Raw genomic sequence first — 72,089 nt, 5'->3', positions numbered from 1 at the left:
TCCATGAGAGATTCGTTCATGAGGCTATCCACATATACAAACACAGAGACAATTTCAACCGAGAAGATGGATTCTATCTTAGCAATCATTGGAAAGATTTGATAAATCATTTCAGTTCTTGATTGATTGTTCACGCTTACAGTGCCTTTCAGACAGCATACATAAAAACAAATTTCGTCTCCCCCCTCCTCTTTTCAAAAAATAGATGGACTAGTCCTGGCAAACTGCCATCGTTGCGCGTGACGCAAACGTTATTTTTATATATATAAATAAATATGCCGTTTTCAAAATAAATTTATGCAAACCGACAACCTGATGATGACCGTTTGAGTTATGGTCGAAACGTCGTGAGAATTTTTTATTGTTTTATATATATTTTGTTATTTTGTTGTTTCTCTTCAACGTGACTTTACCGAAAAAACTAAGAATATGAACTACAACAGTATTTATTGTATTTGATGTCTCATCCTAGAGCCACAAACATGTTTACCGATACTATGTTATTCTGTATATTTTCGGTTTGGTTATTTATCAGAATTCATTTTTAAAAAATGCATTGGAAGTGTTTTGTATTAAAATATATATGATTTAACTTTAATGTCTATTAACCTATGTATTCACTTTGGATGTTTAAGTATGTCTTACTGATCTAATACAAACGGGACACGTTTTGACACATCTCAGATAATAAAGTTCAATGTCAAAGTAGTTTCCCACTCAAAAATGGGGTGGAGTTTCTATGCTACAATACGATTTTGCGTCTGAATGCATCTCAAGATGTTGTTTTATTTCCTTGTATCTTCAAGCTCGTGCTAAACACTCTGCATTTATAGCGGGCCCATGCGATTCCAATGGAGGTTGACTTGTCTCTTCCCACAAGGTCGTAAAAAATTGTTCTCAAACCCCGAGGGATAAATTGCTGAGTCAGCTTTCAGTTTAATTCTGAACACATAGAATTATAACAGACAGCCATGCGCTCTAACCACTGGACCACCCTGCCAAATTAATATATTATTAGTTAAATTGATACACTCACTGAAATAATATTTTAACTTTATTGAATTTTCCACTATTTAAGGTTAAACAAAATTAAATAATAGTTGCATCACTAATTTCATCCTTGGCAAACCACACACTTGCTGCACACATATTTTTGTGCGGTTGATGTTTATTAATGGTCATTCTTACGACTTAGTTGTTTATTTTACTTTCACCTTAACAATGGGTAGGAGTAACTCGGATCCATGAACGTAAAATGCTGATACCTAAATTACCGACTCTTTTCTGTGTGCAACTATGGCTATTGAACTCCAAACCATGGACCGGGTAACTTCGCACTCCCCCAAATATGAATTCGCCATTTCTCAAACAAAGCAATTAAATGGCAAAATCACATAACTTCTGATTCTCTGCATTGTTGATGTTTGTAAACCATAGGAAATAATATGGATAAACTTGATTATACTACACTATTCTGGTCAATACAGGTTGGGGGAGCATACACTTTGGAGTATAAGTATTTAATTTAATTAATTGGATTAATTAATCAATTCCATCATTGTGGGTATTTTCTTTCGGGAGGAAATTAAAAAGTTGGAATTGCAAACTATTCTTAAAGTAATCATGATTGTTTTTTTTTACAGTCCATCTTATCACTGTGAACGGTTGAATCGGGTTTCTAATTCTCCTATAAACTGAGGTGAGTAAATCCTCCATAAATGATTGCAATTAAATGCTTATTTATGTAAATACATGTTTTTAAATGAATGTGTAATAAAAAGAAAACAAATCGGTGGCAGAATAGCTTCGTGGTTGGCAAGTTTACCACTCCACAAGCTTTAAGTGAATTGTTAAATGCTGCCAGCCTCCAGGAATGCGTGAGTTATTACCAAACCATGGATTGTGTAGTAACATAGACAAGAACCCTGATATCGCTTGCTAGCAAGAGCATACTTTCAACATGGTTTTATACAATCATAATGTATTGTATTTCGAAATAGCTATTATATAATGCTGTAAAATATACGTTTTTTGTGACTGAATACTAGTCAATAATTAAATTAACTGTCAGGATTTGTGGTCACAATATAATTCAATAACCATTATTTTTTACTTTTGTGCAGGAAGATTTGGCTACACCTGCTTCTTACATAGTGCGGGTCATCACCAAGATCATTTCTTTGTCAGTGGGCAAACGTACAAAATCAGCAGGGGATCAAATACTTTTTTCCCTCACTTTTTTCCCTTTCTCGTTCAGCACACCGGTTGTGTGTTGGAGAGTAAACCCACACCATTAAAAAGTCGAGTACGACGTTTCGACAGTAATTACAACCAGCCTCATCAGGTGACAGCCAGAATTGGCTGTGTTTTGTAAATAACATCGCATCAGTTCATCTTATATGATAAGTCATCTCGCCAGGTAGCAGAGCACCCATCCCACAACAGGCAGATAGATCATATGCTAGTCGGAAGTTGACTCAACCCATCGTCCATTCTGGGGTAAGACAAGTAAGGAGCACTTGGATAAGAATGAGTATCAGTGGCCCTTTGGAGAGACTGTATGGTCCCACAACAGCGAAGCCGCTCCGTCGGAGCCGTTCCTGCAACGCCACCACGGGAGAGCGTCCGGGCCGACGCTGCTTCTCCCTCACCACCCCCCAAATGAGCACACACAACACACACACCCCCACGTAGGACCTCGTGGGGAAGTCACCTGGCCTCCAGGTTTTCACCCAGGGGCCCTCTTCGTAGGGACATCCCCCACGGTTTCCTGGGGCCAGGGAATTGGACGACTTCCCCCAGGTTGAATTACACCGCGGAGCCATGAATTGACGTGCAATTGCATGGTCACGACGAGGCTACTCAGTCACCGCGGTTAGGTCCACACGAGCACAAGGGGAAGCATCCGTTTGGCCGGAAAAGTATGTTTGCACGCCGTGGCCAATGGCAACGGGGTATCGTGGGTTAGCCGGGCAGACCTTTAATGTAGAGAAGGATACGCCTCACCAAAGAGAAGCAGTTCCAGCCATCACATTAGGGGGCGAGTTAATTAAATGTTTGATGAAATATAACAGGCTAATTTGAAGTTGATAATTTTGTATGGCCTGCGAATGATGTTATAAATATACAAATGGCCCTTGGCAGATAAAAGGTAACCCACCCCTGCCTTAGGTGAACGCAAACAGTGAGTGTGCAGTGAGTTGGAACCTTGCCTCATATAAATTAGCTCGAGTAGGATTTGCAGTTCCATTTATAAGGTGCTTGCCTCAGAAACTCGCATCTTCCATCTCATCTCAATCATTCCAATACTTAACTTTATTTTTAGCCCAGGGGAGCCCCTGATGGCAGCTGTCCCCATATGGCACAAGGTGAACACAGCCCCAGGCTGCAAGTAGGTAGTAGTTTGCCAGTTTCCCGAAATGTTTCTATGGGTTTTATCAATTGGGTAATCTGCAAATATTTGTATTTATTTGAACCATGACCTTCATGCACGTGGCCTACTCTTTTTCCTAATCGCGTCACGGGATTTGTCACATCCACTGTGGAGCATACGGCATATATTTTCTGGTAATACACCCACGGCATTAACCAGGGTGGCCACGGGGATGAATCGTGAACCTTGCCAACGAGCGGCAATGCCACCGCCAACAACAACTTCTGTTGCTTCCACCGTTGCTGATCGGGGTGTGGATCATTCGTTGTATTTGCTGTGCAGGTGTCCCAGTGCAGGAGCTGCAACAGGAAGTACCAGCCAGTGCCACGGGACAGGGAGTGGGGGAGTGGAGCGCTCTTCAACTGCACAACCTGCGATAACACCTTCAGGTTGACGGCGATAAAAGGGACAGCTTGTATGTGTGTATTGATGCATTGATTCGCAAAGCTTACGCGAGTTGTGCGCGTGTGCGCATGAGATCCGGTGTTTTATAAATAAAAAATGTATATCGTAATACGAGAGGAGCAAACCATTTAAAAGGATGTCGCCACTCAAATACATTTGCATAGTGATGTAGAGTATAAAGTGGGGGCTGTGAAAGCAAACTGAGAGCAAATCCTCTGGAACCACAAAAGCCGTGTTGAGGACAGATAGTGGCAGCAGGCAAGGAATGAAACGCATCTCAGAGACCGTCCACTGCGGAGATGGAGCGACGACATCGGCTCGCGCACAGGTGCTCGTGTTCGGTGGATTATTAAATTGTTTGGGGGAGGCCTTCATCCGGCAGTGGATTGAACATTGCTGCTGATGATGAGAACGAAAATAATTGAAAATAATTAGCGCAATGTATTTTGTATACGATTACGAAAGTAGTAAATATAGAGCATTATCAAAATAAACAACAGATTAATAATGAAGACGTATCAAATAAACCTTCTGAAGTGATCACAAGCATGGAACAAATCGATGGGGTCGTCAAGACCTTCCCCAAGCATGGCACGTCTTATGATGCCCTGGGCGCTCATGGTTCAGAAGGCCTTACCAACTATATATTGTTTTAAACTGCTCCTAATTTGTCCTGCTGTCGTGTTTTTGTATTATTTGTAGTTGTAACGTTCTGATCCGCCCCTAACTGGACATCTGTGAAAAAGAGCTTCATAGCTCATGGGATTCCTCCAGTATAAATCAATATTCTGCTTGTTTGTGAGCAGCGGCTGGGGACAGATGGGCGTGCCCACATCGCCGTGCCACCGGTGCCAGGCGGCGTGTGGCCCACGCGCGTGCAGCGCCCCGACACGCACAGCGCTGCGCGCCCTTCCGGGCAGCAGCTCAGCTGCATGGCCGAGGACTGCTACAACCCCCAGGGTGAGCGCAGCTGGAGGGCCACAGCGCCACTCCGCCGACTCTCGCGATCGCCAGCCACGAGCATTAATAAGCGACGATCCAATTCTGTCTCGCAGACCCGCAGGAGTTTTGCGGTGGGGAGTGGGAGGGGGGTGATGTTGCTGTGCATTTCTCCCAATGAGTGGCTTTTGCAGACAATTTGCACAATTTGGACCGTGACGCCGACATTCCCTCCCATCGTCTCTTTCCCAAGATCTTGTAACCTCGCTCAATGCAAGAAATATATTGTGTTTTTTTCAACTTCAGGAGTGCTGTTTGTTGATGGCCGATGGGCATTTTGGGCCTGTGCTAAGCAACTGTGATATAAAAAAAGATTTGGGCAAGGCAGAATATTGTTCCGGGGGTAGTTACCGACAGCATCCCGATGAAGAAATTAACACTGCAGTAAAGCGCGTGAGTGAATCGACAATTCTCTGATCCGTTCTCTATACCGCTATCGTTTTATCAGCATAATATAAACACAAACCTCACTTTAAGACATCATGACATGCATAAATAACCAACCCAATAAGTTTTGTTGCTGTAATTGTTTGGGTGGAGCAGTACAGTAGCATTTAACACGTACCACTGATGAAAACCCCGTGACCCTAAGTTTGATTCTCAACCAAGACTAACGTGAGCGACACTTGAACCAATCCTATTTAGTTTGTTGTCCTACCCCCGCACCCCCGATTAGCACGTTCTCTACGTACGGCGTGAAAGAAGTTCAACATACATATTCATTGGGTAACAATGATTACGATGACAAGTCTCGGCAGATGGTTGACGTTGGATGACGATCACGAGAGACGGAGATTGGCTGCCTCATCATGGGGGTGGTGAGGACGGATAGGAATTGGCTGACGACGATGGTGGTGAGCATCTTTGTAACGATGGCAGTGGTGAGGATAGTAGTAGAGACGTACGTACGTTGAACTTCTTTAGCACCGTACGTGGCCAACCGTAGACGACTGCGATACGCTGGTGGTAGTGTGGTGAGAGTCTCAGGTCGGTGTGCTTTGTGCACCGTGAGCACGCGTGGCAGGGCCCCCGGGTCCCCGGGACGCACAGTGTGCACGTGCGCACCCTGCACGTGACGAGGCGCGTCACGTGCTATGTGCACGCGCGCACCCTGCACGTGACGAGGCGCGTCACGTGCTGTGTGCACGCGCGCACCCTGCACGTGACGAGGCGGCGCGTCATGTGTTGCACGCGAGCGAGCCGCACGTCAGCAGCGCCTCCACGGTGGCCACGTGCATCAGCTAGGGCAGCCTCGTGGAGCACGAGGACGTCCTCATCGAGCAGGACCTCTTGGAGGAGGACGAGAATCGGCGCCACTGAGCGTGCCGCGAGCGAGGTTCCAACGCGAGTAACGCGCGAGCCTCCTCCGCGCCTTTGCGTTGGGTCGTGTTTTTAAATCGAGCTGTGAAAGTGCCTTGTTTTCTTCAGCTTTTAAAAAATAGCACTTGCCTACAGTTGATTTGCGTTTAACCGAAGCACAATATTTACACTGCGTTTCTAAAGCCAACGATGACCCCTTGTTTATCGAAGATGTGGGTGGATGAACGGCGCGGTGGTTTTCGTGCATTGCACTGTGAACCCAGCGAAGCAAGTTCGATCCCCGGCCACCGCTAAAAAGCAGTGCGGAGTGGTATCTGAACTGGTCCTGGATGCCCCCTTTGTTAAACAGCACTGACAAGCTGAGTGAAGTATGGTCAAACATCCCTCGTGAACAGCACTGCTTGAGGATATTTGACCATTTCTTTTTTGGCCCAAATTTTTATTCATGAAAAATATTTTATTCCACATCCTCCCTCGCATCATACATTGCAATATTTTGACACTCCGGGCAGCAGTTCCAAGGGGCATCTAAGGTATCGGGCATACCGGACTTATCAGGGCAGGCGGGAGGTTTTTTCCTCCTTTTTAAAGTGCTCTTGTAATTCATATTCTTAGCTATTTCGGTAAAGTCACGTTGAAGGGAAACAATAAAATATATATAACAGTAAAAAATTCTCACGACGTTTCGACCATAACACAAACGGTCGTCATCAGGTGTGTCGGTTTGCATATTTTTTTTATTTTTAAACGGTGTATTTATTTATTTATAAAAACGTCAGCGCCACGCGCAGCGATTTGGCAGTTTATTTAGAAGGACTAGTCCATCTATGTTCTGAAAAGAGGAGCGGGGAGACGATAAACCATAAACAATTTCAGGTCTTAATTGATTGTTCACGCTTACAGTGGCTTTCAGACAGCATACATTAATTTTCGTCTCCCCCCTCCTCTTTTCAGAACATAGATGGACTCGTCCTTCTAAATAAACTGCCAAATCGCTGCGCGTGGCGCTAACGTTTTTTTAAATAAATAAATACACCGTTTAAAAATAAATAAATTCATGCAAACCGACACACCTGATGATGACCGTTTGTGTTATGGTCGAAACGTGAGAATTTTTTTTATTGTTTTATATATTTTATTATTTTATTGTTTCCCTTCAACGTGACTTTACCGAAAGAGCTAAGAATATGAATTACTGCAGTCACCAAAGCTTTAAATCAAAATTTGCTCTTGTAATTGTTTTGATTTTAACCGTGTTTTTGACTTTTTGTGTTTATTCACATAAACAGTGATGCGCACGAGGTGAAAAATGTAACGAAAAAAAGTATTTACAGTCGGCATGTGAGACGTGATAACAATGGCTCTTTCATGCATCATGCTATCGTGCTGTGTAGTCAGAGGGAAATTCAGTAGGTACCTTGAAACACGCCGTAATTGTTTCTGAGGTGGGGTGGTTTATTTGAAATGTATCGGTTAGTGGAGGTCCACTGGCCAACTGGAGGGCATCTACTCTATAAGTGGCTAATCTGTATGCTTGGCTGTACGTTTGTTTCTATAATCTCCACGAAATTCAATTAACAAGGAGTCATTTTAAAACTAAAGTAGCTTATATTATATTAAAACAATACAAATACTTTTTACCTGATCATCAATCTTCTAATTTGGCGTTTCGGGCCCCTCGGACTGCTTAGCTGCTCTATCATTTACAATAGCTTGGCATGTGATGTCAAGCTCCTGTAAATTCGTACAATAGATAGGGTTATAGAGGGCGGGGTGGCACAGAGAGCTTTTGAAACTCAATGGCTTCTCTTTAGTCTCCAATAAAACCACCTCCATAACAAGGATCAACAACTTATATACAGCACAGCATATCTCAATGTAAAATCAAATACACTTGTATGTACGTGTAGCGCAGGGACGTGCGGTCAGGGGAGGCACAGCCTCACCTGTCATACTCCAATGAGAATAGCTGTTACAAAAAAAAAGAATAATCAATTAAAAATTTACATTTTCCCACTGATCTGTGTTATAAATGTCATTTCTGTACTATTCCAAACATTTTTATAGTCAAAGTCGCCAAATTTGCGGAGCTCCGCTGCAAATACAGGAAGAGACGAGAGGTGAGGCAGCGACGCGCTCAGCCTCCCCTCTGATTGCGCAACCCCTGTTCTGTAATGCTGCGTGTTTTCATAAGGCGAATTGGATATAATTCTATGAATGTATTAGGGAACACATTTTTATAACGCGCATACGAATTGGTTATAAAGCAATCGAGTGAACAGAAGTACGTTGCGCGAGTAGGAACAAGCAGTTGTAAGGCGACCTCGGTGTAGCATCACACAAGGTGGGATGCTGCTGGATGCTCTTGATGCTACCCACACGCCTCAGTCTTTGTTCAGGCTGCGTACGCACATCACGTGTTATCGCAGACATTGCTTTACCCTATATTATGCAGGGTGCTTCAACATGTTTTTAACACTTATATGGGACTATCGTTTTTAATGGAAAAAGAACGGATAATACACTGTAACATGATAAAGAAATGTATGTTAATAGCTGCAAAAAGTCACAAAGAGTCTCCACTTGCTCGCCATCATTGTCAACACATGCCTGAAATCTTCTCTAGGTGGTCTCCAGAGCCCGGAGGCTGGTATTGTTGCACATTCTCACAAGTATTAAAACAATTTAAGCACCCCGTACATTATTTATTGTAACGCGATTTTCCATAACGCGGTGTTCTTCAGGAACGCAACTACCGCGTTATAGGAGAATAGAACTGTATAATCATGCAGGGTCTTGAACTCAGGACACTAGAGGTCGACTAAATTTAAGCTCGATTTCAATTTCGAAGGAATATTTAAAAAAGCGATTCAATATAAAACTGCTACATCTTCCGTGTCGCCTCACAATGAGTTTATGGATAGGAAAGGGGTAGGGGCAAAACCATTTCTGCTCGGGGTCACCAAATAGGCCAGCACCACCACTCAAGGGTGGGAAAAACCCGATTTTTTTTTGCCCGACAAATCGGGTTATTGCTTTTAATGGAATTAAACCCGATTTTGCCGATTAAAACCTGGTTTTATTATCGGCGTCTCGTGCACACTTCAATCCTCCTCCTCGTCGTCATCGTCCGCCGCCGCGTCGTCTTCGTCGTCGCTCTCGCCGCTGGACTCGGTGTTGTCGTGGCCGTCGCCGGGCGTGGGGTAGTCGTAGAACGCGTTGAGGTTCGACTTAATGAAGACGAGCTTCTCGACTGTGCTGGGCGCCAGGCTGTTCCTCAACTTGGAATGTATCAATCCCATCGTCGAGAAGTTTCGCTCAGACGCAGCAGCAGCAGCGGCGGTCGACGTGGCCATGCCGCCGTGCGCACGGCGGCTGAGCCCGGGCCCCGGCCCGAACGCCGCTAATGGGTGCGTGCGACTGAAATCCCGACTTCACTTTAATAAAACCGAATAAAACCGGATTTGGGCAGGATCCAGGTGCTCCGGTTTTATATAAAAACCGATTAAAGCCGGAATGAATAAAACCGGGTCGTGCCAGCCTTGCAAACCACTGCCTGCATGTACCACGAGGAGACGTTTCAATGTCTTGCGCTCGCAGTCTCAGTCTCGCATACTAGACATGCCCCTCACCCATCGCCCACAAACACCGCCTTGTTGTGAAATAGCCAACGCAAGAAGATCCCAGGGTTTGATCTTCCACGAAGCTCATGGTCCACCCTAAACTGTATCCACTGCACAAACCACGGCAGTAGATGCGGATACCTGATGCATAAGTGGAAAATTAAAAACTCCCCAGTAGTGTGTGACTGTGGTCATCCAGAACAGTCCGTACAGCATATAACGACGCAACGCCCGATCCACAAATACGAAAGAGACATCTCAGTGATGATACACTCCACTGCTCTTGGCGCGGTTGTCTGGCTTGACCACCTGAATGTGAGATTGCAGTTGTTGCTCTGCGTCTACATTAGCCATGCGAAAGAAGATGAAGACCCATCGCCCAGCTTGAGGGCGGGGTAGGGTCTAAATCAGGAATTCACCATGAAAACACATTATTTCAGTAAAACAAATCCATATGATCTCGCAAGTGCGTGTCACATAACGGCATATCAAACACAATGTGACAACGAACTCACCTGCGATATAGCAAACTCAAGGTATCCGTGTGCTACCGATTTTGTCTTTATAGTACTGTATTCGCTATTCATGGTTTCCTGCTGCAACAAAAAAATGTTACAGCAATTGTTTTTACCTTTAGCTGGATCCAAGATAATGGATGGAGTGATGATGCAGTGGTTCATGCACTGCGCCATCTGAGTTTGATTCCTGGCCATGGCTGACATCGGTGACATCTGAACAGATCCTGTACCCCCCCCCAACCCATACCGAGCAGCATGGTAAAGTATGGTCGAACAACAAAAATGTCCGACACGGTGTGTGGAGGCCCTTGTACAGCAGTGGACTCGCAAATGAGCTGTAAGGTTTGCTTTTGTAAATGAAAGTGTGTTTTGGCATAAACTGAACAATCTGAGTCTTGCTGCTCCAAACGAGCATGGGGTGCAATTCCATTCTGTATGCATCTCAGCAAGGTGGTCAATATTCCACATTCCTTTGGGAGGGGGAAACTCGATGTAACCACCACTTCTGCCCCGCCCACTCTCGTCCTAGGCTCTGTGTTCGATGTGTTCAATACTCACGTGGGTCTCATTCCTTTGACATTTGATGGTGCTGTTTGTTGCTGGACGCTTGGCGTCTTTGGGACTCTGCACAGATCAACTTTGAATATTTTGATTGTGTGGAATAACCTCCAATATTTGCAATTAATCAATTACACTAATATTCGATTCTGAAGATTGCAATTTAACCGCACTGTATAGCAGCACTATCAAAACAATTTTGCAATATGACCCTATTTGAATACAAAATTCCTATTAAACTGACAATAACCATAAATTAAAAACATTTCAAGTGACAGGATATTCTGTACGTTAATTTTGTGTCGGTATTATAGAACAACAAATATTATTATTTTTATATATATAAAGAAATGAAGCAATAATTTGGACTCACCAGGTCGAGTGTCGAGACGCGTGTTGCTTGAGGCATGCGACACAGCTTCTCAAAATCTTGCGGTGTGGCTGACATTGCACATCCCACCTTCAGCGGTCACATCCAAAGTCAGTGCGCTCACTCACGTGTACACTACATGCTTGCAAAGGGCACCATCGGTTTCGAGGCACGCGTTAAGATGTCGGGGTTTGCGGATTCTCTCTTTTCCGTGAGAAAAAAACAACTAATCACGTGACATTTCAGCGAGTTGTTTCGTTTCAGCCGCGGTCACATCCATTGTTTTAGGCTGGGCATTGAAATGGGTTTCGTGCCTAGTGACACCTTTTCACGTCGAAATCAGGTAAATTGCTTGCGAAGTGTGCGTCCAGGCAGCTGAGGTGGTGAGTCTTCGCCCAAGTGGAAAGACACTTTGGAAATTGAGTGGAGCCGGCAGTTCAACTTCAACAAACTCATCTTGCACACACCATCTCTCACGGATGCTGTGATTTGATCGCTCATTTGTATATTTGTGGTTTCATTGCAACATTTGCATTCACGTCGTTTCGTTTCCCAACCACAGGCGCGTCTCGCTTAACGAGCGTTCTCCTTCACGAGAGTCTGCTATAACGCTCAATTTGTTCGCAACACGAGAACATGTTCCCGAAACAAGTGGAGGCCGATCAACCAAACGCGTCCCATGTTGGCAAGGGCCGCTACGCTACAACAATGGGATCGTATTACCACGTGCCCTGCGCCCAGCCGTCAGATTCTCACTCTCCTGTGCTGCGCGTGCTGCCTGAGCACGTGACCCAGGTGGGGGCCACGTGGTGTTGGTGGCGGCACTGTCATGGCGGCGCGTGGGGAGCTACTCGCGACTCCCGCTCACGGCCAACACGGGTGACGATTGTACGAGGTGGTCCTGGGACACTCCGAGGTCGACTCGGCATCAAAGGAGTACGGTGTGTAAACATCGCCACCGGGGAGACAAAGGCGGCCGGGCGTGGTGTGAGCCACCCCACCCACACCCGAGGATCGGCGAGCGGGGCCGCCATCGCAAATTGCCAGCCCTCGCAAACAACAGCGGTCGGTAAGTAAGCTCTTGACTATGCATATATTATTGTTGTGTTACATATAGATTGTATATATCAGGTATGTAGCCTTCTCTTTGTGCCCGGCGCTTAAGGGCTGCAGTTTTTGATAGCGGCAAGTTTGAGTAACTCACGTGTACAGTATTTTGGCGGGACAAATGCTACTGTACTAACATGCGTGGAAATATCACAGAATCGTTTTGCGCGTTACCCCCTCCCCCCACCTATAGGTTCACTCAATGTTTATTTTACTTTCTATCGAAAACAAGTGTTAAGATAAGCGTTTAAAAGTCAAACTTAACCAAGTCGTCAATTTAAGTGTCTTTTGTACATTTATGTTCGTAGGTTTGAATATATTCTGTCTAGATTCGTTGATAAAGAATGCAACCTTCTCTGGCTACTATTAGCCCTCTTGTAGAATTGTGTTTCAAACGATTACCCTCGCTTGCCTGACCCGTCACGGCTCTGAGAAATAAATGTATGACTAATGGACATCAATGTTAACCAGTTGTCCATTTTGTGAGGTATCCCTAACTAGCCAGTAACTTGTAAGCGGATAAAAAAATCAACGGCGTAATTTGTTCGCGCTCGCTGGTTACTTTTGGAAACAACATTGTTGATAATTAATTTAGAAAGGTCTTTTATACCGATCTAGGTCACGATATGGACTTCGATGTTAGCGTGGCAGATTCATACGTGATTATTCACCAGTGACTCATGTTTGCTATAATTTCACACATTTATAAATCACCTCACGTACCCCCCCCCGGTTGCGAGCCACTGGCCTAGAGAAGCCATTAGTGACAGACATTACCATCACATCGACAGTGAGGATGGCTTTATGAGACCCAAGGCGACATGGAATGCACAAAAGACGTTTGAACTGCCAATGTGTTCTTTGCGCGGCATTGACCTGCAAGGCTGTGAGCCTGAAATCGGTGAAATAATGCAAAACGATCCCACCCAGTTGTCGCGTCATTGAAAATGACCCTGAAGAAGAATGCAGTCGTGTATTTTGACGGTACACTATATGAAATGCACAATCGATGATTCATCTAGATGAAGGGTGAGCAGTCAGATTCATTCCCTCACCCATGTTAACAATTTTGGTCTACCGCACCGACTGTTTGCTCTCATGTACACAGCGCACAGCGAATGACTTGGTGTTTCTACTTTGGCAGTGGTACACAAGCACAACAACAAATACATGGACGCATTCGTCAATAACACTGGCTTCTTCCAGGATAAAATATGGACAGTAAACCCTCTCAAACCACAAGGGTTATGTTCTTGAAAACGCGCGCGAATGCAGAAACCTTATTGACCAGGAAAAATGGGGTTACGTTCCTGGCACGAGTGAACATAGGGGGGAATAGTAAATGTTTAATACCACTGACTACAATAAATAATAAAATATGAATGACAATTCGTTTTGATTATCTTTCATGATGATTTGATGACAATGGAGATGGTGAGGAATTCAGGTGGACGACTCATCGGGAGATGCAGGTGTTTGATAACAACAACGCACAGTTATCATTTTAGCACTCGAGAGCACGTCTGTGATAGGCCGACATTTTGGCGTGGACTGTGAGATCCATCAAGAATGAGGCGAATGCAATCGGGGAAAGTGTTGCGGCTATCGCCACCCAGTGCTGTGTTCTCTTATCAATAACTTATCACATTTTTACTGTGAACAAGATTTCTACATATTCTTGGTTCTTTCGGTAAAGTCACGTTGAAGGGAAACAATAAGATATAAATATAAAACAATAAAATTCTTGCGACGTTTCGACTGCAACACAAGGCTGTAACCCTCGTGAATAGAGAAGGTTTACTATATTGGCATAGTCACTCTGGTTTGTCAGTGCGTCGTCAACCGCGAGCCGGTGGGTGGTGTCAGGGAAAGCTGTCCCAGGTAGTCCAGGAAGCCGGTAACATGACTTCTATGATTTCATGGGTGCCACACATTTCTATTTACAGCGATGTTCAATGTACTGCTGGATCACGGCTTTCCTACTAGAGCTCCTTCTACTGGAGGCCCCTTCCACCAACAGTGACGTGAGCAAGCAATTCCAGGGCTGCACCTTTACATTTTTAAAATTAATGTATTTATTTGGTAAGAGCGTGTGTGTGTGTGCGCGAGTATCAGAGCATGTGGATTCTGTATGTTCGCCTGCTATTCCGCAGTGTGAGTATGCAAGAGGTTGAGTGAGTGAATATAAGAGTGAGTATAAGAGAGCGTGTGGAGTTTGTATGTTCTCCCCCATTAACATTGCATTTTACTGTATCAACATTGATAAATGGTAACATTTTACAATACAGTAGCCTCTTGATTATCCGTGCTAATGCCGAGGACAGCCGTGGCTAATTACAAATTGCGGACCATCCAAAAATATCCATTTTACGTGGATCTCTTTGCCAAAAACCACTAATATAGATATACATTATGTTTAAGTTAAGGAAATTGAGTTTGTTAATGAATAACATTTTTTTTTATATTCTTAGCTCTTTCGGTAAAGTCACGTTGAAGGGAAACAATAAAATAATAAAATATATATAAAACGATAAAAATTATCACGAGTGAACATAGGGGGGAATAGTAAGAATTTTTATTGTTTTATATATTTTATTATTTTATTGTTTACCTTCAACGTGACTTTACCGAAAGAGCTAAGAATATGAATTACTGCAGTCACGAAAGCTTTAAATAAAAAATTTGACATTTTTTTTGTAAAGAATGTATTGATCTTGTTTTTTGTTACAAAAGTATTTGATTTAGAACGAATGCTAACGATCGACCGAACGATGCACATGGCTCAGGGATAACTTTCCTGCTCCCGCGCAGAAGACTCGGCCCACTAAGTGGACAGAAGCAGAGCCACGCCAATCAACATCAAACTCCGCCCACTGTTGTAAAGATATGCAACTACTGTACCGTAGGGGCGATCACATGGATTTCAGATTAACCGGAGCACGTGACTTGTAATAAACATTTCCATGAATAAGTGTATCACTGTTTGTAGATTATTAATTTGGGATTAAGGGAAACATCCATGAGTTATTAATTTGTGTCAATATCAGGTGCGTGGTTAATCCTCAAATTGGATAAATCGCAAGTGGATAATTGAGTCAACTTTATTATGAACTAAATCGACATTAACAACATTGCATTCTTCTATATCAACATTGACAACCTTTATAACATTCTTAACATTGTTTAGAACAATAAACTATGATAAAATGAACAACATTGCATTCTACTTGATAAACAACGATAATATTTCGAAGATGGTAACATTATTCATGACTATAATAAACTGTTATAACAATTTCTGTGCTCCCCTCTGTCACGCGCGCTCCTTTATGGCGTGCCTTCCTCTACTACTGCTGCCACTAAACACTGAGGGGTTAGCATCTACATCATTAGACCTCCTTTGCCAGTACCAAAATATAATAATTGGGTTTTTCCCCTTTTTTCTGGCAACGAAACTGAAACCTTTTTACAAGGATTCATGTCTGCATTAACCACAATACTTGCAGTCAAAATGCAAACAGGAAAACATACTATGATAATATATGCATTGTCCTTGAAACTGATTGGTCCACACCAAGGGACGGCTTTCTTTCGAGCCTCGACCCAATTGGTGCTCGACCAGACATGAATCCTTGTAAAAAGGTTTCAGTTTCGTTGCCAGAAAAAAGGGGAAAAACCCTATTACACTGAGGGGTTGTTTTCATGGAGGTGGACACCACCTGCATCATGAACACGGCGAGTCCACCTCATCGGAAGCCAAGTTCGCATTTCTTCCTGAGAAGTGGAGCTGCTTTGGCTGCATCTGCTGCTGCTATAGCAGACGGACAGAGAGTACTACATCCGTGCAGGCCGCCCCGTCTGAAACCACACTCGGGCACTGCAAGCCTTTCCTCGGTGTGTTTGGCGAGAGGGCGATGTTGAACATTTTTTTGCTAGGACCTTTCCCGGCACGCTGAGTAGGAAGATGCTCCAGTAGTACGGTCCCCCTTATAGAGGGGGACCACTAAGGTATCCTTCCAATCCTGCAGCACGTGTCCTCTGTGGTCCAGAAAGTTGTGATTATATCATATCGGGCAATCTGCAGACAAACGCTACCTGGGAAAAGTGCTGTTCGAGAGCACCTGTGAAGGTCGACACATCACACGAGAGGGTGGGTGGCCAACACCACACCTGGCTTAGTCTCCCCAGTGCTGATGTTTTACACACAGCACCAGGTACATGTCATCCCCGGGTTACGAAAGGGTTAGGTACCTGAGAACGATCCGTAACCCGAATTTTCCATATGTCAGTAACTGAACAATTTTTCCCTGAAATAAAGCTAAAATCCAATAGCCAGAAATAGTTGTGCCTCCCCTACCTGAATACTAGTTCGTTTTCCCTCAGGACTGTATTGCGCTGTTTTCTATTGCTACCTATATTCTATTGCTGTACATACTCTGCACTTCATATTCGTTTTTCATTTAATCGAATAACACTACCCATAATTAAACTAATGGAACATATTCTGGATCCAATTGTTTCTGAATACCACGAAACATTTTAATAAAAATCGTTAACAGAAAGCAGTCACTTCCGAATGTTTGTTTACCGTGCATTAGGCTAGGCCTAGACTTTACATACACACGCACACACATGCACGCACATTAAATACAGTAAAAACCTAACAATAGAAACATGGGGGAAAAGATAATTCGAAGCATAGGAAACAAACAATAATGTAATAGTATACAAAAATTACATTGCCCATAATCGTGGTGGGGCTTGGTGAAGGAGGCGTTTTGGTGGAGTGAGGTGTAAGGCGGCGTGCCTTATGCGTCCCTCCGCGGTATTCATCCGCAACCTCACCGCGCTGCACTATTTGCGCTTGCTTAACTTATGCAAACATTTCTTCTGCATCTTAAATTTTTCATGCATTTATCAGAGCATTTTCATAAAACAATAGAATTCTCACTAAAAGAACCAAGAATATGAATCCCTGCAGTCACGAAAGCTTTAAATCAAAATTCATTTTCATAAAGTCGGGTCTTCCGTAACCCAGGAACTGCCTGTACTCATTTAAGGCTGATTTAGGGGAGGCTCGGAACAGGTTTGTATATTTGTCACTGATAATGGTCGTGAGCAGGAATAGAACTCGGTTCGCTGGGTTCACGCCACTACGCTACTGCTCCCCACTCGCAAACATTTGTACATTATCACACACTCAGACACGCTCCCAAACACATATATACTCGCTCACACTCTACACTCTGCAAAAAAGGGAGACACCATACAGACTCAGCAAGTGGTTTCAACTCGGCACTTGCCCCAACGTAGCATTGAGGCTATGGGGGAACCTGCAGTCACGAAAGCTTTAAATCGAAAGTGTAATGTTTAACATACTTCATAAGGCAATATATAGTACCGTAATTGTATAGTGAATATACAGCAGTGTGGTATACAGTAGGGTTAGTAGAATAATACATAGTGTAGATGGACTCGTCCGTCTGAACAAAGCTCATCGCTCTCTGTGGTGCTAATCCTTCACACCAACATCATGGTAATCCCCCAGTTACATGCTAATGTATATGTAAACTCCTCTCCCCCCTCCTCCGGTCCGAGCTCGTCGCTCTCCGTGGTGCTAATCCCTCACACCAACATCATGCTAATCCCCCAGTTACATGCTAATGTATAAGTAAAACTCCTTTGTCAAGGCGCTCTGTTCCTCCCACTCAGCTTAAAAGACGCTTCGAAGCTTGGCAGGGTTCACTCAAGCGCTGTCTTCCGGACAGTCCTGTTTCTTCACCTGAGGAAGGCTACTTGTGTTGTGGCCGAAACGTCGTGAGAATTGTATTCTGTTATTATTATTTTTATTATCATTTTATCTCCATTCTACGTGACTTTACCGAAAGAACCCAGAAGATGAATCCCTGCAGTCACGAAAGCTTTAAATATAAATTTGAGCTCTAGCACTGGCTAGCGGGATGAGGGAAGACTGGTGAAACTTGCTGATGACTGGTCCAAGTGAGGCAGACTTGCACAGCTCTTCACTGGCTGCTGACACAGTCAGAATCAGAATATTAATTTATCCTGGAGGAATCCAATGATCTATAAAGCTCTTCACAGATGTCCAAATGTCCAAAGTGATGTGCACGCACAGCATTCAACCTTTTACTCTTAAATCACTGTGCATTATTTCTGAAGATATTTTTTTCATTTTTTTGCAAAAATAGGGCAGAAGGGGCCCTGCACGGTTGACTTCATTATGAAGGAATTAGTTTCCCAGATTATTTGTTGACAGAGGTATCACTGTGTATCAATTGTGGTGTTGTATTTTAAAACTGTTTAAACCGATAACATTGTTGTATGTCTCAAGGTGGCTGCTTTTTTTGTTTCCACAGATATCCAGACTACTACTTCTACCCCTCGGTCTGCTGTTGTTCCTTGTCCTTGAAGTTTACAATATTTCCATTGCCATTATAAACAAGGTGAATATTTTTCTCCATGTTTCATTTTTGTAACTATTTGACCAGATGGTGTCAGTAAATACAAGTGATAGCAAGGAACTCGCATAAAAAGGCAGATTTAGCCACTTCACAGAGCTTCATATAGGGAAAAAATACACCGCATTCCCATATTTATTTAATAGTGGACTGACCTATGTTTGGGAACTGGAAAAGTGGGTCAAGTGGGGGTTCCCACAGCAGTGGGGCACGAGGTCAAGAAAGCTGTGATCGGGCCACTCGACCTGCTTTAGCATGGATGGAAACAGTGGTGACTTCATAGTAAACATTTTCAAAACATTGAGACAACCCAAACATAAGTTCTTTATATATTTTTTCATGGATTGTTGCCTTCCAGCCATGCAGGGGATGGCAGGGAAGGGGTTTAATCCAAGTCAATCAATCTTCTTGGGAGAAGAACCAAGCCAATCAATTCGAGGAACAGCGCAGCTTGCGTCTCGTTTGTCATCGCAGAGACGTAGCATCAGTTTGCTTTTAGGACAGCGGTGAGGAACTTACGGCCTGTGGGCAACATATTGACCACAAATTAATTTTATATGGCTACCAGCCACATGACGCTGACCACTTCAAAACTACCCACAAATCATACTTATCCATAACGGCAAGCATCTTAGCCTCACTTATCCGGTGCTGCAGGGGAATATTTTTGACCGGGAAACACTTTCTAATTGTAGCACACTCAATCAGTGCAGTCTTTGTAATGCTTGGTCAGCGTGCACTTTGTTTTCCCTGTTATTTTATATAGCTAAGGTGTGTGGTGATGTGTAGCCTGCCAAAGTTATTTGAGAGCTCTTAATTGGTGTTTCATAAAGAAAAGGTTCAATATGAAATCCAAATGTAGACCTTCAGGGTCGATATCAAGGCTTTTAATCTGTTGCTGGTCTATAACCAATTGCCTTGAATGCATCTGATCTCAGAAGCGAAGTAGTGTTGAGCCTGGTGGATGGTGCTTGAAAGAGCACCCACCACAGCAGGTTCTTTAGAAGAAGCTGGAGTGCTGCGTGATTTGCAGCAGAGGGCAGTGCAGCAACATCCATTTCCACGCTCCCACATCTATATACTGGAAGCCTTCACTAACCTGCACCGACTAGCCTGGTGAAGTATGGTCAATTAACTCACACGACCCCCACTTTGTGTGGAGGTCCTCATCCAGCAGAAAATGTTGGAAAGGGTTACAAATCTATATTCATATTTTGTTGTATCCATGTTTATTACATGATAGTGCGTGCCCCATTCATGTTCAAACTGCATACTTTGGTAAACATGCAAATAAATGTGTTTCATCGCACATTTAATTCCATTGAGCAATGGCCATTTCACATCGGTAATTAAAAACTGTCCCGAATGTACCTTATTTAATACATACAGTACCTCATGGCTTTCAATGTGAACCGTTACAGGAAGAACGCTTATGAAATGGATAAGAATTGTGATGAAATTCAGTCTTCAGCTACGTGCCAGAGCAACGATCTAAATTAGACCAATTTAATGAATGGCTGCAACTCTTTAAGGTAAGTTTATATCACTCCACGGGTCTCTTCTGACATAACTGTGGTGTTTATGAGCAGGGTGGTGTGTAAAGTTTTCGCATTTGGCTCATCCATTTCTCTGCATAAGCAACCACCCTGCTGTGGAGGGAGTCATATTTCATTCCCAATTGTGATGTTCACCTTTTAACCATACTTACATGTATTAAGCCAATCCACAGTTTCTGAATGAATGTATTTCTGTGCTTAATGACCAGCAAGGGTGCTTTCTTAATACTACGAGGGGAAGCTCCTATCTTTTACTGTTTTCGTATTCAAATTTGAACATCATAATGTGTCCGAAATATGTAAAAAAAACAATAAAAGATGAAACAATGGTTCTCGATTAAATGTTATTTGATGTTTAATGCTCTATCAAACGAAAAAAACGCAATCTTATATTTTGAACGGTTTCTGAATGACAAACATTTTTAGGGGGTACTTTTATGGGGCCTTCAAATGAAAAATCTCAGATTCTCATATTTCCTGTCATTTGTCCTCAAAGCTACCTTTGTGCCTAATTTCAGATGTTTACCATGTCGAGAAGTACCCTCGAGGTTTTTGAGACATGCAGATTAAGGTCTTTATATAGATATTTTAGTGCAATCATTGATCTCTAGGTTGCGACCATAAACTCACTACCTTGAGAACCTAGATTTAGTTAAAGGCATTAAAACCCAGGATCTGAGTGGTGTTAACTCAACACTAACATCTGCGTCATCTCGTTTTCTAATTTAATTTGTAAATTTCCTGAACATGATCCTTAATATCTACTCAGGAATGGTGCTCTGTAGCCATATATCTATCCATTTTCAATGAAGAGCATTACCAACATTGCTGTTGGATGCTCACGTTTTTCTTAAAGTAAAACATTGACAATTACTATGATTAGTTTTAGCACGTGCATTATTTTGCGTGTCTTTAACGGTGCACTTAATATTTTATACCACAATTCACATTTCAAAGACCGTTAATGAGTAAATAAAAAAAATGTTCTTTGCTTAGGTCCTTGGTTACCTTGAACACCTATGATCTGCTCGAAAGAATACTGCATGGTCTGGATACATCCTTAAGGGCAAAGCAACAATAACGTTGAGCAACGTTCAGAAGAATGAAAGTGGGGAATATATTTTCCAAAAAACACTTCCAAAACCTTGCAGTGGTGAAAGATAATATAATTCTTGATGTAAATCCCAGAGGTGAGCAAAAACTCCTGCTTCATGACATAGGGGCTATTGTTATGTGCAGACTGTTGGGGAGAAGTTTTAATCATATGCAGTGGATTTATGAAAAAAACTGAATAGATGCAGAAATAATGGCATATAAACGGTTCTTAATGTTTTAAATAACTACACTGATTGTTAGTTTATAATTGTGATGGATAGTTTGTTGATGATGTTTAAAAAATGTGTCACTTTGGTATAAACGTTTTATTTCACAGAAATGTATTTCGTCAACATTTGTCATCCAAACCTCCTCCAACTGCCCACGATGCCCCCCGGATACCCCTCAAACATACAGGCATGCCTTTTGGGAATGTCCAGACATTAACAAGTTTTTTCAAATCAATACTTGCTACTTTAACCACATTCACAAAACGAGCGTCTCACCCTCACCAGACACATCCCTATTGAGGTTGAAACCTCAAGGCCTTTCCAGGGGGGCAAATACATTACTGTATTCCAAATGTTCAATGTTATGGCAAAACGCACCATTACAGCCAACTGGAAAGAGCATGCTCCCCCAACAGTGCAGGAATGGGCCAATAAACTTTCAAAATTTGCCACTAGAGCATCTAAGTGCCAAACTCAGAAGCTTACCACCAACCATGGAACCCTTTCACGACCTCTCCTCCAGTGGACATTGATTCTTAAGAGTATTCATTAGGACATTTAGGCACTTCCCCCCCTACCTTTTTTTCCTACAGGGGTATCAGAGCTTAGGAAGACTGGGGTTGTCGATTTTATTTAAACATGTAGTTTAGACAGGTTTCCATTGAACTGTAATTCGTAACGTGTGTTTGTACTGGTGTCAACCCCCTTTCACATCCTCTGTACCTGATATCGTTTTGTTGATTAAATACTTTTGGGGGGAAAAAAATCGAGCCATCTACGCTCCTTCATACTGGGGTCAACAAGGGTCCTTGGCACAATCGGCAAATACGAAATCCACAAACTCTGAGGCATAAGAAAATTAGGGTTTGATTTGTAATACGACAACTGCTCATTTTGTTTTATGTTACCCTACATTAACCCAACCATGGAGCGGGAAGTATTTATTTAAATGTAAAATATGATTAATATGTTTTTAGTGTAATGTCTAGTGCTGTACTGTACACGCTAAAGTAAATATGAAAATTAAGATGAGGAGGTTAATAACATGTACTTTTTTTGCAGTTTAAAACATGAACTAAAAATACTTTTACATACTATGAAAGATGATTTCATGTGTATTTCATGGTCTCATCATCGGGAGCAGTGCAGTTAGAGTATAGTACTTGTTTATGATGCATAAAGGAATCTCATGGTCAACTGTGGATGGTCAAGCCGCAGGGGCACGATGGGCAAGCTATACCTCAATAAATTTGGCAACGGTCAAATCCGCGAAGGCTGAAATTAGAGTGGGCAAAGTAGCTCTTCGTTGGTGATGGAGCAATGCCTGTCATGTTGTACGCTTGCTCGCGAAATTTAATTCTTAATTTTATAGAGGGCCGAAGGCCCTGCAATCGAATCTGTATTTGTTAAACCATGCTATTGGATTTCAATAATTCAAATTTGGAGTCTTCCTTAAAGAAAACTATAGCTACTCTACAGTTCTCATCAAACTATTGACTACACTATCGATAGTTAAAATTTCTACTCATCGCATGTGTTTTGGTCATATTAAAATAGGATTTAAGAACTCCTTCCCTAGGGAGTCTTAAGATTGGCAAATAAAAGAAATCGGAGAGCTAAGACTTACCTGTGTGCATGCAGCTTATAATCTGTTAATACATGGTGTGTGTATAGTAATACCTCGGTTAACGAAGTAAATGCATTCCATGACGTCACTTTGTTATCAGAAACGTCGTTAACAGAGTTAGGTATAACATCTGAGGCATAGGGGATGCGTTTCCGGACTTCAGAGAAGGGGGTACAATAGGAAAACATTGCTGCACAGTCGCCTTCACTTCGTCTGCTTGGTTTAAAATGGTCCTGAAGGTGCACGGCACCAACCCCAACGAATGGGTCACTTCACTTTTCATCTTTCCCGCCTCTACCCCTCCTCTTTATGATCTGCATTTTCCTTTCCAAATATGAATAACACAATTCATATGGCGATATATAGTTATCGTAATTGTATAGTGAATATACAGCAGTGTGGCATATAGTGGGGTTGATAAAATAAGACAGTGTAAAATTACAAGTCTAATATTTTATAGTCTAACTCTAAAGTATAGGGCAGTGTAGAGTAACGCATTGTATAATTCAAAGGTGATTTTTTTTGTCTATGGATATGATATTATACCATGTAGTTTAGATTGAAGGTATAATATTACATTGTATAGTAGTCCAGTTTATAGCATAGTTATTAACGCAATACAGGACAGAGCAGCGCACCTATCCTATTCATTTTTTCTTTCCGTTTTTCTGTGTACCCGCCGCCACCCTCCCCCGATCCGGTGGTGCTGGTAACATGCTAATTCATATGTTAATTCCGCCCACACAGCTTAAAAAGACGCGGTCCAGGCTTGGCAATGTTCACTCGAGCGCTGTCTTCTGGACAGTCCTGTTTATTCACCTAAAGAAGGCTACTTGTTTCGTGGCCGAAACGTCGTGAGAATCTTATTTTATTATGTTTTATTTTTATTATTTTATTTCCATTCTACGTGACTTTACTGAAAGAACCAAGAAGATGAATCCCTGCAGTCACGAAAGCTTTAAATCGAAAGTGTAATGTTTAACATACTTCATAAGGCAATATATAGTACCGTAATTGTATAGTGAATATACAGCAGTGTGGTATACAGTAGGGTTAGTAGAATAATACATAGTGTAGATGGACTCGTCCGTCTGAACAAAGCTCATCGCTCTCCGTGGTGCTAATCCTTCACACCAACATCATGGTAATCCCCCAGTTACATGCTAATGTATATGTAAACTCCTCTCCCCCCTCCTCCGGTCCGAGCTCGTCGCTCTCCGTGGTGCTAATCCCTCACACCAACATCATGCTAATCCCCCAGTTACATGCTAATGTATAAGTAAAACTCCTTTGTCAAGGCGCTCTGTTCCTCCCACTCAGCTTAAAAGACGCTTCGAAGCTTGGCAGGGTTCACTCAAGCGCTGTCTTCCGGACAGTCCTGTTTCTTCACCTAAGGAAGGCTACTTGTGTTGTGGCCGAAACGTCGTGAGAATTTTATTCTGTTATTATTATTATTTTTATTATCATTTTATCTCCATTCTACGTGACTTTACCGAAAGAACCCAGAAGATGAATCCCTGCAGTCACGAAAGCTTTAAATATAAATTTGAGCTCTAGCACTGGCTAGCGGGATGAGGGAAGACTGGTGAAACTTGCTGATGACTGGTCCAAGTGAGGCAGACTTGCACAGCTCTTCACTGGCTGCTGACACAGTCAGAATCAGAATATTAATTTATCCTGGAGGAATCCAATGATCTATAAAGCTCTTCACAGATGTCCAAATGTCCAAAGTGATGTGCACGCACAGCATTCAACCTTTTACTCTTAAATCACTGTGCATTATTTCTGAAGATATTTTTTTGCACAAATAGGGCAGAAGGGGCCCTGCACGGTTGACTTCATTATGAAGGAATTAGTTTCCCAGATTATTTGTTGACAGAGGTATCACTGTGTATCAATTGTAGTGTTGTATTTTAAAACTGTTTAAACCGATTACATTGTTGTATGTCTCAAGGTGGCTGCTTTTATTGTTTCCACAGATATCCAGACTACTAATTCTACCCCTCGGTCTGCTGTTGTTCCTTGTCCTTGTAGTATTTCCATGGAGAATATTTTTCTCCATGTTTCATTTTTGTAACTATTTGACCAGATGGTGTCAGTAAATACAAGTGATAGCAAGGAACTTGCATAAAAAGGCAGATTTAGCCACTTCACAGAGCTTCATATAGGGAAAAAATACACCGCATTCCCATATGTATTTAATAGTGGACTGACATATGTTTGGGAACTGGAAAAGTGGGTCAAGTCGGGGTTCCCACGGCAGTGGGGCACGAGGTCAAGAAAGCTGTGATCGGGCCACTCGACCTGCTTTAGCTAGGATGGAAACAGTGGTGACTTCATAGTAAACATTTTCAAAACATTGAGACAACCCAAACATACGTTCTTTAGATATTTTTTCATGGATTGTTGCCTTCCAGCCATGCAGGGGATGGCAGGGAAGGGGTTTAATCCAAGTCAATCAATCTTCTTGGGAGAAGAACCAAGCCAATCAATTCCAGGAACAGCGCAGCTTGCGTCTCGTTTGTAATCGCAGAGACGTAGCATCAGTTTGCTTTTAGGGCAGCGGTGAGGAACTTACGGCCTGTGGGCAACATTGACCACAAATTAATTTTATATGGCTAGCAGCCACATGATGCTGACCACTTCAAAACTACCCACAAATCATACTTATCCATAACGGCAAGCATTTTAGCCTCACTTATCCGGTGCTGCAGGGGAATATTTTTGACCGGGAAACACTTTCTAATTCTAGCACACTCAATCAGTGCAGTCTTTGTTATGCTTGGTCAGCGTGCACTTTGTTTTCCCTGTTATTTTATATAGCTAAGGTGTGTGCTGATGTGTAGCCAGCCAAAGTTATTTGAGAGCTCTTAATTGGTGTTTCATAAAGAAAAGGTTCAATATGAAATCCAAATGTAGACCTTCAGGGTCGATATCAAGGCTTTTAATCTGTTGCTGGTCTATAACCAATTGCCTTGGATGCATCTGATCTCAGAAGCGAAGTAGTGTTGAGCCTGGTGGATAGTGCTTGAAAGAGCACCCACCACAGCAGGTTCTTTAGAAGAAGCTGGAGTGCTGCGTGATTTGCAGCAGAGGGCAGTGCAGCAACATCCATTTCCACGCTCCCACATCTATATACTGGAAGCCTTCACTAACCTGCACCGACTAGCCTGGTGAAGTATGGTCAATTAACTCGCACGACCCCCACTTTGTGTGGAGGTCCTCATCCAGCAGAAAATGTTGGAAAGGGTTACAAATCTATATTCATATTTTGTTGTATCCATGTTTATTACATGATAGTGCGTGCCCCATTCATGTTCAAACTGCATACTTTGGTAAACATGCAAATAAATGTGTTTCATCGCACATTTAATTCCATTGAGCAATGGCCATTTCACATCGGTAATTAAAAACTGTCCCGAATGTACCTTATTTAATACATACAGTACCTCATGGCTTTCAATGTGAACCGTTACAGGAAGAACGCTTATGAAATGGATAAGAATTGTGATGAAATTCAGTCTTCAGCTACGTGCCAGAGCAACGATCTAAATTAGACCAATTTAATGAATGGCTGCAACTCTTTAAGGTAAGTTTATATCACTCCACGGGTCTCTTCTGACATAACTGTGGTGTTTATGAGCAGGGTGGTGTGTAAAGTTTTCGCATTTGGCTCATCCATTTCTCTGCATAAGCAACCACCCTGCTGTGGAGGGAGTCATATTTCATTCCCAATTGTGATGTTCACCTTTTAACCAAACTTACATGTATTAAGCCAATCCACAGTTTCTGAATGAATGTATTTCTGTGCTTAATGACCAGCAAGGGTGCTTTCTTAATACTACGAGGGGAAGCTCCTATCTTTTACTGTTTTCGTATTCAAATTTGAACATCAATGTGTCCGAAATATGTAAAAAAAACAATAAAAGATGAAACAATGGTTCTCGATTAAATGTTATTTGATGTTTAATGCTCTATCAAACGAAAAAACCGCAATCTTATATTTTGAACGGTTTCTGAATGACAAACATTTTTAGGGGGTACTTTTATGGGGCCTTCAAATGAAAAATCTCAGATTCTCATATTTCCTGTCATTTGTCCTCAAAGCTACCTTTGTGCCTAATTTCAGATGTTTACCATGTCGAGAAGTACCCTCGAGGTTTTTGAGACATGCAGATTAAGGTCTTTATATAGATATTTTAGTGCAATCATTGATCTCTAGGTTGCGACCATAAACTCACTACCTTGAGAACCTAGATTTAGTTAAAGGCATTAAAACCCAGGATCTGAGTGGTGTTAACTCAACACTAACATTTGCGTCATCTCGTTTTCTAATTTAATTTGTAAATTTCCTGAACATGATCCTTAATATCTACTCAGGAATGGTGCTCTGTAGCCATATATCTATCCATTTTCAATGAAGAGCATTACCAACATTGCTGTTGGATGCTCACGTTTTTCTTAAAGTAAAACATTGACAATTACTATGATTAGTTTTAGCACGTGCATTATTTTGCGTGTCTTTAACGGTGCACTTAATATTTTATACCACAATTCACATTTCAAAGACCGTTAATGAGTAAATAAAAAAATGTTCTTTGCTTAGGTCCTTGGTTACCTTGAACACCTATGATCTGCTCGAAAGAATACTGCATGGTCTGGATACATCCTTAAGGGCAAAGCAACAATAACGTTGAGCAACGTTCAGAAGAATGAAAGTGGGGAATATATTTTCCAAAAAACACTTCCAAAACCTTGCAGTGGTGAAAGATAATATAATTCTTGATGTAAATCCCAGAGGTGAGCAAAAACTCCTGCTTCATGACATAGGGGCTATTGTTATGTGCACACTGTTGGGGAGAAGTTTTAATCATATGCAGTGGATTTATGAAAAAAACTGAATAGATGCAGAAATAATGGCATATAAACGGTACTTAATGTTTTAAATAACTACACTGATTGTTAGTTTATAATTGTGATGGATAGTTTGTTGATGATCTTTAAAAAATGTGTCACTTTGGTATAAACGTTTTATTTCACAGAAATGTATTTCGTCAACATTTGTCATCCAAACCTCCTCCAACTGCCCACGATGCCCCCCGGATACCCCTCAAACATACAGGCATGCCTTTTGGGAATGTCCAGACATTAACAAGTTTTTTCAAATCAACACTTGCTACTTTAACCACATTCACAAAACGAGCGTCTCACCCTCACCAGACACATCCCTATTGAGGTTGAAACCTCAAGGCCTTTCCAGGGGGGCAAATACATTACTGTATTCCAAATGTTCAATGTTATGGCAAAACGCACCATTACAGCCAACTGGAAAGAGCATGCTCCCCCAACAGTGCAGGAATGGGCCAATAAACTTTCAAAATTTGCCACTAGAGCATCTAAGTGCCAAACTCAGAAGCTTACCACCAACCATGGAACCCTTTCACGACCTCTCCTCCAGTGGACATTGATTCTTAAGAGTATTCATTAGGACATTTAGGCACTTCCCCCCCTACCTTTTTTTCCTACAGGGGTATCAGAGCTTAGGAAGACTGGGGTTGTCGATTTTATTTAAACATGTAGTTTAGACAGGTTTCCATTGATCTGTAATTCGTAACGTGTGTTTGTACTGGTGTCAACCCCCTTTCACATCCTCTGTACCTGATATCGTTTTGTTGATTAAATACTTTTGGGGGGAAAAAATCGAGCCATCTACGCTCCTTCATACTGGGGTCAACAAGGGTCCCTGGCACAATCGGCAAATACGAAATCCACAAACTCTGAGGCATAAGAAAATTAGGGTTTGATTTGTAATACGACAACTGCTCATTTTGTTTTATGTTACCCTACATTAACCCAACCATGGAGCGGGAAGTATTTATTTAAATGTAAAATATGATTAATATGTTTTTAGTGTAATGTCTAGTGCTGTACTGTACACGCTAAAGTAAATATGAAAATTAAGATGAGGAGGTTAATAACATGTACTTTTTTTTGCAGTTTAAAACATGAACTAAAAATACTTTTACATACTATGAAAGATGATTTCATGTGTATTTCATGGTCTCATCATCGGGAGCAGTGCAGTTAGAGTATAGTACTTGTTTATGATGCATAAAGGAATCTCATGGTCAACTGTGGATGGTCAAGCCGCAGGGGCACGATGGGCAAGCTATACCTCAATAAATTTGGCAACGGTCAAATCCGCGAAGGCTGAAATTAGAGTGGGCAAAGTAGCTCTTCGTTGGTCATGGAGCAATGCCTGTCATGTTGTACGCTTGCTCGCGAAATTTAATTCTTAATTTTATAGAGGGCCGAAGGCCCTGCAATCGAATCTGTATTTGTTAAACCATGCTATTGGATTTCAATAATTCAAATTTGGAGTCTTAAAGAAAACTATAGCTACTCTACAGTTCTCATCAAACTATTGACTACACTATCGATAGTTAAAATTTCTACTCATCGCATGTGTTTTGGTCATATTAAAATAGGATTTAAGAACTCCTTCCCTAGGGAGTCTTAAGATTGGCAAATAAAAGAAATCGGAGAGCTAAGACTTACCTGTGTGCATGCAGCTTATAATCTGTTAATACATGGTGTGTGTATAGTAATACCTCGGTTAACGAAGTAAATGCATTCCATGACGTCACTTTGTTATCAGAAACGTCGTTAACAGAGTTAGGTATAACATCTGAGGCATAGGGGATGCGTTTCCGGACTTCAGAGAAGGGGGTACAATAGGAAAACATTGCTGCACAGTCGCCTTCACTTCGTCTGCTTGGTTTAAAATGGTCCTGAAGGTGCACGGCACCAACCCCAACGAATGGGTCACTTCACTTTTCATCTTTCCCGCCTCTACCCCTCCTCTTTATGATCTGCATTTTCCTTTCCAAATATGAATAACACAATTCATATGGCGATATATAGTTATCGTAATTGTATAGTGAATATACAGCAGTGTGGCATATAGTGGGGTTGATAAAATAAGACAGTGTAAAATTACAAGTCTAATATTTTATAGTCTAACTCTAAAGTATAGGGCAGTGTAGAGTAACGCATTGTATAATTCAAAGGTGATTTTTTTTGTCTATGGATATGATATTATACCATGTAGTTTAGATTGAAGGTATAATATTACATTGTATAGTAGTCCAGTTTATAGCATAGTTATTAACGCAATACAGGACAGAGCAGCGCACCTATCCTATTCATTTTTTCTTTCCGTTTTTCTGTGTACCCGCCGCCACCCTCCCCCGATCCGGTGGTGCTGGTAACATGCTAATTCATATGTTAATTCCACCCACACAGCTTAAAAAGACGCGGTCCAGGCTTGGCAATGTTCACTCGAGCGCTGTCTTCTGGACAGTCCTGTTTATTCACCTGAAGAAGGCTACTTGTTTCGTGGCCGAAACGTCGTGAGAATCTTATTTTATTATGTTTTATTTTTATTATTTTATTTCCATTCTACGTGACTTTACTGAAAGAACCAAGAAGATGAATCCCTGCAGTCACGAAAGCTTTAAATCGAAAGTGTAATGTTTAACATACTTCATAAGGCAATATATAGTACCGTAATTGTATAGTGAATATACAGCAGTGTGGTATACAGTAGGGTTAGTAGAATAATACATAGTGTAGATGGACTCGTCTGTCTGAACAAAGCTCATCGCTCTCCGTGGTGCTAATCCTTCACACCAACATCATGGTAATCCCCCAGTTACATGCTAATGTATATGTAAACTCCTCTCCCCCCTCCTCCGGTCCGAGCTCGTCGCTCTCCGTGGTGCTAATCCCTCACACCAACATCATGCTAATCCCCCAGTTACATGCTAATGTATATGTAAAACTCCTTTGTCAAGGCGCTCTGTTCCTCCCACTCAGCTTAAAAGACGCTTCCAAGCTTGGCAGGGTTCACTCAAGCGCTGTCTTCCGGACAGTCCTGTTTCTTCACCTGAGGAAGGCTACTTGTGTTGTGGCCGCAACGTCGTGAGAATTTTATTCTGTTATTATTTTTATTATTATTTTAGCTCCATTCTACGTGACTTTACCGAAAGAACCCAGAAGATGAATCCCTGCAGTCATGAAAGCTTTAAATATTAATTTGAGCTGTAGCACTGGCTAGCGGGATGAGGGAAGACTGGTGAAACTTGCTGATGACTGGTCCAAGTGAGGCAGACTTGCACAGCTCTTCACTGGCTGCTGACACAGTCAGAATCAGAATATTAATTTATCCTGGAGGAATCCAATGATCTATAAAGCTCTTCACAGATGTCCAAATGTCCAAAGTGATGTGCACGCACAACATTCAACCTTTTACTCTTAAATCACTGTGCATTATTTCTGAAGATATTTTTGTTCATTTTTTTTTGCAAAAATAGAAGGGCAGAAGGGGCCCTGCACGGTTGACTTCATTATGAAGGAATTAGTTTCCCAGATTATTTGTTAACAGAGGTATCACTGTGTATCAATTGTAGTGTTGTATTTTAAAACTGTTTAAACCGATTACATTGTTGTATGTCTCAAGGTGGCTGCTTTTTTTGTTTCCACAGATATCCAGACTACTCCTTCTACCCCTCGGTCTGCTGCTGTTGTTCCTTGTCAGGGCACTCAATGCCTTTCATTTGATGTTGGCATTGGCATTGGAATCCTTATTGAAGTTGTTGTTGGCATTTTCATGACTCGGTGCATAAAACGTCTTCTGAGATGGTATAAAAACCGATGCAAGTAAGTAAATATATTTAGCCTATTTGCAATTGTTCACTTTTGATTTTGTATTTAAATTGAAAAAACACAACTGTTATACTGAGATGTATTTTTATGTTCAGGTCATCTCCTGTTGTGGAATCTACTCCCCCAGGTTCCCAGGATGTGAATGCTAGTTATCACCAGGTACAAATGTCAAAGTGTTAACTCCTAGGTCAAATCAAAATACATTTTTATCCATGCCCATCAGTTAATCCTGACCCTCTCATGATACTAGTGGCTATCTGATCCCTTTTTTCGATGGGTGATCGAGGAATTGCAATAACCCCATGTTGGCCACAATACATTGGCTGCATTCCGATTATGACAAGTCGCAAACCTACAGTGAAAGCTAATTATAGATGAGCGACCTCACCCTTGATCGGGCTCATCAGCATGACCTTCCCTGCATAGCTATACAGGAGAGATGGGTGCTTATTTATCAATGTGTATGCTGGCTCTTTTGGGCTTATTAGTTCCTGTGAATTTTCCCGTAAAGATTTATGGTCTCAACATTTGTAGCATTGGTATGTTTATCTTGTTAGTGTGTGTGACTTAAAAATAAGCAAGAGATCAATTTACATTGCTATGTACCAATCGGTATTTTGTAGGCTGTAATTTTAGTTTAAAGGCAATTTTTGAACTTGCTGATGTGGCCACAAGTGGCAACTGGTACTAACATTCACTTTCTACTTTGTTTCTGAGAATATTTTTTTGTTTTATGGGGATGCATGACCCCGGCAGTACCTGTGTATAATACCTGTTATGACTTCTATCTTTTACCCATAATATGACACATTTCTATTTACGCGCTCTAACCCAAAAAACCTCTCATGGATAATATTGGTCGTGTAAAGCCTATGTGTTAATTTTTTTTATTTTTACGTCTGCAATCACAACCGCTAAATCTTTAGAACACTTTAACACTGAGGATGTGATTTTAACTTGTTTCTTATTAGTTGGCTGCAACGGACCAAAATAACATCAACATGGGGAAAATGTACGTACTTTGCATTTATTGTAGTTTACAATATTTCCATTGCCACTATAAACAAGGTGAATATTTTTCTCCATGTTTCATTTTTGTAACTATTTGACCAGATGGTGTCAGTAAATACAAGTGATAGCAAGGAACTCGCATAAAAGGCAGATTTAGCCACTTCACAGAGCTTCATATAGGGAAACAATACACCGCATTCCCATATTTATTTAATAGCGGACTGACCTATGTTTGGGAACTGGAAAAGTGGGTCAAGTCGGGGTTCCCACGGCAGTGGGGCACGAGGTCAAGAAAGCTGTGATCGGGCCACTCGACCTGCTTTAGCTAGGATGGAAACAGTGGTGACTTCATAGTAAACATTTTCAAAACATTGAGACAACCCAAACATAAGTTCTTTATATTTTTTTTTATGGATTGTTGTCTTCCAGCGATGCAGGGGATGGCAGGGAAGGGGTTTAATCCAAGTCAATCTTGGGATAAGAACCAAGCCAATCAATTCCAGGAACAGCGCAGCTTGCGTCTCGTTTGTAATCGCAGAGACGTAGCATCAGTTTGCTTTTAGGACAGCAGTGAGGAACTTACGGCCTGTGGGCAACATATTGACCACAAATTAATTTTATATGGCTAGCAGCCACATGACGCTGACCACTTCAAAACTACCCACAAATCATACTTATCCATAACGGCAAGCATCTTAGCCTCACTTATCCGGTGCTACAGGGGAATATTTTTGACCGGGAAACACTTTCTAATTCTAGCACACTCAATCAGGGCAGTCTTTGTTATGCTTGGTCAGCGTGCACTTTGTTTTCCCTGTTATTTTATATAGCTAAGGTGTGTGCTGATGTGTAGCCTGCCAAAGTTATTTGAGAGCTCTTAATTGGTGTTTCATAAAGAAAAGGTTCAATATGAAATCCAAATGTAGACCTTCAGGGTCGATATCAAGGCTTTTAATCTGTTTCTGGTCTATAACCAATTGCCTTGGATGCATCTGATCTCAGAAGCGAAGTAGTGTTGTTGAGCCTGGTGGATAGCGCTTGAAAGAGCACCCACCACAGCAGGTTCTTTAGAAGAAGCTGGAGTGCTGCGTGATTTGCAGCAGAGGGCAGTGCAGCAACATCCATTTCCACGCTCCCACATCTATATACTGGAAGCCTTCACTAACCTGCACCGACTAGCCTGGTGAAGTATGGTCAATTAACTCACACGACCCCCACTTTGTGTGGAGGTCCTCATCCAGCAGAAAATGTTGGAAAGGGTTACAAATCTATATTAATATTTTGTTGTATCCATGTTTATTACATGATAGTGCGTGCCCCATTCATGTTTAAACTGCATACTTTGGTAAACATGCAAATAAATGTGTTTCATCGCACATTTAATGCCATTGAGCAATGGCCATTTCACATCGGTAATTAAAAACTGTCCCGAATGTACCTTATTTAATACATACAGTACCTCATGGCTTTCAGTGTGAACCGTTACAGGAAGAGCGCTTATGAAATGGATGAGAATTGTGATGAAATTCAGTCTTCAGCTACGTGCCAGAGCAACGATCTAAATTAGACCAATTTAATGAATGGCTGCAACTCTTTAAGGTAAGTTTATATCACTCCACGGGTCTCTTCTGACATAACTGTGGTGTTTATGAGCAGGGTGGTGTGTAAAGTTTTCGCATTTGGCTCATCCATTTCTCTGCATAAGCAACCACCCTGCTGTGGAGGGAGTCATGTTTCATTCCCAATTGTGATGTTCACCTTTTATCCATACTTACATGTATTAAGCCAATCCACAGTTTCTGAATGAATGCATTTCTGTGGTTAATGACCAGCAAGGGTGCTTTCTTAATACTACGAGGAGAAGCTCCTATCTTTTACTGTTTTCGTATTCAAATTTGAACATCATAATGTGTCCGAAATATGTAAAAAGAATAAAAGATGAAACAATGGTTCTCGATTAAATGTTATTTGATGTTTAATGCTCTATCAAACGAAAAAAACCGCAATCTTATATTTTGAACGGTTTCTGAAAGACAAACATTTTTAGGGGGTACTTTTATGGGGCCTTCAAATGAAAAATCTCAGATTCTCATATTTCCTGTCATTTGTCCTCAAAGCTACCTTTGTGCCTAATTTCAGATTTTTACCATGTCGAGAAGTACCCTCGAGGTTTTTGAGACATGCAGATTAAGGTCTTTATATAGATATTTTAGTGCAATCATTGATCTCTAGGTTGCGACCATAAACTCACTACCTTGAGAACCTAGATTTAGTTAAAGGCATTAAAACCCAGGATCTGAGTGGTGTTAACTCAACACTAACATCTGAGTCATCTCGTTTTCTAATTTAATTTGTAAATTTCCTGAACATGATCCTTAATATCTACTCAGGAATGGTGCTCTGTAGCCATATATATATCCATTTTCAATGAAGAGCATTACCAACATTGCTGTTGGATGCTCACGTTTTTCTTAAAGTAAAACATTGACAATTACTATGATTAGTTTTAGCACGTGCATTATTTTGCGTGTCTTTAACGGTGCACTTAATATTTTATACCACAATTCACATTTCAAAGACCGTTAATGAGTAAATAAAAAAAATGTTCTTTGCTTAGGTCCTTGGTTACCTTGAACACCTATGATCAGCTCGAAAGAATACTGCATGGTCTGGATACATCCTTAAGGGCAAAGCAACAATAACGTTGAGCAACGTTCAGAAGAATGAAAGTGGGGAATATATTTTCCAAATAACACCTCCAAAACCTTGCAGTTGTGAAAGATAATATAATTCTTGATGTAAATCCCAGAGGTGAGCAAAAACTCCTGCTTTATGACATAGGGGCTATTGTTATGTGCAGACTGTTGGGGAGAAATTTTAATCATATGCAGTGGATTTATGAAAAAAACTGAATAGATGCAGAAATAATGGCATATAAACGGTACTTAATGTTTTAAATAATTACTCTGATTGTTAGTTTATAATTGTGATGGATAGTTTGTTGATCTTTAAAAAATGTGTCACTTTGGTATAAACGTTTTATTTCACAGAAATGTATTTCGTCAACATTTGTCATCCAAACCTCCTCCAACTGCCCACGATGCCCCCCGGATACCCCTCAAACATACAGGCATGCCTTTTGGGAATGTCCAGACATTAACAATTTTTTTTCAAATCAACACTTGCTACCTTAACCACATTCACAAAACGAGCGTCTCACCCTCACCAGACACATCCCTATTGAGGTTGAAACCTCAAGGCCTTTTCAGGGGGGCAAATACATTACTGTATTCCAAATGTTCAATGTTATGGCAAAACGCACCATTACAGCCAACTGGAAAGAGCATGCTCCCCCAACAGTGCAGGAATGGGACAAAATAAACTTTCAAAATTTGCCACTAGAGCATCTAAGTGCCAAACTAAGAAGCTTACCACCAACCATGGAACCCTTTCACGACCTCTCCTCCAGTAGGCATTGATTCTTAAGAGTATTCATTAGGACATTTAGGCACTTCCCCCCTCTCCCTTTTTTTCCTACAGGGGTATCAGAGCTTAGGAAGACTGGGGTTGTCGATTTTATTTCAACATGCAGTTTAGACAGGTTTCCATTGAACTGTAATTCGTAACGTGTGTTTGTACTGGTGTCAACCCCCTTTCACATCCTCTGTACCTGATATCGTTTTGTTGATTAAATACTTTTGGGGGAAAAAAAATCGAGCCATCTACGCTCCTTCATACTGGGGTCAACAAGGGTCCCTGGCACAATCGGCAAATACGAAATCCACAAACTCTGAGGCATAAGAAAAATAGGGTTTGATTTGTAATACGACAACTGCTCATTTTGTTTTATGTTACCCTACATTAACCCAACCATGGAGCGGGAAGTATTTATTTAAATGTAAAATATGATTAATATGTTTTTAGTGTAATGTCTAGTGCTGTACTGTACACGCTAAATTAAATATGAAAATTAAGATGAGGTTAATAACATGTACTTTTTTTTGCAGTTTAAAACATGAACTAAAAATAATTTTATATACTATGAAAGATGATTTCATGTGTATTTCATGGTCTCATCATCGGGAGCAGTGCAGTTAGAGTATAGTACTTGTTTATGATGCATAAAGGAATCTCATGGTCAACTGTGGATGGTCAAGCCACAGGGGCACGATGGGCAAGCTATACCTCAATAAATTTGGCAACGGTCAAATCCGCGAAGGCTGAAATTAGAGTGGGCAAAGTAGCTCTTCGTTGGTGATGGAGCAATGCCTGTCATGTTGTACGCTTGCTCGCGAAATTTAATTCTTAATTTTATAGAGGGCCGAAGGCCCTGCAATCGAATCTGTATTTGTTAAACCATGCTATTGGATTTCAATAATTCAAATTTGGAGTCTTCCTTAAAGAAAACTATAGCTACTCTACAGTTCTCATCAAACTATTGACTACACTATCGATAGTTAAAATTTCTACTCATCGCATGTGTTTTGGTCATATTAAAATAGGATTTAAGAACTCCTTCCCTAGGGAGTCTTAAGATTGGCAAATAAAATAAATCGGAGAGCTAAGACTTACCTGTGTGCATGCAGCTTATAATCTGTTAATACATAGTGTGTGTATAGTAATACCTCGGTTAACGAAGTAAATGCATTCCATGACGTCACTTTGTTATCAGAAACGTCGTTACCAGAGTTAGGTATAACATCTGAGGCATAGGGGATGCGTTTCCAGACTTCAGAGAAGGGGGTACAATAGGAAAACATTGCTGCACAGTCGCCTTCACTTCGTCTGCTTGGTTTAAAATGGTCCTGAAGGTGCACGGCACCAACCCCAACGAATGGGTCACTTCACTTTTCATCTTTCCCGCCTCTACCCCTCCTCTTTATGATCTGCATTTTCCTTTCCAAATATGAATAACACAATTCATATGGCGATATATAGTTATCGTAATTGTATAGTGAATATACAGCAGTGTGGCATATAGTGGGGTTGATAAAATAAGACAGTGTAAAATTACAAGTCTAATATTTTATAGTCTAACTCTAAAGTATAGGGCAGTGTAGAGTAACGCATTGTATAATTCAAAGGTGATTTTTTTTGTCTATGGATATGATATTATACCATGTAGTTTAGATTGAAGGTATAATATTACATTGTATAGTAGTCCAGTTTATAGCATAGTTATTAACGCAATACAGGACAGAGCAGCGCACCTATCCTATTCATTTTTTCTTTCCGTTTTTCTGTGTACCCACCGCCACCCTCCCCCGATCCGGTGGTGCTGGTAACATGCTAATTCATATGTTAATTCCGCCCACACAGCTTAAAAAGACGCGGTCCAGGCTTGGCAATGTTCACTCGAGCGCTGTCTTCTGGACAGTCCTGTTTATTCACCTGAAGAAGGCTACTTGTTTCGTGGCCGAAACGTCGTGAGAATCTTATTTTATTATGTTTTATTTTTATTATTTTATTTCCATTCTACGTGACTTTACTGAAAGAACCAAGAAGATGAATCCCTGCAGTCACGAAAGCTTTAAATCGAAAGTGTAATGTTTAACATACTTCATAAGGCAATATATAGTACCGTAATTGTATAGTGAATATACAGCAGTGTGGTATACAGTAGGGTTAGTAGAATAATACATAGTGTAGATGGACTCGTCCGTCTGAACAAAGCTCATCGCTCTCCGTGGTGCTAATCCTTCACACCAACATCATGGTAATCCCCCAGTTACATGCTAATGTATATGTAAACTCCTCTCCCCCCTCCTCCGGTCCGAGCTCGTCGCTCTCCGTGGTGCTAATCCCTCACACCAACATCATGCTAATCCCCCAGTTACATGCTAATGTATAAGTAAAACTCCTTTGTCAAGGCGCTCTGTTCCTCCCACACAGCTTAAAAGACGCTTCGAAGCTTGGCAGGGTTCACTCAAGCGCCGTCTTCCAGACAGTCCTGTTTCTTCACCTGAGGAAGGCTACTTGTGTTGTGGCCGAAACGTCATGAGAATTTTATTCTGTTATTATTTTTATTATCATTTTATCTCCATTCTACGTGACTTTACCGAAAGAACCCAGAAGATGAATCCCTGCAGTCACGAAAGCTTTAAATATAAATTTGAGCTCTAGCACTGGCTAGCGGGATGAGGGAAGACTGGTGAAACTTGCTGATGACTGGTCCAAGTGAGGCAGACTTGCACAGCTCTTCACTGGCTGCTGACACAGTCAGAATCAGAATATTAATTTATCCTGGAGGAATCCAATGATCTATAAAGCTCTTCACAGATGTCCAAATGTCCAAAGTGATGTGCACGCACAGCATTCAACCTTTTACTCTTAAATCACTGTGCATTATTTCTGAAGATATTTTTTTCATTTTTTTGCACAAATAGGGCAGAAGGGGCCCTGCACGGTTGACTTCATTATGAAGGAATTAGTTTCCCAGATTATTTGTTGACAGAGGTATCACTGTGTATCAATTGTAGTGTTGTATTTTAAAACTGTTTAAACCGATTACATTGTTGTATGTCTCAAGGTGGCTGCTTTTATTGTTTCCACAGATACCCAGACTACTAATTCTACCCCTCGGTCTGCTGTTGTTCCTTGTCCTTGTAGTATTTCCATGGAGAATATTTTTCTCCATGTTTCATTTTTGTAACTATTTGACCAGATGGTGTCAGTAAATACAAGTGATAGCAAGGAACTTGCATAAAAAGGCAGATTTAGCCACTTCACAGAGCTTCATATTGGGAAAAAAAACACCGCATTCCCATATGTATTTAATAGTGGACTGACCTATGTTTGGGAACTGGAAAAGTGGGTCAAGTCGGGGTTCCCACGGCAGTGGGGCACGAGGTCAAGAAAGCTGTGATCGGGCCACTCGACCTGCTTTAGCTAGGATGGAAACAGTGGTGACTTCATAGTAAACATTTTCAAAACATTGAGACAACCCAAACATAAGTTCTTTATATATATTTTTTATGGATTGTTGTCTTCCAGCCATGCAGGGGATGGCAGGGAAGGGGTTTAATCCAAGTCAATCTTGGGAGAAGAACCAAGCCAATCAATTCCAGGAACAGCGCAGCTTGCGTCTCGTTTGTAATCGCAGAGACGTAGCATCAGTTTGCTTTTAGGACAGCAGTGAGGAACTTACGGCCTGTGGGCAACATATTGACCACAAATTAATTTTATATGGCTAGCAGCCACATGACGCTGACCACTTCAAAACTACCCACAAATCATACTTATCCATAACGGCAAGCATCTTAGCCTCACTTATCCGGTGCTGCAGGGGAATATTTTTGACCGGGAAACACTTTCTAATTCTAGCACACTCAATCAGGGCAGTCTTTGTTATGCTTGGTCAGCGTGCACTTTGTTTTCCCTGTTATTTTATATAGCTAAGGTGTGTGGTGATGTGTAGCCTGCCAAAGCTATTTGAGAGCTCTTAATTGGTGTTTCATAAAGAAAAGGTTCAATATGAAATCCAAATGTAGACCTTCAGGGTCGATATCAAGGCTTTTAATCTGTTGCTGGTCTATAACCAATTGCCTTGGATGCATCTGATCTCAGAAGCGAAGTAGTGTTGAGCCTGGTGGATAGTGCTTGAAAGAGCACCCACCACAGCAGGTTCTTTAGAAGAAGCTGGAGTGCTGCGTGATTTGCAGCAGAGGGCAGTGCAGCAACATCCATTTCCACGCTCCCACATCTATATACTGGAAGCCTTCACTAACCTGCACCGACTAGCCTGGTGAAGTATGGTCAATTAACTCACACGACCCCCACTTTGTGTGGAGGTCCTCATCCAGCAGAAAATGTTGGAAAGGGTTACAAATCTATATTCATATTTTGTTGTATCCATGTTTATTACATGATAGTGCGTGCCCCATTCATGTTCAAACTGCATACTTTGGTAAACATGCAAATAAATGTGTTTCATCGCACATTTAATTCCATTGAGCAATGGCCATTTCACATCGGTAATTAAAAACTGTCCCGAATGTACCTTATTTAATACATACAGTACCTCATGGCTTTCAATGTGAACCGTTACAGGAAGAACGCTTATGAAATGGATAAGAATTGTGATGAAATTCAGTCTTCAGCTACGTGCCAGAGCAACGATCTAAATTAGACCAATTTAATGAATGGCTGCAACTCTTTAAGGTAAGTTTATATCACTCCACGGGTCTCTTCTGACATAACTGTGGTGTTTATGAGCAGGGTGGTGTGTAAAGTTTTCGCATTTGGCTCATCCATTTCTCTGCATAAGCAACCACCCTGCTGTGGAGGGAGTCATATTTCATTCCCAATTGTGATGTTCGCCTTGTATCCATACTTACATGTATTAAGCCAATCCACAGTTTCTGAATGAATGTATTTCTGTGGTTAATGACCAGCAAGGGTGCTTTCTTAATACTACGAGGAGAAGCTCCTATCTTTTACTGTTTTCGTATTCAAATTTGAACATCATAATGTGTCCGAAATATGTAAAAAGAATAAAAGATGAAACAATGGTTCTCGATTAAATGTTATTTGATGTTTAATGCTCTATCAAACGAAAAAAACCGCAATCTTATATTTTGAACGGTTTCTGAAAGACAAACATTTTTAGGGGGTACTTTTATGGGGCCTTCAAATGAAAAATCTCAGATTCTCATATTTCCTGTCATTTGTCCTCAAAGCTACCTTTGTGCCTAATTTCAGATTTTTACCATGTCGAGAAGTACCCTCGAGGTTTTTGAGACATGCAGATTAAGGTCTTTATATAGATATTTTAGTGCAATCATTGATCTCTAGGTTGCGACCATAAACTCACTACCTTGAGAACCTAGATTTAGTTAAAGGCATTAAAACCCAGGATCTGAGTGGTGTTAACTCAACACTAACATCTGAGTCATCTCGTTTTCTAATTTAATTTGTAAATTTCCTGAACATGATCCTTAATATCTACTCAGGAATGGTGCTCTGTAGCCATATATATATCCATTTTCAATGAAGAGCATTACCAACATTGCTGTTGGATGCTCACGTTTTTCTTAAAGTAAAACATTGACAATTACTATGATTAGTTTTAGCACGTGCATTATTTTGCGTGTCTTTAACGGTGCACTTAATATTTTATACCACAATTCACATTTCAAAGACCGTTAATGAGTAAATAAAAAAAATGTTCTTTGCTTAGGTCCTTGGTTACCTTGAACACCTATGATCAGCTCGAAAGAATACTGCATGGTCTGGATACATCCTTAAGGGCAAAGCAACAATAACGTTGAGCAACGTTCAGAAGAATGAAAGTGGGGAATATATTTTCCAAATAACACTTCCAAAACCTTGCAGTTGTGAAAGATAATATAATTCTTGATGTAAATCCCAGAGGTGAGCAAAAACTCCTGCTTTATGACATAGGGGCTATTGTTATGTGCAGACTGTTGGGGAGAAATTTTAATCATATGCAGTGGATTTATGAAAAAAACTGAATAGATGCAGAAATAATGGCATATAAACGGTACTTAATGTTTTAAATAATTACTCTGATTGTTAGTTTATAATTGTGATGGATAGTTTGTTGATCTTTAAAAAATGTGTCACTTTGGTATAAACGTTTTATTTCACAGAAATGTATTTCGTCAACATTTGTCATCCAAACCTCCTCCAACTGCCCACGATGCCCCCCGGATACCCCTCAAACATACAGGCATGCCTTTTGGGAATGTCCAGACATTAACAAGTTTTTTTCAAATCAACACTTGCTACCTTAACCACATTCACAAAACGAGCGTCTCACCCTCACCAGACACATCCCTATTGAGGTTGAAACCTCAAGGCCTTTTCAGGGGGGCAAATACATTACTGTATTCCAAATGTTCAATGTTATGGCAAAACGCACCATTACAGCCAACTGGAAAGAGCATGCTCCCCCAACAGTGCAGGAATGGGACAAAATAAACTTTCAAAATTTGCCACTAGAGCATCTAAGTGCCAAACTAAGATGCTTACCACCAACCATGGAACCCTTTCACGACCTCTCCTCCAGTAGGCATTGATTCTTAAGAGTATTCATTAGGACATTTAGGCACTTCCCCCCTCTCCCTTTTTTTCCTACAGGGGTATCAGAGCTTAGGAAGACTGGGGTTGTCGATTTTATTTCAACATGCAGTTTAGACAGGTTTCCATTGAACTGTAATTCGTAACGTGTGTTTGTACTGGTGTCAACCCCCTTTCACATCCTCTGTACCTGATATCGTTTTGTTGATTAAATACTTTTGGGGGAAAAAAAATCGAGCCATCTACGCTCCTTCATACTGGGGTCAACAAGGGTCCCTGGCACAATCGGCAAATACGAAATCCACAAACTCTGAGGCATAAGAAAAATAGGGTTTGATTTGTAATACGACAACTGCTCATTTTGTTTTATGTTACCCTACATTAACCCAACCATGGAGCGGGAAGTATTTATTTAAATGTAAAATATGATTAATATGTTTTTAGTGTAATGTCTAGTGCTGTACTGTACACGCTAAATTAAATATGAAAATTAAGATGAGGTTAATAACATGTACTTTTTTTTGCAGTTTAAAACATGAACTAAAAATAATTTTATATACTATGAAAGATGATTTCATGTGTATTTCATGGTCTCATCATCGGGAGCAGTGCAGTTAGAGTATAGTACTTGTTTATGATGCATAAAGGAATCTCATGGTCAACTGTGGATGGTCAAGCCACAGGGGCACGATGGGCAAGCTATACCTCAATAAATTTGGCAACGGTCAAATCCGCGAAGGCTGAAATTAGAGTGGGCAAAGTAGCTCTTCGTTGGTGATGGAGCAATGCCTGTCATGTTGTACGCTTGCTCGCGAAATTTAATTCTTAATTTTATAGAGGGCCGAAGGCCCTGCAATCGAATCTGTATTTGTTAAACCATGCTATTGGATTTCAATAATTCAAATTTGGAGTCTTCCTTAAAGAAAACTATAGCTACTCTACAGTTCTCATCAAACTATTGACTACACTATCGATAGTTAAAATTTCTACTCATCGCATGTGTTTTGGTCATATTAAAATAGGATTTAAGAACTCCTTCCCTAGGGAGTCTTAAGATTGGCAAATAAAATAAATCGGAGAGCTAAGACTTACCTGTGTGCATGCAGCTTATAATCTGTTAATACATAGTGTGTGTATAGTAATACCTCGGTTAACGAAGTAAATGCATTCCATGACGTCACTTTGTTATCAGAAACGTCGTTACCAGAGTTAGGTATAACATCTGAGGCATAGGGGATGCGTTTCCGGACTTCAGAGAAGGGGGTACAATAGGAAAACATTGCTGCACAGTCGCCTTCATTTCGTCTGCTTGGTTTAAAATGGTCCTGAAGGTGCACGGCACCAACCCCAACGAATGGGTCACTTCACTTTTCATCTTTCCCGCCTCTACCCCTCCTCTTTATCATCTGCATTTTCCTTTCCAAATATGAATAACACAATTCATATGGCGATATATAGTTAACGTAATTGTATAGTGAATATACAGCAGTGTGGCATATAGTGGGGTTGATAAAATAAGACAGTGTAAAATTACAAGTCTAATATTTTATAGTCTAAAGTATAGGGCAGTGTAGAGTAACGCATTGTATAATTCAAAGGTGAATTTTTTGTCTATGGATATGATATTATACCATGTAGTTTAGATTGAAGGTATAATATTACATTGTATAGTAGTCCAGTTTATAGCATAGTTATCAACGCAATACAGGACAGAGCAGCGCACCTATCCTATTCCTTTTTTCTTTCCGTTTTTCTGTGTACCCGCCCTCCCCCGATCCGGTGGTGCTGGTGCTGGTAACATGCTAATTCATATGTTAATTCCGCCCACACAGCTTAAAAAGACGCGGTCCAGGCTTGGCAATGTTCACTCGAGCGCTGTCTTCTGGACAGTCCTGTTTATTCACCTGAAGAAGGCTACTTGTTTCGTGGCCGAAACGTCGTGAGAATCTTATTTTATTATGTTTTATTTTTATTATTTTATTTCCATTCTACGTGACTTTACTGAAAGAACCAAGAAGATGAATCCCTGCAGTCACGAAAGCTTTAAATCGAAAGTGTAATGTTTAACATACTTCATAAGGCAATATATAGTACCGTAATTGTATAGTGAATATACAGCAGTGTGGTATACAGTAGGGTTAGTAGAATAATACATAGTGTAGATGGACTCGTCTGTCTGAACAAAGCTCATCGCTCTCCGTGGTGCTAATCCTTCACACCAACATCATGGTAATCCCCCAGTTACATGCTAATGTATATGTAAACTCCTCTCCCCCCTCCTCCGGTCCGAGCTCGTCGCTCTCCGTGGTGCTAATCCCTCACACCAACATCATGCTAATCCCCCAGTTACATGCTAATGTATATGTAAAACTCCTTTGTCAAGGCGCTCTGTTCCTTCCACTCAGCTTAAAAGACGCTTCCAAGCTTGGCAGGGTTCACTCAAGCGCTGTCTTCCGGACAGTCCTGTTTCTTCACCTGAGGAAGGCTACTTGTGTTGTGGCCGCAACGTCGTGAGAATTTTATTCTGTAATTATTATTTTTATTATTATTTTATCTCCATTCTACGTGACTTTACCGAAAGAACCCAGAAGATGAATCCCTGCAGTCATGAAAGCTTTAAATATTAATTTGAGCTCTAGCACTGGCTAGCGGGATGAGGGAAGACTGGTGAAACTTGCTGATGACTGGTCCAAGTGAGGCAGACTTGCACAGCTCTTCACTGGCTGCTGACACAGTCAGAATCAGAATATTAATTTATCCTGGAGGAATCCAATGATCTATAAAGCTCTTCACAGATGTCCAAATGTTCAAAGTGATGTGCACGCACAACATTCAACCTTTTACTCTTAAATCACTGTGCATTATTTCTGAAGATATTTTTGTTCATTTTTTTTTGCAAAAATAGAAGGGCAGAAGGGGCCCTGCACGGTTGACTTCATTATGAAGGAATTAGTTTCCCAGATTATTAACAGAGGTATCACTGTGTATCAATTGTAGTGTTGTATTTTAAAACTGTTTAAACCGATTACATTGTTGTATGTCTCAAGGTGGCTGCTTTTTTTGTTTCCACAGACATCCAGACTACTCCTTCTACCCCTCGGTCTGCTGCTGTTGTTCCTTGTCAGGGCACTCAATGCCTTTCATTTGATGTTGGCATTGGCATTGGAATCCTTATTGAAGTTGTTGTTGGCATTTTCATGACTCGGTGCATAAAACGTCTTCTGAGATGGTATAAAAACCGATGCAAGTAAATATATTTAGCCTATTTGCAATTGTTCACTTTTGATTTTGTATTTAAATTGAAAAAACAACTGTTATACTGAGATATGTATTTTTATGTTCAGGTCATCTCCTGTTGTGGAATCTACTCCCCCAGGTTCCCAGGATGTGAATGCTAGTTATCACCAGGTACAAATGTCAAAGTGTTAACTCCTAGGTCAAATCAAAATACATTTTTATCCATGCCCATCAGTTAATCCTGACCCTCTCATGATACTAGTGGCTATCTGATCCCTTTTTTCGATGGGTGATCGAGGAAATGCAATAACCCCATGTTGGCCACAATACATTGGCTGCATTCCGATTATGACAAGTCGCAAACCTACAGTGAAAGCTAATTATAGATGAGCGACCTCACCCTTGATCGGGCTCATCAGCATGACCTTCCCTGCATAGCTATACAGGAGAGATGGGTGCTTATTTATCAATGTGTATGCTGGCTCTTTTGGGCTTATTAGTTCCTGTGAATTTTCCCGTAAAGATTTATGGTCTCAACATTTGTAGCATTGGTATGTTTATCTTGTTAGTGTGTGTGACTTAAAAATAAGCAAGAGATCAATTTACATTGCTATGTACCAATCGGTATTTTGTAGGCTGTAATTTTAGTTTAAAGGCAATTTTTGAACTTGCTGATGTGGCCACAAGTGGCAACTGGTACTAACATTCACTTTCTACTTTGTTTCTGAGAATATTTTTTTGTTTTATGGGGATGCATGACCCCGGCAGTATCTGTGTATAATACCTGTTATGACTTCTATCTTTTACCCATAATATGACACATTTCTATTTACGCGCTCTAACCCAAAAAACCTCTCATGGATAATATTGGTCGTGTAAAGCCTATGTGTTAATTTTTTTTTATTTTTACGTCTGCAATCACAACCGCTAAATCTTTAGAACACTTTAACACTGAGGATGTGATTTTAACTTGTTTCTTATTAGTTGGCTGCAACGGACCAAAATAACATCAACATGGGGAAAATGTACGTACTTTGCATTTATTGTAGTTTACAATATTTCCATTGCCATTATAAACAAGGTGAATATTTTTCTCCATGTTTCATTTTTGTAACTATTTGACCAGATGGTGTCAGTAAATACAAGTGATAGCAAGGAACTCGCATAAAAAGGCAGATTTAGCCACTTCACAGAGCTTCATATAGGGAAACAATACACCGCATTCCCATATTTATTTAATAGCGGACTGACCTATGTTTGGGAACTGGAAAAGTGGGTCAAGTCGGGGTTCCCACGGCAGTGGGGCACGAGGTCAAGAAAGCTGTGATCGGGCCACTCGACCTGCTTTAGCTAGGATGGAAACAGTGGTGACTTCATAGTAAACATTTTCAAAACATTGAGACAACCCAAACATACGTTCTTTATATATTTTTTCATGGATTGTTGCCTTCCAGCCATGCAGGGGATGGCAGGGAAGGGGTTTAATCCAAGTCAATCAATCTTCTTGGGAGAAGAACCAAGCCAATCAATTCCAGGAACAGCGCAGCTTGCGTCTCGTTTGTAATCGCAGAGACGTAGCATCAGTTTGCTTTTAGGGCAGCGGTGAGGAACTTACGGCCTGTGGGCAACATATTGACCACAAATTAATTTTATATGGCTAGCAGCCACATGATGCTGACCACTTCAAAACTACCCACAAATCATACTTATCCATAACGGCAAGCATTTTAGCCTCACTTATCCGGTGCTGCAGGGGAATATTTTTGACCGGGAAACACTTTCTAATTCTAGCACACTCAATCAGTGCAGTCTTTGTTATGCTTGGTCAGCGTGCACTTTGTTTTCCCTGTTATTTTATATAGCTAAGGTGTGTGCTGATGTGTAGCCAGCCAAAGTTATTTGAGAGCTCTTAATTGGTGTTTCATAAAGAAAAGGTTCAATATGAAATCCAAATGTAGACCTTCAGGGTCGATATCAAGGCTTTTAATCTGTTGCTGGTCTATAACCAATTGCCTTGGATGCATCTGATCTCAGAAGCGAAGTAGTGTTGAGCCTGGTGGATAGTGCTTGAAAGAGCACCCACCACAGCAGGTTCTTTAGAAGAAGCTGGAGTGCTGCGTGATTTGCAGCAGAGGGCAGTGCAGCAACATCCATTTCCACGCTCCCACATCTATATACTGGAAGCCTTCACTAACCTGCACCGACTAGCCTGGTGAAGTATGGTCAATTAACTCACACGACCCCCACTTTGTGTGGAGGTCCTCATCCAGCAGAAAATGTTGGAAAGGGTTACAAATCTATATTCATATTTTGTTGTATCCATGTTTATTACATGATAGTGCGTGCCCCATTCATGTTCAAACTGCATACTTTGGTAAACATGCAAATAAATGTGTTTCATCGCACATTTAATTCCATTGAGCAATGGCCATTTCACATCGGTAATTAAAAACTGTCCCGAATGTACCTTATTTAATACATACAGTACCTCATGGCTTTCAATGTGAACCGTTACAGGAAGAACGCTTATGAAATGGATAAGAATTGTGATGAAATTCAGTCTTCAGCTACGTGCCAGAGCAACGATCTAAATTAGACCAATTTAATGAATGGCTGCAACTCTTTAAGGTAAGTTTATATCACTCCACGGGTCTCTTCTGACATAACTGTGGTGTTTATGAGCAGGGTGGTGTGTAAAGTTTTCGCATTTGGCTCATCCATTTCTCTGCATAAGCAACCACCCTGCTGTGGAGGGAGTCATATTTCATTCCCAATTGTGATGTTCACCTTTTAACCAAACTTACATGTATTAAGCCAATCCACAGTTTCTGAATGAATGTATTTCTGTGCTTAATGACCAGCAAGGGTGCTTTCTTAATACTACGAGGGGAAGCTCCTATCTTTTACTGTTTTCGTATTCAAATTTGAACATCATAATGTGTCCGAAATATGTAAAAAAAACAATAAAAGATGAAACAATGGTTCTCGATTAAATGTTATTTGATGTTTAATGCTCTATCAAACGAAAAAACCGCAATCTTATATTTTGAACGGTTTCTGAATGACAAACATTTTTAGGGGGTACTTTTATGGGGCCTTCAAATGAAAAATCTCAGATTCTCATATTTCCTGTCATTTGTCCTCAAAGCTACCTTTGTGCCTAATTTCAGATGTTTACCATGTCTAGAAGTACCCTCGAGGTTTTTGAGACATGCAGATTAAGGTCTTTATATAGATATTTTAGTGCAATCATTGATCTCTAGGTTGCAACCATAAACTCACTACCTTGAGAACCTAGATTTAGTTAAAGGCATTAAAACCCAGGATCTGAGTGGTGTTAACTCAACACTAACATCTGCGTCATCTCGTTTTCTAATTTAATTTGTAAATTTCCTGAACATGATCCTTAATATCTACTCAGGAATGGTGCTCTGTAGCCATATATCTATCCATTTTCAATGAAGAGCATTACCAACATTGCTGTTGGATGCTCACGTTTTTCTTAAAGTAAAACATTGACAATTACTATGATTAGTTTTAGCACGTGCATTATTTTGCGTGTCTTTAACGGTGCACTTAATATTTTATACCACAATTCACATTTCAAAGACCGTTAATGAGTAAATAAAAAAAATGTTCTTTGCTTAGGTCCTTGGTTACCTTGAACACCTATGATCTGCTCGAAAGAATACTGCATGGTCTGGATACATCCTTAAGGGCAAAGCAACAATAATGTTGAGCAACGTTCAGAAGAATGAAAGTGGGGAATATATTTTCCAAAAAACACTTCCAAAACCTTGCAGTGGTGAAAGATAATATAATTCTTGATGTAAATCCCAGAGGTGAGCAAAAACTCCTGCTTCATGACATAGGGGCTATTGTTATGTGCAGACTGTTGGGGAGAAGTTTTAATCATATGCAGTGGATTTATGAAAAAAACTGAATAGATGCAGAAATAATGGCATATAAACGGTACTTAATGTTTTAAATAACTACACTGATTGTTAGTTTATAATTGTGATGGATAGTTTGTTGATGATCTTTAAAAAATGTGTCACTTTGGTATAAACGTTTTATTTCACAGAAATGTATTTCGTCAACATTTGTCATCCAAACCTCCTCCAACTGCCCACGATGCCCCCCGGATACCCCTCAAACATACAGGCATGCCTTTTGGGAATGTCCAGACATTAACAAGTTTTTTCAAATCAACACTTGCTACTTTAACCACATTCACAAAACGAGCGTCTCACCCTCACCAGACACATCCCTATTGAGGTTGAAACCTCAAGGCCTTTCCAGGGGGGCAAATACATTACTGTATTCCAAATGTTCAATGTTATGGCAAAACGCACCATTACAGCCAACTGGAAAGAGCATGCTCCCCCAACAGTGCAGGAATGGGCCAATAAACTTTCAAAATTTGCCACTAGAGCATCTAAGTGCCAAACTCAGAAGCTTACCACCAACCATGGAACCCTTTCACGACCTCTCCTCCAGTGGACATTGATTCTTAAGAGTATTCATTAGGACATTTAGGCACTTCCCCCCCTACCTTTTTTTCCTACAGGGGTATCAGAGCTTAGGAAGACTGGGGTTGTCGATTTTATTTAAACATGTAGTTTAGACAGGTTTCCATTGAACTGTAATTCGTAACGTGTGTTTGTACTGGTGTCAACCCCCTTTCACATCCTCTGTACCTGATATCGTTTTGTTGATTAAATACTTTTGGGGGGAAAAAAATCGAGCCATCTACGCTCCTTCATACTGGGGTCAACAAGGGTCCTTGGCACAATCGGCAAATACGAAATCCACAAACTCTGAGGCATAAGAAAATTAGGGTTTGATTTGTAATACGACAACTGCTCATTTCGTTTTATGTTACCCTACATTAACCCAACCATGGAGCGGGAAGTATTTATTTAAATGTAAAATATGATTAATATGTTTTTAGTGTAATGTCTAGTGCTGTACTGTACACGCTAAAGTAAATATGAAAATTAAGATGAGGAGGTTAATAACATGTACTTTTTTTGCAGTTTAAAACATGAACTAAAAATACTTTTACATACTATGAAAGATGATTTCATGTGTATTTCATGGTCTCATCATCGGGAGCAGTGCAGTTAGAGTATAGTACTTGTTTATGATGCATAAAGGAATCTCATGGTCAACTGTGGATGGTCAAGCCACAGGGGCACGATGGGCAAGCTATACCTCAATAAATTTGGCAACGGTCAAATCCGCGAAGGCTGAAATTAGAGTGGGCAAAGTAGCTCTTCGTTGGTGATGGAGCAATGCCTGTCATGTTGTACGCTTGCTCGCGAAATTTAATTCTTAATTTTATAGAGGGCCGAAGGCCCTGCAATCGAATCTGTATTTGTTAAACCATGCTATTGGATTTCAATAATTCAAATTTGGAGTCTTCCTTAAAGAAAACTATAGCTACTCTACAGTTCTCATCAAACTATTGACTACACTATCGATAGTTAAAATTTCTACTCATCGCATGTGTTTTGGTCATATTAAAATAGGATTTAAGAACTCCTTCCCTAGGGAGTCTTAAGATTGGCAAATAAAATAAATCGGAGAGCTAAGACTTACCTGTGTGCATGCAGCTTATAATCTGTTAATACATAGTGTGTGTATAGTAATACCTCGGTTAACGAAGTAAATGCATTCCATGACGTCACTTTGTTATCAGAAACGTCGTTACCAGAGTTAGGTATAACATCTGAGGCATAGGGGATGCGTTTCCGGACTTCAGAGAAGGGGGTACAATAGGAAAACATTGCTGCACAGTCGCCTTCACTTCGTCTGCTTGGTTTAAAATGGTCCTGAAGGTGCACGGCACCAACCCCAACGAATGGGTCACTTCACTTTTCATCTTTCCCGCCTCTACCCCTCCTCTTTATGATCTGCATTTTCCTTTCCAAATATGAATAACACAATTCATATGGCGATATATAGTTATCGTAATTGTATAGTGAATATACAGCAGTGTGGCATATAGTGGGGTTGATAAAATAAGACAGTGTAAAATTACAAGTCTAATATTTTATAGTCTAACTCTAAAGTATAGGGCAGTGTAGAGTAACGCATTGTATAATTCAAAGGTGATTTTTTTTGTCTATGGATATGATATTATACCATGTAGTTTAGATTGAAGGTATAATATTACATTGTATAGTAGTCCAGTTTATAGCATAGTTATTAACGCAATACAGGACAGAGCAGCGCACCTATCCTATTCATTTTTTCTTTCCGTTTTTCTGTGTACCCGCCGCCACCCTCCCCCGATCCGGTGGTGCTGGTAACATGCTAATTCATATGTTAATTCCGCCCACACAGCTTAAAAAGACGCGGTCCAGGCTTGGCAATGTTCACTCGAGCGCTGTCTTCTGGACAGTCCTGTTTATTCACCTGAAGAAGGCTACTTGTTTCGTGGCCGAAACGTCGTGAGAATCTTATTTTATTATGTTTTATTTTTATTATTTTATTTCCATTCTACGTGACTTTACTGAAAGAACCAAGAAGATGAATCCCTGCAGTCACGAAAGCTTTAAATCGAAAGTGTAATATTTAACATACTTCATAAGGCAATATATAGTACCGTAATTGTATAGTGAATATACAGCAGTGTGGTATACAGTAGGGTTAGTAGAATAATACATAGTGTAGATGGACTCGTCTGTCTGAACAAAGCTCATCGCTCTCCGTGGTGCTAATCCTTCACACCAACATCATGGTAATCCCCCAGTTACATGCTAATGTATATGTAAACTCCTCTCCCCCCTCCTCCGGTCCGAGCTCGTCGCTCTCCGTGGTGCTAATCCCTCACACCAACATCATGCTAATCCCCCAGTTACATGCTAATGTATAAGTAAAACTCCTTTGTCAAGGCGCTCTGTTCCTCCCACTCAGCTTAAAAGACGCTTCCAAGCTTGGCAGGGTTCACTCAAGCGCTGTCTTCCGGACAGTCCTGTTTCTTCACCTGAGGAAGGCTACTTGTGTTGTGGCCGCAACGTCGTGAGAATTTTATTCTGTTATTATTATTTTTATTATCATTTTATCTCCATTCTACGTGACTTTACCGAAAGAACCCAGAAGATGAATCCCTGCAGTCATGAAAGCTTTAAATATTAATTTGAGCTCTAGCACTGGCTAGCGGGATGAGGGAAGACTGGTGAAACTTGCTGATGACTGGTCCAAGTGAGGCAGACTTGCACAGCTCTTCACTGGCTGCTGACACAGTCAGAATATTAATTTATCCTGGAGGAATCCAATGATCTATAAAGCTCTTCACAGATGTCCAAATGTCCAAAGTGATGTGCACGCACAGCATTCAACGTTTTACTCTTAAATCACTGTGCATTATTTCTGAAGATATTTTTTCATTTTTTTGCAAAAATAGGGCAGAAGGGGCCCTGCACGGTTGACTTCATTATGAAGGAATTAGTTTCCCAGATTATTTGTTGACAGAGGTATCACTGTGTATCAATTGTAGTGTTGTATTTTAAAACTGTTTAAACCGATTACATTGTTGTATGTCTCAAGGTGGCTGCTTTTATTGTTTCCACAGATATCCAGACTACTAATTCTACCCCTCGGTCTGCTGTTGTTCCTTGTCCTTGTAGTATTTCCATGGAGAATATTTTTCTCCATGTTTCATTTTTGTAACTATTTGACCAGATGGTGTCAGTAAATACAAGTGATAGCAAGGAACTTGCATAAAAAGGCAGATTTAGCCACTTCACAGAGCTTCATATAGGGAAAAAATACACCGCATTCCCATATGTATTTAATAGTGGACTGACCTATGTTTGGGAACTGGAAAAGTGGGTCAAGTCGGGGTTCCCACGGCAGTGGGGCACGAGGTCAAGAAAGCTGTGATCGGGCCACTCGACCTGCTTTAGCTAGGATGGAAATAGTGGTGACTTAATAGTAAACATTTTCAAAACATTGAGACAACCCAAACATAAGTTCTTTATATATTTTTTTTATGGATTGTTGTCTTCCAGCCATGCAGGGGATGGCAGGGAAGGGGTTTAATCCAAGTCAATCTTGGGAGAAGAACCAAGCCAATCAATTCCAGGAACAGCGCAGCTTGCGTCTCGTTTGTAATCGCAGAGACGTAGCATCAGTTTGCTTTTAGGACAGCAGTGAGGAACTTACGGCCTGTGGGCAACATATTGACCACAAATTAATTTTATATGGCTAGCAGCCACATGACGCTGACCACTTCAAAACTACCCACAAATCATACTTATCCATAACGGCAAGCATCTTAGCCTCACTTATCCGGTGCTGCAGGGGAATATTTTTGACCGGGAAACACTTTCTAATTCTAGCACACTCAATCAGGGCAGTCTTTGTTATGCTTGGTCAGCGTGCACTTTGTTTTCCCTGTTATTTTATATAGCTAAGGTGTGTGGTGATGTGTAGCCTGCCAAAGCTATTTGAGAGCTCTTAATTGGTGTTTCATAAAGAAAAGGTTCAATATGAAATCCAAATGTAGACCTTCAGGGTCGATATCAAGGCTTTTAATCTGTTGCTGGTCTATAACCAATTGCCTTGGATGCATCTGATCTCAGAAGCGAAGTAGTGTTGAGCCTGGTGGATAGTGCTTGAAAGAGCACCCACCACAGCAGGTTCTTTAGAAGAAGCTGGAGTGCTGCGTGATTTGCAGCAGAGGGCAGTGCAGCAACATCCATTTCCACGCTCCCACATCTATATACTGGAAGCCTTCACTAACCTGCACCGACTAGCCTGGTGAAGTATGGTCAATTAACTCACACGACCCCCACTTTGTGTGGAGGTCCTCATCCAGCAGAAAATGTTGGAAAGGGTTACAAATCTATATTCATATTTTGTTGTATCCATGTTTATTACATGATAGTGCGTGCCCCATTCATGTTCAAACTGCATACTTTGGTAAACATGCAAATAAATGTGTTTCATCGCACATTTAATTCCATTGAGCAATGGCCATTTCACATCGGTAATTAAAAACTGTCCCGAATGTACCTTATTTAATACATACAGTACCTCATGGCTTTCAATGTGAACCGTTACAGGAAGAACGCTTATGAAATGGATAAGAATTGTGATGAAATTCAGTCTTCAGCTACGTGCCAGAGCAACGATCTAAATTAGACCAATTTAATGAATGGCTGCAACTCTTTAAGGTAAGTTTATATCACTCCACGGGTCTCTTCTGACATAACTGTGGTGTTTATGAGCAGGGTGGTGTGTAAAGTTTTCGCATTTGGCTCATCCATTTCTCTGCATAAGCAACCACCCTGCTGTGGAGGGAGTCATATTTCATTCCCAATTGTGATGTTCACCTTTTAACCAAACTTACATGTATTAAGCCAATCCACAGTTTCTGAATGAATGTATTTCTGTGCTTAATGACCAGCAAGGGTGCTTTCTTAATACTACGAGGGGAAGCTCCTATCTTTTACTGTTTTCGTATTCAAATTTGAACATCATAATGTGTCCGAAATATGTAAAAAAAACAATAAAAGATGAAACAATGGTTCTCGATTAAATGTTATTTGATGTTTAATGCTCTATCAAACGAAAAAACCGCAATCTTATATTTTGAACGGTTTCTGAATGACAAACATTTTTAGGGGGTACTTTTATGGGGCCTTCAAATGAAAAATCTCAGATTCTCATATTTCCTGTCATTTGTCCTCAAAGCTACCTTTGTGCCTAATTTCAGATGTTTACCATGTCTAGAAGTACCCTCGAGGTTTTTGAGACATGCAGATTAAGGTCTTTATATAGATATTTTAGTGCAATCATTGATCTCTAGGTTGCAACCATAAACTCACTACCTTGAGAACCTAGATTTAGTTAAAGGCATTAAAACCCAGGATCTGAGTGGTGTTAACTCAACACTAACATCTGCGTCATCTCGTTTTCTAATTTAATTTGTAAATTTCCTGAACATGATCCTTAATATCTACTCAGGAATGGTGCTCTGTAGCCATATATCTATCCATTTTCAATGAAGAGCATTACCAACATTGCTGTTGGATGCTCACGTTTTTCTTAAAGTAAAACATTGACAATTACTATGATTAGTTTTAGCACGTGCATTATTTTGCGTGTCTTTAACGGTGCACTTAATATTTTATACCACAATTCACATTTCAAAGACCGTTAATGAGTAAATAAAAAAAATGTTCTTTGCTTAGGTCCTTGGTTACCTTGAACACCTATGATCTGCTCGAAAGAATACTGCATGGTCTGGATACATCCTTAAGGGCAAAGCAACAATAATGTTGAGCAACGTTCAGAAGAATGAAAGTGGGGAATATATTTTCCAAAAAACACTTCCAAAACCTTGCAGTGGTGAAAGATAATATAATTCTTGATGTAAATCCCAGAGGTGAGCAAAAACTCCTGCTTCATGACATAGGGGCTATTGTTATGTGCAGACTGTTGGGGAGAAGTTTTAATCATATGCAGTGGATTTATGAAAAAAACTGAATAGATGCAGAAATAATGGCATATAAACGGTACTTAATGTTTTAAATAACTACACTGATTGTTAGTTTATAATTGTGATGGATAGTTTGTTGATGATCTTTAAAAAATGTGTCACTTTGGTATAAACGTTTTATTTCACAGAAATGTATTTCGTCAACATTTGTCATCCAAACCTCCTCCAACTGCCCACGATGCCCCCCGGATACCCCTCAAACATACAGGCATGCCTTTTGGGAATGTCCAGACATTAACAAGTTTTTTCAAATCAACACTTGCTACTTTAACCACATTCACAAAACGAGCGTCTCACCCTCACCAGACACATCCCTATTGAGGTTGAAACCTCAAGGCCTTTCCAGGGGGGCAAATACATTACTGTATTCCAAATGTTCAATGTTATGGCAAAACGCACCATTACAGCCAACTGGAAAGAGCATGCTCCCCCAACAGTGCAGGAATGGGCCAATAAACTTTCAAAATTTGCCACTAGAGCATCTAAGTGCCAAACTCAGAAGCTTACCACCAACCATGGAACCCTTTCACGACCTCTCCTCCAGTGGACATTGATTCTTAAGAGTATTCATTAGGACATTTAGGCACTTCCCCCCCTACCTTTTTTTCCTACAGGGGTATCAGAGCTTAGGAAGACTGGGGTTGTCGATTTTATTTAAACATGTAGTTTAGACAGGTTTCCATTGAACTGTAATTCGTAACGTGTGTTTGTACTGGTGTCAACCCCCTTTCACATCCTCTGTACCTGATATCGTTTTGTTGATTAAATACTTTTGGGGGGAAAAAAATCGAGCCATCTACGCTCCTTCATACTGGGGTCAACAAGGGTCCTTGGCACAATCGGCAAATACGAAATCCACAAACTCTGAGGCATAAGAAAATTAGGGTTTGATTTGTAATACGACAACTGCTCATTTCGTTTTATGTTACCCTACATTAACCCAACCATGGAGCGGGAAGTATTTATTTAAATGTAAAATATGATTAATATGTTTTTAGTGTAATGTCTAGTGCTGTACTGTACACGCTAAAGTAAATATGAAAATTAAGATGAGGAGGTTAATAACATGTACTTTTTTTGCAGTTTAAAACATGAACTAAAAATACTTTTACATACTATGAAAGATGATTTCATGTGTATTTCATGGTCTCATCATCGGGAGCAGTGCAGTTAGAGTATAGTACTTGTTTATGATGCATAAAGGAATCTCATGGTCAACTGTGGATGGTCAAGCCACAGGGGCACGATGGGCAAGCTATACCTCAATAAATTTGGCAACGGTCAAATCCGCGAAGGCTGAAATTAGAGTGGGCAAAGTAGCTCTTCGTTGGTGATGGAGCAATGCCTGTCATGTTGTACGCTTGCTCGCGAAATTTAATTCTTAATTTTATAGAGGGCCGAAGGCCCTGCAATCGAATCTGTATTTGTTAAACCATGCTATTGGATTTCAATAATTCAAATTTGGAGTCTTCCTTAAAGAAAACTATAGCTACTCTACAGTTCTCATCAAACTATTGACTACACTATCGATAGTTAAAATTTCTACTCATCGCATGTGTTTTGGTCATATTAAAATAGGATTTAAGAACTCCTTCCCTAGGGAGTCTTAAGATTGGCAAATAAAATAAATCGGAGAGCTAAGACTTACCTGTGTGCATGCAGCTTATAATCTGTTAATACATAGTGTGTGTATAGTAATACCTCGGTTAACGAAGTAAATGCATTCCATGACGTCACTTTGTTATCAGAAACGTCGTTACCAGAGTTAGGTATAACATCTGAGGCATAGGGGATGCGTTTCCGGACTTCAGAGAAGGGGGTACAATAGGAAAACATTGCTGCACAGTCGCCTTCACTTCGTCTGCTTGGTTTAAAATGGTCCTGAAGGTGCACGGCACCAACCCCAACGAATGGGTCACTTCACTTTTCATCTTTCCCGCCTCTACCCCTCCTCTTTATGATCTGCATTTTCCTTTCCAAATATGAATAACACAATTCATATGGCGATATATAGTTATCGTAATTGTATAGTGAATATACAGCAGTGTGGCATATAGTGGGGTTGATAAAATAAGACAGTGTAAAATTACAAGTCTAATATTTTATAGTCTAACTCTAAAGTATAGGGCAGTGTAGAGTAACGCATTGTATAATTCAAAGGTGATTTTTTTTTGTCTATGGATATGATATTATACCATGTAGTTTAGATTGAAGGTATAATATTACATTGTATAGTAGTCCAGTTTATAGCATAGTTATTAACGCAATACAGGACAGAGCAGCGCACCTATCCTATTCATTTTTTCTTTCCGTTTTTCTGTGTACCCGCCGCCACCCTCCCCCGATCCGGTGGTGCTGGTAACATGCTAATTCATATGTTAATTCCGCCCACACAGCTTAAAAAGACGCGGTCCAGGCTTGGCAATGTTCACTCGAGCGCTGTCTTCTGGACAGTCCTGTTTATTCACCTGAAGAAGGCTACTTGTTTCGTGGCCGAAACGTCGTGAGAATCTTATTTTATTATGTTTTATTTTTATTATTTTATTTCCATTCTACGTGACTTTACTGAAAGAACCAAGAAGATGAATCCCTGCAGTCACGAAAGCTTTAAATCGAAAGTGTAATATTTAACATACTTCATAAGGCAATATATAGTACCGTAATTGTATAGTGAATATACAGCAGTGTGGTATACAGTAGGGTTAGTAGAATAATACATAGTGTAGATGGACTCGTCTGTCTGAACAAAGCTCATCGCTCTCCGTGGTGCTAATCCTTCACACCAACATCATGGTAATCCCCCAGTTACATGCTAATGTATATGTAAACTCCTCTCCCCCCTCCTCCGGTCCGAGCTCGTCGCTCTCCGTGGTGCTAATCCCTCACACCAACATCATGCTAATCCCCCAGTTACATGCTAATGTATATGTAAAACTCCTTTGTCAAGGCGCTCTGTTCCTCCCACTCAGCTTAAAAGACGCTTCCAAGCTTGGCAGGGTTCACTCAAGCGCTGTCTTCCGGACAGTCCTGTTTCTTCACCTGAGGAAGGCTACTTGTGTTGTGGCCGCAACGTCGTGAGAATTTTATTCTGTTATTATTATTTTTATTATCATTTTATCTCCATTCTACGTGACTTTACCGAAAGAACCCAGAAGATGAATCCCTGCAGTCATGAAAGCTTTAAATATTAATTTGAGCTCTAGCACTGGCTAGCGGGATGAGGGAAGACTGGTGAAACTTGCTGATGACTGGTCCAAGTGAGGCAGACTTGCACAGCTCTTCACTGGCTGCTGACACAGTCAGAATATTAATTTATCCTGGAGGAATCCAATGATCTATAAAGCTCTTCACAGATGTCCAATTGTCCAAAGTGATGTGCACGCACAACATTCAACCTTTTACTCTTAAATCACTGTGCATTATTTCTGAAGATATTTTTGTTCATTTTTTTTTGCAAAAATAGAAGGGCAGAAGGGGCCCTGCACGGTTGACTTCATTATGAAGGAATTAGTTTCCCAGATTATTTGTTAACAGAGGTATCACTGTGTATCAATTGTAGTGTTGTATTTTAAAACTGTTTAAACCGATTACATTGTTGTATGTCTCAAGGTGGCTGCTTTTTTTGTTTCCACAGATATCCAGACTACTCCTTCTACCCCTCGGTCTGCTGCTGTTGTTCCTTGTCAGGGCACTCAATGCCTTTCATTTGATGTTTGCATTGGCATTGGAATCCTTATTGAAGTTGTTGTTGGCATTTTCATGACTCGGTGCATAAAACGTCTTCTGAGATGGTATAAAAACCGATGCAAGTAAGTAAATATATTTAGCCTATTTGCAATTGTTCACTTTTTATTTTGTATTTAAATTGAAAAAACACAACTGTTATACTGAGATATGTATTTTTATGTTCAGGTCATCTCCTGTTGTGGAATCTACTCCCCCAGGTTCCCAGGATGTGAATGCTAGTTATCACCAGGTACAAATGTCAAAGTGTTAACTCCTAGGTCAAATCAAAATACATTTTTATCCATGCCCATCAGTTAATCCTGACCCTCTCATGATACTAGTGGCTATCTGATCCCTTTTTTCGATGGGTGATCGAGGAATTGCAATAACCCCATGTTGGCCACAATACATTGGCTGCATTCCGATTATGACAAGTCGCAAACCTACAGTGAAAGCTAATTATAGATGAGCGACCTCACCCTTGATCGGGCTCATCAGCATGACCTTCCCTGCATAGCTATACAGGAGAGATGGGTGCTTATTTATCAATGTGTATGCTGGCTCTTTTGGGCTTATTAGTTCCTGTGAATTTTCCCGTAAAGATTTATGGTCTCAACATTTGTAGCATTGGTATGTTTATCTTGTTAGTGTGTGTGACTTAAAAATAAGCAAGAGATCAATTTACATTGCTATGTACCAATCGGTATTTTGTAGGCTGTAATTTTAGTTTAAAGGCAATTTTTGAACTTGCTGATGTGGCCACAAGTGGCAACTGGTACTAACATTCACTTTCTACTTTGTTTCTGAGAATATTTTTTTGTTTTATGGGGATGCATGACCCCGGCAGTACCTGTGTATAATACCTGTTATGACTTCTATCTTTTACCCATAATATGACACATTTCTATTTACGCGCTCTAACCCAAAAAACCTCTCATGGATAATATTGGTCGTGTAAAGCCTATGTGTTAATTTTTTTTATTTTTACGTCTGCAATCACAACCGCTAAATCTTTAGAACACTTTAACACTGAGGATGTGATTTTAACTTGTTTCTTATTAGTTGGCTGCAACGGACCAAAATAACATCAACATGGGGAAAATGTACGTACTTTGCATTTATTGTAGTTTACAATATTTCCATTGCCATTATAAACAAGGTGAATATTTTTCTCCATGTTTCATTTTTGTAACTATTTGACCAGATGGTGTCAGTAAATACAAGTGATAGCAAGGAACTCGCATAAAAAGGCAGATTTAGCCACTTCACAGAGCTTCATATAGGGAAACAATACACCGCATTCCCATATTTATTTAATAGCGGACTGACCTATGTTTGGGAACTGGAAAAGTGGGTCAAGTCGGGGTTCCCACGGCAGTGGGGCACGAGGTCAAGAAAGCTGTGATCGGGCCACTCGACCTGCTTTAGCTAGGATGGAAACAGTGGTGACTTCATAGTAAACATTTTCAAAACATTGAGACAACCCAAACATACGTTCTTTATATATTTTTTCATGGATTGTTGCCTTCCAGCCATGCAGGGGATGGCAGGGAAGGGGTTTAATCCAAGTCAATCAATCTTCTTGGGAGAAGAACCAAGCCAATCAATTCCAGGAACAGCGCAGCTTGCGTCTCGTTTGTAATCGCAGAGACGTAGCATCAGTTTGCTTTTAGGGCAGCGGTGAGGAACTTACGGCCTGTGGGCAACATATTGACCACAAATTAATTTTATATGGCTAGCAGCCACATGATGCTGACCACTTCAAAATTACCCACAAATCATACTTATCCATAACGGCAAGCATTTTAGCCTCACTTATCCGGTGCTGCAGGGGAATATTTTTGACCGGGAAACACTTTCTAATTCTAGCACACTCAATCAGTGCAGTCTTTGTTATGCTTGGTCAGCGTGCACTTTGTTTTCCCTGTTATTTTTTATAGCTAAGGTGTGTGCTGATGTGTAGCCAGCCAAAGTTATTTGAGAGCTCTTAATTGGTGTTTCATAAAGAAAAGGTTCAATATGAAATCCAAATGTAGACCTTCAGGGTCGATATCAAGGCTTTTAATCTGTTTCTGGTCTATAACCAATTGCCTTGGATGCATCTGATCTCAGAAGCGAAGTAGTGTTGAGCCTGGTGGATAGTGCTTGAAAGAGCACCCACCACAGCAGGTTCTTTAGAAGAAGCCGGAGTGCTGCGTGATTTGCAGCAGAGGGCAGTGCAGCAACATCCATTTCCACGCTCCCACATCTATATACTGGAAGCCTTCACTAACCTGCACCGACTAGCCTGGTGAAGTATGGTCAATTAACTCACACGACCCCCACTTTGTGTGGAGGTCCTCATCCAGCAGAAAATGTTGGAAAGGGTTACAAATCTATATTCATATTTTGTTGTATCCATGTTTATTACATGATAGTGCGTGCCCCATTCATGTTTAAACTCTGCATACTTTGGTAAACATGCAAATAAATGTGTTTCATCGCACATTTAATTCCATTGAGCAATGGCCATTTCACATCGGTAATTAAAAACTGTCCCGAATGTACCTTATTTAATACATACAGTACCTCATGGCTTTCAGTGTGAACCGTTACAGGAAGAGCGCTTATGAAATGGATGAGAATTGTGATGAAATTCAGTCTTCAGCTACGTGCCAGAGCAACGATCTAAATTAGACCAATTTAATGAATGGCTGTAACTCTTTAAGGTAAGTTTATATCACTCCACGGGTCTCTTCTGACATAACTGTGGTGTTTATGAGCAGGGTGGTGTGTAAAGTTTTCGCATTTGGCTCATCCATTTCTCTGCATAAGCAACCACCCTGCTGTGGAAGGAGTCATATTTCATTCCCAATTGTGATGTTCACCTTTTATCCATACTTACATGTATTAAGCCAATCCACAGTTTCTGAATGAATGTATTTCTGTGGTTAATGACCAGCAAGGGTGCTTTCTGTGGTGCATTGTGGTTTTCTAGGCTGCTTGTCATCCTATTACACTGCCTTGTGTTGGCTTTAGGGAATGTCTCGGATGTGACAACTACAACAGTATTTATTGTATTTGATGTCTCATCCTAGAGCCGCAAACATGTTTACCGATACTATGTTATTCTGTATATTTTCGGTTTGGTTAATTATCAGAATTCATTTTAAAAAAATGCATTGGAAGTGTTTTGTATTAAAATATATATGATTTAACTTTAATGTCTATTAACCTATGTATTCACTTTGGATGTTTAAGTATGTCTTACTGATCTAATACAAACGGGACACGTTTTGACACATCTCAGATAATAAAGTTCAATGTCAAAGTAGTTTCCCACTCAAAAATGGGGTGGAGTTTCTATGCTACAATACGATTTTGCGTCTGAATGCATCTCAAGATGTTGTTTTATTTCCTTGTATCTTCAAGCTCGTGCTAAACACTCCGCATTTATAGCGGGCCCATGCGATTCCAACGGAGGTTGACTTGTCTCTTCCCACAAGGTCGTAAAAAATTGTTCTCAAACCCCGAGGGATAAATTGCTGAGTCAGCTTTCAGTTTAATTCTGAACACATAGAATTATAACAGACAGCCATGCACTCTAACCACTGGACCACCCTGCCAAATTAATATATTATTAGTTAAATTGATACACTCACTGAAATAATATTTTAACTTTATTGAATTATCCACTATTTAAGGTTAAACAAAATAAAATAATAGTTGCATCACTAATTTCATCCTTGGCAAACCACACACTTGCTGCACACTGATATTTTTGTGCGGTTGATGTTTATTAATGGTCATTCTTACGACTTAGTTGTTTATTTTAGTTTCACCTTAACAATGGGCAGGAGTAACTCGGATCCATGCACGGAAAATGCTGATACCTAAATCACCGACTCTTTTCTGTGTGCAACTATGGCTATTGAACTCCAAACCATGGACCGGGTAACTTCGCACTCCCCCAAATATGAATTCGCCATTTCTCAAAGCAATTAAATGGCAAAATCACGTAACTTCTGATTCTCTGCATTGTTGCTGTTTGTAAACCATAGGAAATAATATGGATAAACTTGATTATACTACACTATTCTGGTCAATACAGGTTGGGGGAGCATACACTTTGGAGTATAAGTATTTAATTTAGTTAATTGGATTAATTAATCAATTCCATCATTGTGGGTATTTTCTTTCGGGAGGAAATTAAAAAGTTGGAATTGCAAACTATTCTTAAAGTAATAATGATTGTTTTTTTTACAGTTCATCTTATCACTGTGAACGGTTGAATCGGGTTTCTAATTCTCCTATAAACTGAGGTGAGTAAATCCTCCATAAATGATTGCAATTAAATGCTTATTTATGTAAATACATGTTTTTAAATGAATGTGTTATAAAAAGAAAACAAATCGGTGGCAGAATAGCTTCGTGGTTGGCAAGTTTACCACTCCACAAGTTTTAAGTGAATTGTTAAATGCTGCCAGCCTCCAGGAATGCGTGGGTTATTACCAAACCATGGATTGTGTAGTAACATAGACAAGAACCCTGATATCGCTTGCTAGCAAGAGCATACTTTTAACATGGTTTTATACAATCATAATGTATTGTATTTCGAAATAGCTCTTACAAAATGCTATAAAATATACGGTTTTTTTGTGACTGAATACTAGTCAATAATTAAATTAACTGTCAGGATTTGTGGTCACAATATAATTCAATAACCATTATTTTTTTACTTTTGTGCAGGAAGATTTGGCTACACCTGCTTCTTACATAGTGCGGGTCATCACCAAGAATTGGAACCCTAAACAAATGCAGCACTTACTGATTCAATCCAGTCCGTGTCTCTTTCTGCTTCTTCCAGAGCATTGCTCGACTTTGGAATTATCCCATCTCTTTTCGAAAGTTCATATAATCTTTGGTTCTATTGGGTAAAATAAAAATTGTTATTTTATTTTCACCTACGTGACTTTCACCTACGTGAAAATAAAAATTGTTATTTTATTTTCCCCTACGTGACTTTACCCAATAGAACCAAAGAGTATGGATCCTAGCAGTCACGAAAGCTTTAAATCTAGAATTCATATAATCTTACTCAAATAAAAAAAAATGTATTACCTTTCATTAATGCTAACTTTTACTTGAACTTATTTTTGCATTGAAAAAAGAGGCCGGTACAGAGCACAAGCAATGAAAAAAGGAGTAGAGATCTACCGAGTAAACTAACATACACACCGAGTTAACGTGTCACCATCAATATAAATCTCGTAGGGCAACCAACTACCTTATGTCATGTCCATGGAGTGGTGCATCAAGAGTCTGTCCCCTCCACCGGTCTCCTCGACCATGCACACCTTCACGGCAGGTTCAATAGGGACAGGGACCATTTAGCCTTAAGTTCCCGTTCCCTGCCCCTAAACTTATGGCTAAGTTGCTCTGTTCCTGTAAGGGCTAGGAAGGCGTTGGGCCACATTTTCCAGGAGGGAGGTTCATGATTCGTCCGATTTGCCAGGATAGTCTTCCTTACAGTGAGATGAACGATTTTTAGTCATGCGTGCTGGTGTTTTAATGCACCGTTTGGTTTGAGGCCCCATCGCGTTGATTTGATTCAGGGGCTAAGGTTGGTGCCACAGATGTTATTTAAAATAATTGGTAATGTCGGAGTAAAATTTCAGTATATCTGGGCATGACCAAAAGGCATTAAGGTCTGTCTGAGCCATGCCTGGAGGGAATCAAGGGCAGTCTAGGGAAGCTTATGTGAATTTGCTCTTTCATTGGTCAAATAGGTGCCGTGCATACATTTGAATTGGATAAGCTTTATTGGTAGCGATCTAGGGCCTGACACAGCGGCCTGGCAGATTTGAATTAATTTCTGTTGGAGGATGTCCTGGCCCAGGAGCTTATTCCAGAGTGTTCTAGTGTCACATGGTACAAGTAACAAGGGAAAATATAATGGGGAGGATGTGGTCCACCTGTATAGGGAAAGGGAGTAATTGAAAATTATGAAAGTGTGCAGCAAACAAGGTGTCAATCACAATTGAGTGTGCCCAGCTTCCGATAAATATGGACCACCCCACCACACAAAGCCCAAAGTGGGTGGTGAACGTCATCTAAGGCTAAAAGTGCCTTAAGGGTGTGTGAGTGTTTGGGAACGTGTAGGCTTAGGTGTGTCGGGATAAAGGGGTCATCCTGTAACATTGTGAGCGCACCGTGTTGTCCCAGAGATACGCTACTGCGTGACAACTGGCAGGGTGGCTTGTCTAAAAATTTAAGACAGACCAACCCTATTGAATCGCCTCAGGTGAATGGGCACGACTGTTCTCACTAGACTTGACCCACAATACACAGGAGTGACTTGGCTTACCGAAAATATAATAGTAACACCGATAAAGGTGAGCCTGGAACAGCAGGCAAGAGACTAGGTGCCACACCTAATGCTGCGTATAATCAAAAATCCCTCACTGTCCACAAGACGGTATGCTTCTAGTCTATAATTAAGTGTCGGTGCCTCTAGCCGGTCGAGGATATTGGTGTGCAGAGTGATCAAAGTTCTTGTCTGGGGTTTTGGTGATGGCATCCCACTAATCTGTCGGTTCCTTAAAAAATGCGACCAGGGGATGTTATAACTTGCCTGTACTTGCTCAAAGGATAACAACCCTACTTAGATAAGGGGTTGTCAACTTTTTCCACTCCTGCCACTTTCCAGCTGGGCCACTTGATGCCCTTACCTCTTATTCTCAACGAAGTGTTTACCCCATAGCGGGGATCATTACATCAGCCATACGAAAGAAGATGATATTACTGGTTTTTAAAAATCCAAAAAATGTATTTTTATTATTTTACGAGTGTTTTTAAGTCTGTACGCTCTCCCGTTTTACGTACGTTAACGAGAACGTACTCAACTTATTTATACCCTATCCCGTTTTACGTACTGTGGCACGTTGTGATAACGTACTCGAGATTTACGAACTTTACCATTTAGACCCAACATTGTTTACGCTGTTTAGCGACATTTACGTGCCAGGTGGCGCCGAAGCGTTCGCGTCCCTGACTGATCCACCATCCCATCTCTTCGATAAAAATTTCTGGTTTTTAGGGATGCATCCTGGGCGTAAATCGGGGTATGTCTGTTTGTAAAAGTATGGTTTAAACTTTGCCGAAGTGCCTTAAACTTTGTGGATGACATGTGCTCGACAATAAAGATTTTAAAAATGTCGGACTTGTGTATTCACCCATTACTTGAAGGATACACTATACTGCATTACTTTGGCTGTTGAAAATCACTTGTTTTTCTTGTAAAGGATGATGGCCTATTTAGGTTGTTTTTCATGGAGTAGAGGGTAGCCCTGGCCTTTCTCCACTCTACTTACTGGTTGTTATTCCACCATTAGTGTCACCCTTGCTATGTTGCCCACCCTCAATAATCACCAGACATCATGGGACCTCCCTTGCCAGTATCAAAATATAATAATAGGTTTTACCCTTTCTGGCAATAAAACAGGTGTTAAGATTTTGATTTAAAGCTTTCGTGACTGCAGGAATTCATATAATAAAAGGTGTTAAAATGTTAAAACACCAAACTGAAATATTTTGCAAGCATCCATGTCTGCATCAAGCACATATACTTGTGGTGAGCATGCAAACAAACACGTGCTCTGATAGTATATGCAGTCTTTGAAACGGATTGATCCACACCAGAGATCGCTTTCTTTAAAGCCAAGTCTCAAACAGTTAGACAGAAGAAGCCAAAGGGCGAACAGCACAAAGACAATCAAAATATAAGAATTTGTTTTAGTGCCAGAAAGGGTCAAACCTATTCTTATATTTTGATAGTGGCAAGGGAGGTCCCATGATGTAGCTGCTCACCCCGAGCTCTCAATGTCCTGATAGTGGCATTGTCTTTGTGCTATTCGCCTTTTTGCGTCCTCTGGTCTATCACTGAGATTTTGGTCTCCACTTCCATGCTGGGGCAGACATGTTGGAAGAGGTGGGAGTACCTCTCAGAAGCCAAATGGCACGGGGGGGTTCCACAAACTCCTAACATTTCTGTCAGGCTGCGCCTATACAGCTGTGCAGTATACTATAATAAAATTTCACATAATACCACCAGATTTGGGCATACATCACAATGCCTGACCACTTCCTACACAGTATACACTTTTTATTATATGATACACTAGCTTTACTACCCAGCTTCGCTCGGGACTTGGATTCACCACGCCCGGCCGCCTTTGTCTCCCTAAACCAGTAACTCGTTTGAGGCTGAGTCGACCTAGGGGAGGCCTAGGGTCGGTTCAAATAATCGTCACCGGTGGTGGCCGTGAGCGGGAATCGAACCCAGGTGGCCGGGTTCGTAGCGCAGCGCGCTAACCATAGGTACACATAGACGCGCTTGCTGCAGACACACAACTTTCAGGGTGCGTTCGGCAGTAAACGACTGAAATAATAAAGCAATGCTGCGCGAAGAACGCCTTAGACCTGCAACACATTTGTATTTCACTTCACCCACGATCAGCAGGCACACTCCGTTTCGCTTCCGCACACGGGTCACATGGCAGATGTGACATCACAGCTCACTAGCTGTGCAAAAAAATACATGCATTATTGAGCCCCCCCCCCCCAAATACAAAAGTCTGTTTTATACTTTTTGCATGGTGTACAGTCTGGAAAGTATCCACATGGCAAATTTAAAGTTTGTTGCATGGCGGGAAGTACACTAAACATTTTGAACAATCACACAATCACAAATTTCCCTTTTATATATATGGAGATTACAGCACTTAGGGTGAAGCAATACACAATCACAGTGCAAACTGGAGAAAAATACCAAGCTGGAACTAATGCCAAAGTTTCCAATCAAATAAACGGCAAAACCCTTGTTGGCAATCACCCCCAAAGTATAATGTTTCCACCTCAAGGTTTGACGGTGGGGATGGTGTTCTTGGGGTCATAGGCAGCATTCTTCCTCCTCCAAACACGGCGAGTTGAGTTGATGCCAAAGAGCTCCATTTTGGTCTCATCTGACCACAACACTTTTACCCAGTTGTCCTCTGAATCATTCAGATGTTCACTGGCAAACTTCAGACGGGCATGTATATGTGCTTTCTTGAGCATGGGGACCTTGCGGGCGCTGCAGGATTTCAGTCCTTCATGGCGTAGTGTGTTACCAATTGTTTTCTTGGTGACTATGGTCCCAGCTGCCTTGAGATCATTGACAAGATACTCACGTGTAGTTCTGGGCTGATTCCTCACCGTTCTCATGATCATTGCAACTCCACGAGGTGAGATCTTGCATGGAGCCCCAAGCCGAGGGAGATTGACAGTTCTTTTGCGTTTCTTCCATTTGCGAATAATCGCACCAACTGTTGTCACATTCTCACCAAACTGCTTGGCAATGGTCTTGTAGCCCATTCCAGCCTTGTGTAGGTCTACAATCTTGTCCCTGACATCTTTCTGACTGAGAAGGAGTCAAATGCTTATTTCCCTCATTAAAATGCAAATCAATTTATAACATATTTGACATGCGTTTTTCTGGATTTTGTTGTTGTTATTCTGTCTCTCACTTTTCAATTAAACATACCATTAAAATTACAGACTGATCATTTCTTTGTCAGTGTGCAAACGTACAAAATCAGCAGGGGATCAAATACTTTTTCCCTCACTTTTTTCCCTTACTCGTTCAGCACACCGGTTGTGTGTTGGAGAGTAAACCCACACCATTAAAAAGTCGAGTACGATGTTTCGACAGTAATTACAACCAGCCTTATCAGGTGACAGCCATAATTGGCTGTTTTGTAAATAACATCGCATCAGTTCATCTTACATGATAAGTCATCTCGCCAGGTAGCAGAGCACCCATCCCACAACAGGCAGATAGCTCATATGCTAGTCGGAAGTTGACTCAACCCATCGTCCATTCTGGGGTAAGACAAGTAAGGAGCACTTGGATAAGAATGAGTATCAGTGGCCCTTTGGAGAGACTATGTGGTGCCACAACAGCGAAGCCGCTCCGTCGGAGCCGTTCCTGCAATGCCACCACGGGAGAGCGTCCGGGCCGACGCTGCTTCTCCCTCACCACCCCCCAAATGAGCACACACAACACACACACCCCCACGTAGGACCTCGTGGGGAAGTCACCTGGCCTCCAGGTTTTCACCCAGGGGCCCTCTTCGTAGGGACATCCCCCACGGTTTCCTGGGGCCAGGGAATTGGACGACTTCCCCCAGGTTGAATTACACCGCGGAGCCATGAATTGACGTGCAATTGCATGGTCACGACGAGGCTACTCAGTCACCGCGGTTAGGTCCACACGAGCACAAGGGGAAGCATCCGATTGGCCGTAAAAGTATGCTTGCATGCCGTGGCCAATGGCAACGACCCAACGGCGGCCCCTGTTGATGGGGAGAGAAGGAAGCGGATATCTGTGAAGGCACCGAGGCGGGCGCACCAATGGCGGTGGGGTATCGTGGGTTAGCCGGGCAGACCTTCGATGTAGAGAAGGCTCAAATGAGAGAGGAGAGCGACGATGGGGGTTCGCATTCTCCTCAAGTGAGCGATCGGAGCAGTCAGCTTGCCGGCCACTGGGTCGTCCATGGGACGAGTCTCAGCGAAGCCAGGCCCCGCTCCCCGCAAGAACCTCGTGCAGCCTCATTTCTCCGCGACGGCCCGCACATCCGAGGCGAAACGTGAGTACTAAAGAGAGAGTGGGTAGTTTGATTCCAAAGGGACGAGGTAGATCGGGTTTAGACCAATGGGAGATAGATTAGACCTGCCCTGCTGACTCGGACTGACTCGGGTAATGGTAGCCCGCAGACACGCCGGAAATAAATCGTCAGTGATCAATAAACCTTGTCATGTGGTTTCTGCGAGTGTGAAACGGGTGCATGGGGGTGTGAGTCCACTCGTCGTGGTACGGGGAGTTGCGCGTGGGTAACTCTGTTGAGGCGGCAATTGTGTGCACCCCCGACCGGGGTTCCTGCGTCGTACCCTGTGTTTGCGCGCGAGTGTGTATTTACCCACGTGTTTGCGCTCGCCCCTGCGCGTAGCTCGTGGTTAGCGTGTGTGTGTGGCGAGGGGCGGCGGACTCGTACAGGGGCACGTGAGGTTACTCATACGCCCTTGTGTTTAACGTGTGCGTGAGGTAGACGGGCGGCGTACACGCGAGATTATTCATACGGCTTTTGTTTAGCGTGTGCCCGCGGTGAGTGACGGTGGACTCGCCTGGGTACACGTGGGATTATTCCTACAGCCCTTTAAACAATCTCCATTGCCCGCCCTCGGTCGTAACGCGTGTGCGAAGGACGTCATTGCCCTCTGACCCCTGACCCCCGGTTCAGCGCGTGCGAGTGGTGCGCGGGGTTGTGTGAACGGATACGTCGCGTTTGAGTGGCTGAGAAGCGACAGATTGACTCCAGGCAGCCGTGCACCAGCCCCGAGCTATGCCCCCCAAACAAAACCCGCGGACCCGAGGGGCTGCGGCACGAGGAGAGTAGCCGGGGAGCGGCAGCCTTCTCCCCACGAGCGAGGAGT

At 41.1% G+C, this 72,089-nt stretch overlaps 2 long non-coding RNA genes across 3 annotated transcripts; both read left to right on the top strand.

The window, feature by feature from the left end:
* The first annotated feature begins 11,593 nt into the window (after positions 1–11,593).
* LOC142907057 (uncharacterized) lies at positions 11,594–15,304 on the top strand. Of its 2 annotated transcripts, none has more exons than XR_012930723.1 (3): positions 11,594–12,295; positions 14,280–14,357; positions 15,145–15,304. It is a non-coding gene; the product is annotated as an uncharacterized LOC142907057 (long non-coding RNA). The 2 variants fall into 2 exon arrangements; XR_012930722.1 differs by having other exon boundaries at positions 15,120–15,304.
* Positions 15,305–60,739: 45,435 nt separating this feature from the next.
* On the top strand, positions 60,740–67,776 carry LOC142907056 (uncharacterized). Its single transcript, XR_012930721.1, has 3 exons — positions 60,740–63,286; positions 64,824–64,879; positions 65,307–67,776. It is a non-coding gene; the product is annotated as an uncharacterized LOC142907056 (long non-coding RNA).
* The last annotated feature ends 4,313 nt before the right edge of the window (positions 67,777–72,089 follow it).

This window comes from Petromyzon marinus, chromosome 74 (assembly GCF_048934315.1).
Source record: "Petromyzon marinus isolate PM22_M1 ecotype Great Lakes invasive population chromosome 74, UKy_Petmar_22M1.pri1.0, whole genome shotgun sequence".
In the NCBI taxonomy this organism is placed as follows: domain Eukaryota; kingdom Metazoa; phylum Chordata; class Hyperoartia; order Petromyzontiformes; family Petromyzontidae; genus Petromyzon; species Petromyzon marinus.
This window is presented reverse-complemented; position numbering and strand designations above follow the sequence as displayed.